Source organism: Dermacentor andersoni, chromosome 2, assembly GCF_023375885.2.
Source record: "Dermacentor andersoni chromosome 2, qqDerAnde1_hic_scaffold, whole genome shotgun sequence".
Classification (NCBI taxonomy): domain Eukaryota; kingdom Metazoa; phylum Arthropoda; class Arachnida; order Ixodida; family Ixodidae; genus Dermacentor; species Dermacentor andersoni.
In genome coordinates this window covers 256,038,807-256,110,895 of record NC_092815.1, presented here as the reverse complement: position 1 = coordinate 256,110,895, position 72,089 = coordinate 256,038,807, and positions in this window count along the sequence as shown.

Genomic DNA, 72,089 nt, shown 5'->3' with positions numbered 1-72,089 from the left:
TGTTGAACAGTGCAAGTGGTGTAACTTGCGTGTCATTGTGTAAGTTTTTCAGCATTTCATACATGATTCTGTCAGATCCCGGTGCAGAGATCTTGCATGCGCTCAAGGCAGCTCTCAACTCTGCAATACTAAAGGGGCGGTTGAACGGTTCATTCTGCCGACCCACTCTTATGAGTGGCTTGCATTCTTCTATTTGTTTATATTTGAGAAAGGGTTTTGTATAATTGTTGGAACTTGACACGCTCTGAAAGTGCTCCCCAAGTGAGTCTGCTTGTTCAAGCAGGGTATCGCCTTGTGTGTTTACCAGGGGGAGTGAATACGTCTGTCGTCCTTTTATCCTGTTAACCCTGTTCCAGACTTTCCCCTCCTCTGTATAAGAGTTGATACCCGATAAAAACTTCTGCCAACTCTCTCTTCTGGCCTGCCGGCGCGTTCTCCTGGCTTGAGACTTTGCTTTTTTTGAAGTTAATAAGGTTCTCTGGAGTGGGAGAAGCGCGTAACGATCCCCACGCTTTGTTCTGTTTCCTACGGGCGATTGTACATTCGTTGTTCCACCACGGTACACGTCGTTTGCATGCCAAACCACTTCCTTCGGATATGCATTTTGATGCGGCATCTATTATGAACGCTGTAAAATACTCCACAGCAGCATCAATTTCTAAAGAAGACATGTCATTCCGTGAGATACTAGTGAGAGTTTGGAATTTCTCCCAGTCGGCTGTATCGATCTTCCACCTAGGAGCCTGTGGTAGATATTCGTTTTCCTTATATGTTCTCAGCAGTATGGGGAAGTGGTCGCTCCCGTAAGGATTGTTTATAACTTCCCATTCGAGTTCAGGCAGTATAGACGGGGAGACTATGCTGAGATCAATTGAGGAAAAAGTTCTGTTTGCAAGAGAGCAATATGTGGGTTCCTTCTTATTTAGAAGGCACGCACCAGAAGAAAAAAGGAACTGTTCAAGAAGACGACCTCGCGCATCTATACGAGAGTGGCCCCACAGGGAGCGGTGCGCATTGAAATCGCCAAGAACAACATAAGGTTCTGGTAATTGATCTATATAGGATTGAAATTCATGTTTCGTTAATTTGTAATGTGGGGGTATGTAAAGAGAGCTAATGGTGATGAGTTTGCTTAGGAGAACAGCTCGAACCGCCACTGCTTCGAGAGGCGTTTGTAGCTGTAAAAGTTGACACGCAATGCTCTTATCGATAACAATGGCGACACCGCCCGATGATGCGACAGCATCATCGCGATCTTTGCGAAAAGTTATATACTGTGGGAGAAAGTTCATGTGTTTGTATTTTAAGTGTGTTTCCTGTAAACACAGCACTTTTGGATTGTGTTTTTGGATGAGTTCCTGCACATCATCAAGGTTTCTATGAAGACCTCTGACATTCCGTTGTATGATTTGTGTATCCATATTTAAAGTAAATTGGTGCTGTGTATACGGAAACAGAAATGATGCATTAGATTACAGAGCCCTTGCGAGTCCCTGTAACCGGGGTTTTGCCTTTTTTGGAGCGTTCGAGGGAGCTTCGCCGCTCCTTAGGCGCTTGGTGCGCCGTGGGGATAGGTGTTGTGTCCATTGCCTTTTGTGAGGCGCCGGACACGCGCTCTTGAGAGCGAGAAGTTTTTCGAGAGAGTCTCACCTCGGAAGGCGAGACCCCTGCGCCCACCAGCCCGGAGGTGGATGGGGCTCCCTTAGGGATTTGGCTGCACCGGCTGTTGCCAGCGCTGGAAGGGGCCGGGGAGGTTGAGGCAGCCTCGGCTGCACCTACCTTCATGGCCGCTATCGGTCCTGCGGGATCGCTGCGTGTAGCGCAAGATGCCGCAGATCTTGTGGGGCCGGCAACCCAAGGGTAGCCTGGCCGGTTTGCTGGTTGGATGGAGTAGGCTTACCTACTTCCACCCTGGGGGCAGGAGCCAAAGGTACCTGCTCGCTGCACGCGGGCTGGGCACTTGGCAATGGCCGCTGCGACGCTGCCCCCCGACGCCGCATCAGCATAAGGTGTGCTGTGGAAAGGTGAGCACCTATTACGGGCTTCCTTAAACGAAATGTTTTATTTGACTTTGAGGGTAATTATTTCTTTTTCTTTCTTCCAGTTCGGACAGGAGCGTGAGTAGGCTGGATGGTCACCACTGCAGTTCACACAGTGAAGTGTGCCACTGCAGTTGTCTGAGGGGTGGCCCTGGACTCCACACTTTGCACAAGTTATTTTACCACGGCAGCTCTGCGAGCCATGGCCGAACCTCTGACATTTTAAACACCGTCTAGGGTTGGGGATATATGGTCGAACATTTAACCTGATGTATCCTGTTTCGATGGTTTCGGGCAGTACGCTGGATGAAAATGTTAGGATAAGAAGCTTAGTGGGGATTTCCTTGTTGTCTCGTCTATGTATAATACGTTTTACGTCAGTGACATTTTGTTCTTTCCACCCTTCTAGGAGTTCAGCTTCTGTCAAGTCTAGGAGGTCTGCCTCTGACACGACTCCCCGTGAGCTATTCATTGTTCGGTGTTGTGTAACAGAAATTGGTATGTTACCAAATGTCACAAGACTGCCAAGCTTCTCGTACTGATGTTTCTGAGGGATCTCAAGAAGAAGGTCCCCGCTAGCCATTTTCGTTACCTTATAACCTGACCCTAAGGCTTCGGTCAAAGATTTTGCTACTGTGAATGGCGAAATGGATCTGGCTTGCGTTTCAGGATTTTCACTATGTACAACATGGTATTTCGGGTAGTTCTCTTTTGTGCGGGTCAAACATGTGCTGAAGTCTTCGGTGCGTCCCTTCTTCTGAGGGTGACGATCAAGTAGGTGGGAAAATGCGGGTGTTCCCATGGTATTTCGGTTCGTTTTCAGCAGCAATGGCGGCCACCCACCACGGAGCCCAACATGGAGACGCTGCAGGCCTCAACGCGTAAGGCTGCAGGTGATAACCGTACATTGCCACTATAACCTAATATAGTATACCCAAGGGAGGGCATACACAAGGTTAACCCTTGCCGCCGTGGAGAAAGGAAGTAAATGGAAAAGAGAAGAAGACAGGAAAGATAAAAAAGTGGGAGATAAAAACGAAGCTTTGAGGAGAAAGAGACAAGAGGCGACTGCCGATTTCCCCCGGGTGGGTCAGTCCGGGGGTGCCGTCTACGTGAATCAGAGGCCAAAGAGATGTGTTGCTTCCGCCGGGGGGCCTTAAAGGTCCGAACACCCAGCATTGGCTCAACCTCCAGGATCCCCCTTTCCCCGGACACGGCTAAGCCGCGCACGGCTAGACGCGGGAGGGTCCAACCCTCGTGTGCTTGGGTCCGTGGTGTCGCAACACACCAAACGCCTGCTGACGCAGACGCCCCTGTGGGGTAGACGCACGTATGTCTTCAGTACACTCGCATGCGCACACTAGGGGTCGTCGTGGAACGCTGCACAAATATCCGAACGCAGATACCTAGGGATGACAAGCAACCATTTGCGGCCGTCCGGGAGGTAGTTACGACGGTATCGATGGGGTGGACAAGAAACTCAGCATGGACACAATCCATGAGTCTTTCTCCTGCTCCAAAAGAATGTCCGTGGCAGCAAGGGAAGATACGGACAATGAGGCCTTCGGGGAGCTAATCTCTTCGGTTAGTGGCGAACGAGACAAGGCATCCGCGTCCGAGTGTTTTCGGCCAGAACGGTACAGCGCTAGAATGTCGTACTCCTGCAGTCGAAGGGCCCATCGAGCAAGACGACCAGATGGTTCTTTTAAGGACGACAGCCTGCACAGCGACTGGTGATCAGTCATCACGTCAAATGAGCGGCCAATAGAGATACGGGAATTTGGTTATGGCCCAAATTATAGCCAGGTATTCTTTTTCTGTTACAGAATAGTTCGGTTCAGGTTTAGTGAGTGCACGACTGGCGAAGGTGACGACGTACTCATCGAAGCCAGCCTTTCTCTGAGTGAGAACGACATCAAGACCGACGCCACTGGCATCCGTGTGTATTTCAGTTTGAGCGCTTGGGTCGAAATGGCACCGGTTTGGTGGCGGCGTCTAGAGACGACGCAGCTGTGTGAATGCGGCATGGCAATCCGGTGACCAGGTCGAAAGTTTGTGGCCACCATGAAGAAGCTGCGTTAAAGGTGCTATTATGAGGGCGAAATTGCGAATGAAGTGGTGGAAGTATGGCGTTAACCTAATGAAGCTGCACAGTTATTTCAAGGTCGTTGGTCGCGGAAACTAGGCAACAGCTTGTCGTATCGCCAGATCAGGGAGTACACGTTCTTTCGACACGACATGGTCGAAGATGACCAGCTGCCGGGTAGCGAAGCGACACTTCTTCAAGTTAAGCTGGAGGCCAGCATCGGCGATGTGCTTGAGGACGCGTTCAAGTCGAATAAGTGGGAAGGAAAGTCCAGTGAAAAAATAACGATGTCGTCCAGAAAACACAGGCACATCTGCCATTTGAGGCTGCGCAAAATGTTGTCCATCATTCTTTCTATTGCGGCAGGCGCGCTACACAGGCCAAATGGCATCACGGTGAATACAAATAAACCGTCAGGTGTCATGAAGGCCGTTCTTGGATGGTCTGGCTCAGCCACTGGCGCTTGCGAGTACCCAGATCGTAAGTCTAAGGATGAGAAGAATTTGGCGCCTTGGAGGAAGTCTAGCGCGTTGTCAATACGGGGTAGTGGATAAACGTCCTTGCGAGTCGCCGGTAGACCACGCAAAAGCGAATTGTGCCATCTTTCTTTTTGACCAGCACTACAGGAAAAACCTAGAGACTGTGCGAAGGTTGTATGCTGCTGCGTTGGAGCATGTCTCCAACGTCATCGTCATCCGTAGCGTCATCGCCATGAAGCGTAGCAATGACGCCACGCACCGTGGCGGATGCACGATACGGCCTATGGCGTAAAGGCGCATGGTTGCCGGTGTCGATGTGATGGACAAAAGTGGAAGTACGGCCTAAGCGAGATTGTTGTAGGTCGAATGACGTGCGAAAGCGGTCAAGGAGGTCGACGATCCGGGCGTGCTGACCTGGAGTGAGGTTGGGATCAATACACCGGGAAAATGTTGGGTCACACGGCGGCGTGGGAGGAGAAACTTGAAGGGCTAGAGCGTCAACCAGAGGAGAAGCCGGGTGATCAGGCAAATCGTAAAGGAAGCTTGGTTCGATTTCGTCAGCCTAACGAAGACACTCATCGTGGAGCAGGCTAGCAAGGCAAGGAAAAATGTTCGATACATAGAGTGCGCTGGAACCTTGTTGAATGGCAAGAAGGGCAAAAGGAAGCATGAAGGCATGACGGCGAGCAACAAGCTGAGACAGCGTGAAAAGAACTGTGGAGTCGGAAAACCAAACGCAGGAAACGGGTTAAGTGCGGCACAGTAGGGAGGAATCTTGGTGTCGGCGGTGATGAACACACGACCGGAAGTGTCATTGGTATCTTCAAAAACTTTGTTGCCGAATGGCGACAGCGCGTGTTCAGCACGAGCACAACCTAGAACGGCATGATTAGAGGACAGAAAATCCCATCCTAAAATCATGGCATGGGAGCAGCGAAGCAGAACAACGAACCCAACATGGTATCAAGTGCCGCTTAAAACAACACGCACGGTACGCTTCCCTAAGGGTTCAATTGGCGCAGCGCTTGCTGTACGTAATGAAATGGTAGAAGATGGCGTCGCGACTGTTCTAAGGTTAAGACGAAGCTGGTCCAAAATCACTGATATTGTTGCTCCCATGCTCACAAGAGCATGAACGGCAATGTCTTCTGCATAAACTCCAAGGACGTTCGCAGGAAATAAATGAGGTCTTGAGGATTTCATTGAGATTGCAGTTCTTGCCTCCGGAACTGTGGTCTTTAGTTTTCCTCTCCGATAGCTTCAGGGTGACGGATAAGCGGCGACAGAGAACGTCGACGGGGAGACGCAGACCGACGGGTATTGAAGGTTCGGGAAGCAGGAGGCGACGCTTCGAAGGGCTGAGCGGCAGTAGCGGAACGGGACGGAGAGTCGAAACCGCTGCTTTGTGCCCTCGGAGAATCCCAAGGATACCATCCGCGCCAGCGGCAAAGCCGTGCTACATGCCCAGGCAGGCCACACCAATAGCAGATAGGCTGGTTGTCATGGGTGCGCCATCGATTGAGAATAGCGGGCGGAGAATGATGGAAATATTGGCGAGGTGGGCGCGCGGGCTCCTGTGGCGGCCAGTAGCTGGTTGGGCAGGTGCATATGCTGCAGCTGCTTGCGGTGGTGAGGAAAAGGCGCTGATATGTCTGGATTGAATAGCTGCAGATGGAGGCCTTGGATTCACGAGAACGGCAGCGTACGTAAGTGGAACAGGCGTATCAGGCGGTTGATGAGCAACTGGTACGGCGTCAGCGACTTTTTCTTGTATCACCCGACGGAGATCGAGAGACAAGGGCGAATATGACGCAGAACTGACTGATTAGAAGAGAGAGTTGGCGTGCCACTTCTTCTCGTACAAATTGCTTGATTTGGTGGAAGATTGCTGAACTGCAAGGAGTAGCACTGACACCATCACTCAAAGCCGTGACGTCCGCTGCGAGAGTTCTGGCGTAGAGAGCCGCTGTTTGCTTAGCTCCTCATAGCTCTGGCAAAGCGTTATGAGGTAGTTGACCGTCTGAGGTGTCTTTTGAAGGCGTCATCTTCTATGCCTTTCAAGGTGTTCTTGACCTTGTCATCTTCCGTCATATCTGGGTTGATACGCCGGCAAATGTCAAGTACATCTTCAATGTAGCTGTTTAAGGTTTCACCCGTTTGTTGGGCACGGCAGCGAAGCTGTTGTTCAGCCCGAAGTTTGCGCACAGCAGGGCGACCTATGACTTCTTGATACGTGCTTCGGAATGCTGTCCAGGTGGAAAAGTCAGCCTCATGGTTTCGGAACCAAAGATGGGTGACCCTGGAGAGGTAGAATGGTACGTAACCAATCTTGTTAGCTTCAGTCCATTTATTGTGGGCAGTCGCTCGGTTGTACGATGAGAGCCTGTCCTCTACGTCATGATCATCAGTGCCGTTGAATATGGGAGGATCCCGTTGGCGTGGCGCACCAGGACAGACGACCAGAGGCGGTGCCTGGGGTGGATCGGTGGGACTAGTCTCCTCAGGCAGGGGAGATGTGACAGGGATCGTACGGCTTCATAGTTCTAGGTTTGCAAAAGGTTGAACATCTCCACCAGATCTCGCGAAGCACTTTGGGCAGTAAGCGTTCGCGACAAAAACGATAGAGCAGCGAGAGTTAGTACAGCCGATCGAGCACTGAAACAAAGCTTTTCTCTCTCGTCGTCGTGCTCTCTCATAGCCTCAGCGTCACTGCTCCTTATTTTACAGTGCAATATTAAGAATGTAATAGTCAATGGTCTTTATGACTGTATTCCACATAACCTTTAAAAATTAAGTTCATTCTACTTTGTCTCGAACTCTCTAGCTATTGACTATTTTGTAATCTTTTTCCTACTGATTTCAAAAGAGCTTGCTTGCTTTTTAGTCCTAGTTCATTAATCAGCCTAACGGTAGCCTCGTCTAACCCTGTGGCTGTGCACTTAGGAACTATAGTGTTCCTGTATATGCTCCCGCAGGGAGCAGAGTTGCGCATAGGTCCGCCGCCGTGATCCAGCTCTGCAGCGAAGCCACTCCTCGCGCGCGCAGGAGCCAAATGCCGCGCGGTGTTCCGGCTTTTTCTCTAGTGGTCGCGAGCTACAAGCGCCAATTGTTCGCAGGCGCTTAGCAAAGGGCACTTCTTAATACAGGCTACGCTCGAACGAGTCATTCGTGCAGCCGGAGGGGGTGGGCTTCCAACCAACCGATACTTTGTATGTACCTATGTAAACACGCATATACAAACACACACACGAACGTACAAATAGAGGGTAGGACCGCCTTCGATTCCCCAAAATAATATACTCCCGTGGCTCGAACAGCTCTAAAGTTCGCTCGCAAACGCGCAGTACGTTGCCAAAGCGGTGCAATGATTTTCAGCATGCATATGAAGTTGTCTTATCATGGTCAGAAAGCAAGAAATTTTTCAAAGAGTGTTTAGAACTTCACACACGTAAGGTGGCTGCCGTATTTTGGCTGCCGAAACCAGCCGATTAATGACCGTCGCCAAGAGAGCTTTCGTGCCTGCAGTTATGACAGTGACCGTTAACAGAGCGCCATTTATCACTGACCATCGTTCACAACAGCTGCACATTTTCGATACATGCGGTGCAGACACAGATTTAAGCGCATTTCAAATGTTGACATGCGCACATTTTAAGCAAAGCTTACTTTTATTTGCTATTACTAGTTAGTAGTACTTACTATTTAGTAGTGCTTACTATTTAGTAGCAGCAAATCTGCAAGTAGAAAAAGATTCAAGATGCAAGAGCTTCTAGCTGCTCCTCTGAATGCACGATCCACGGTCCACTGATTGCAATGGTGATGGTACTGACGGAAACGACGAGTTCGCATGAGTCGGCGATGCGCCCGTAAAGTTGGCTTCGCAGCGGCGCGGATCATTTGACGTCATTTTTCGCGCTCGGCCAATAGCGGTGCGAGCGGCGCCGGAAAAGTTATGCGCAACTCTGCTCCCTGTGGGAGCATATACAGGAACACTAAGGAACTTGGGCACTTCCCGCCATCTGGTGGAAGGCGTTGCAGCTGAGCTAGATGGCATTGGTGCTGCGGCAAAAGAGCGCGACAACGACGGAAGCACTCACATCCCACGCTGTTTACAGGTTCTTACACTCGTTTTTTATTATAACCTTATTTGCTGGCTGCGGCTACGTACTCTCGGCATGAGAAGGTATCATTTCTATCAATCAATAAATCAATCAATTTTTATTACTTCTAAAACATTTTACAGGCGAAATTCTACAGAAGGAGGTCCCATAGCCAGACCTGATAGGGACGACCTGGACCTAATAAACATACAAAATTACGTCGACAACAACAATACTAAGCGAAAAACGCGACTACAGAATACACGATCATGAGCAGAAAACACGCTGAAATGAGCAGATAGATACACAACTATATATGGGCGGTAACTATTAAATTGAAAAACCTGGTATAAGAACACAGAAAAAGAGAAAAAATGAAGACAGACACATGTATTAGTATAGAACAGCATATACAAGAAACTGAATTGATTACTGTTGTTGTGGTCATACGTAACCTACAAGCCACCTAACTGACTGTTTCTCTCTAGAAGTGATTACAAAATGCGCAGATCCCAGATACGCCAAACATGTCTCAACACGACTAAGAGCTTACCATCCGAAAAAGAAAGCGCTATAATGTAGGTCTAAACACGTTCGTGAGTTGGCACACTTCTTCTGGCATTGGCGGAGCGGTTTCAACGGCGCAAGTTAAGTTCTCGCAATCGGAGAATGTGAGTTCGCTGGTTATATTGTTTAAAGTAGGTGGATTATGGCTTTCTTCTGCATTTTACCGGTTACCTTTCTCAGTCCATCTATTGGCACACTATGATCGGCGTTTTTTAAATGTTAAAGTGGGAGATATATGAAATATTAAATGATGATGCTGCGTCATGCTGTAGCGGAGTGGGCGAACCTTGATCTATTGTTCCTATTCACTTTGTGCTTACGCAAAACAAAAGAACAAATGAATAAGCGCTTGCTTGGACGAGGGGCTCAAGGGCATATATACCACGGTCCCTCGGTAGGCAGGCAGCGTGATCTCGGCGATGTAGGCGGGCACGCAGAGGGAGACCATGCCTGTAGCCACTCCCGTCAAGAAGCGGCCGAACAGGATGACCATCGACCATCTGGCAGCGAAGAGCGTCACGTAGCCAAGCATGAAAATGAGGGCGCTCAGCAGGAGCGCGAACCGACGCCCCATGAGTTGGCAGACAAATGCCGATGCAATCGATCCCAACACTGCGCCCACCGGCAAAAGGGAACCGAACCTGCACCAAAGCATTGTAGTCATCATGAGACACATAAGCATGCATAACGCATAAGATTGAGATTGGTTCGTTTCGCCATATTGGCACATCAGCACGGAACAAAATGCAAAGTCAGCCACAAATTTTACGGAAGACGCAATGTGAGAAAAAGCTGAATATCTGCAAAGCCTCACAACGCAGCCTAGTATTCGCACTTACAGCCTCTACCGCTGTATGTGAACGGCATTATGATGTTCGGTTTTACTGACTACTTATTCAGAGTGCTCGGAAATGAAATGTTTTCAGAGATCGCGCAGTCGGTAAATTATTGAGTTTGACTGTAATTAAATGGTGAGGATATCAGGAAAGAAGGTGCACCCTGGGTATTGGTGGCGTTGCCGGAAATAAGATATACCTGGAATTTTTGGCGCAACCTGCAGAAATGTTGGCTGCTGTCCTTGAAGAACCATTGGGAAATGGGTTCGATTCGGCCCAGACTAAGATAAATTTAAATCATGTTTTCTTTTTTTTTCATTGTAGAGCGACACATTGGCACCTATAGTCACCCAATGTTGCGTCAAAGACGCTCATTGATGAGCGACACACACCTACTGGCCCATAAGGGACCCATAAGGTTGAAAAGGTTCATTGAAGACCAGCAGAGACCGAATGGAACATTAGGGCTCCAAGTCAGCGTGAAATAGTTTCTTCGAACAGCGGCAGTCTACGGTGACCTATGTTGGCGTGAAAGAGGTTCGTCGGACAAGGGCACATACGTACACACTGCCACATGCGCAGTCACCTCCAACGGTTGGCTTCGAACGCTCTTCCTTCAGCAGAGCAGCTCGATGCGCTACTGTAATGTTTCGTGGGCCCAGAGAGTCAGCCACGGGCAGCAAAGTCAGTTAGGCAGGAGAAACACTTATCAACGACAGAGGGCAACAATTACACTTATGCGGAGATAGCAAGACACTGAACTATTTCTATTGCGGTCCACGCAGTCCGCGGCTCATTATTTATTTATTTATTGTTTGTTTATTCAGTTATTTATTTATTTTATCCTCAAGGTCTGCACATTACAAAGAGGATGGGCATATTACAGACCAAAATTTAAAAAAGACACAGTTGCTACTACAACAATAATAATTTAATTTAATTATGGGGTTTTACGTGCCAAAACCACTTTCTGATTATGAGGCACGCCGTAGTGGAGGACTCCGGAAATTTCGACCACCTGGACTATAACAATAAGGAGCAGCAACAATTGACAATGTGAGTTCTTACCACGCGTGTCCTTACTGACGATACGATGAGTCTTCGTAAGATTGTAACACACAGTACTTGGTGAAGAGGTCAGAGGCGTATGTGCTTGCAGACTTGCAGTTCAGTTTCCACGACGAAATCGTACAGGCGGCCGCACGAGCAGATTCTGAACTGTTCGCCCGACAGCACGGCACGCCCACACTGCCAGCAACGTGGCGCCGCGGCCACGACCCCAGCAGGCGGTGTTGCGACGCCTGTTTATCGAAGCTCGGCCGACGTTATTTATTCGGTAGCGTGGCGTCGTAGGCGAGCTGCACGCATCCGGTAGGCCATGGTGACCAGGCAAGGGCGAGACGACTGCTAGTGCAAAACTTGCACAGTTTATTCAATCTTGGTGAAAGATAAGAAAAGAATGAAGTGTAACTTACATTGCGGAGCCCCTTTAAATAGGCTCTCTAAAATCGTGGGCGGGATCTTGCTCACGTCAACGTCAAGTGACAGGCACTGAGTCTGCTATGTGGATGGGCGTCTCCCAGGTTCAGTGAGCCCGTACGGGCCCGCCTCCACAGGTATCAAACCCCCAGTTCCGAGACTGGAGACGCTTTTCCTTCCTTCTAGGCGACATTGGTTCGCGGAAAGGGCGCCTGGTCCATTTTCCCAGTTGACGTGGTAAGCCCTCGTCGTGGCTTTGCAGCTGCTCTCACTTTCAGTGAGCCTGTAGGTCCGGGAGGAACGGCTTGATCCCTTCTTCTAGGCGACGTTGGTTCGCGGAAGTTCTCCTGTAGAGCTTGACACTTCGTGGAAAGGGCGTCTGCTCCATTTTCCAAGTTGACGTCTTCACGAGCGTGCCTCTGCTGGCGACAGCCCGGGGGTCCTGTCTTGTTTGCCGAAAGGGTTTTCAAGCACACACCCAAAATGCGCTGTAAGCACTGTGGGACGCTGCCAGACCGGTCATCCACTCGATACAACCATGGCGAATTAGGAATTCACACAACGTTTCGATGAGGCATGGTGGTCAGGCGTCCTTCTTGCACGGAGTATTACATGCCAATCGTAACAGCAGCTCCGGCGCGGGACGAAGTGCCGACGCGTAGGGGCCAGCAGCCACTGGGCGAGAGATCGGCGTTTCAGTAGCAGAATTTCCTTCAGGGGTGTCGAACCCTTGGTTCGTAGCTGGTATATTCCTCGAAGTCATTCATGAGTCCTCGTGGCGCTCTTGTGTCTTTTCTCCCTGGCCCAGTTCGGTGAACTGTACTTGCAAACAGGTCTCACAACTTTTCGTCTCCTGTTTGGGCAAGCAATGAACGCAGAATAGTGCCGGACCCCCAACCACTAAGCGACGAGCACAAGGCCACCCTTCCCCAAGACACACCAGGCTTTAAAAAGAAAAAAAGAAAAAACACCCACTACTGCTTTCCCATTCCATTCCCACACTAAAAACAGCCATTTCTTGAAAGTGTTAAGACATGGTTATTAAAATCAGCTAACAATCAACAACAAGTTCGCGATAATAAGAAAACGTATGAAAAGAAATACAAACGTAAGAATCCCACGGAAACCCTAGTGAGCATGAGGTTTTCGTTACTCCAAGGGCAAGTACTCAGACCGTCGGCATTGCCGTTAAGCTTACCCTTCTTGTAACGAATATCGAAGATGTACTGTTGAAAAGCCAAGCTCCAGCGCAAAAGACAACCGTTTTTCTCAGACATGGACTGCAGCCATGTGAGGGGACAGTGGTCAGTCTTTGTGGTGAACCTTGAACGAGCGATATAGCAAGCTAGCTTCTGCACCGCCCATACTACGCAGGCGCATTCCTTTTTTGATGCACTGTATGCTTCCTCACGAACTGAAAGCTTTCTACTGGCGTACAGTACGGGTTGTTCGTTCTCGTCATTTGTCTTTTGACAGTGCACCACGCCGATACCCCTGTCGCTGGTATCACACTGAAGAATGAATGGCTTAGGGTAGTCGGGCGCCTTCAACACTGGCTGACTCCTTAGTGCTTTCTCCAGCATACTAAAAGCCTTTTCTTTTGCGCCATCCCAATTTCCCGTTCGTGGTTCTGTTTTTCTGAGAGCATGTGTTAAAGATCTTGCAATCTCGGAATAACGCGGGATATATCTTTGGAAATAACCTGCCAAGCCAAGGAATGACCTGATCTCCCGTTTGGTGAGTGATTGCGGGAAGTTGTCTATTGCGGTAAGTTTAACCTCGGAATGCCGACATTGGCATTAGGGAGCCTTGACAGTTAAGTACGCCTCTCGAAGACGACACAGCACGGTTCGCAGGTGTTGGATATGGTCCGCCCATGATGAAGAAAAGATTGCTATGTCATCGAGATGCGGAAGTGCAAAGTCCTGCATTCCTCGTAGCACATGGTCCATAAGGCTAGAGAAGCAATATGGAGCATTCTTCAATCCAAAGCTCAGCGGTTTCGACCGAAAGGTTCCCATCGGGGTAATAAACGCCGCAAGCCTGCTTGCCCACTCGGTCAACGGAACCTGCCAGTACCCTCCGACTAAATCGAGCGTAGAGATGAACTTAGCACTGCTCACTCCCTCAAGCCTTTCCTCGATATGCGGTGCCGGGTAGGTCTGTTCCTTCGTGATTAAGTTGAGCCGGCGGTAGTCGGTACACGGTCGCGGCTCCTTTCCTGGGACCTCAACCAAGATAAGAGACGAGGTATAATCACTCTCTACTGGCTCGATCACACCTAGCTCTAACATTTTATTTCAGCGGCCATGACTTGACGTTGACAAGGTGAAACGTGATAAGCTTTCGAACGAACTGGGTCCGACGAGGTTAACTCGATTACGTGAACGATCGCAGTGGTTCTGCCAAGTGTGTCTGAAGATATGTCTTTAAATTCAAACACGAGTTCCCTCACTTCGGCCCTTTGATGAAATTCAACTCCGCCTGCTCTTCTAGCTTGTCAATGGTCTCATGGATGCCTTTTGCCCCATTACTGGAGTTAACTCCGGGAATTCGACAGGCATCCCATCAGGTTGGTTAAGGGACATGTTCACAATGGCCTCCCTGTGCCGGTAGGGTTTAAGTAGATTGCTATGGTACACTTGTGGTGTCCGTTTTCCCGGTACCGGGATTACCTAGTTTGTTTCAGATAATTTCTGAATTATGTCAACTTGTCCTTCCCATCGAACTTGTAGTTTGTTTTTCAATGAGGGTTTCAGGATCATTACATTTTCCCCAAGTTCAAAGCGTCGCGTTCGAGCCGTCTCGTCATAGTAGTTCTTAGCATTGCTTTGTGCCTTACGAATTTCCTGCGCTGCGAATTCATGAGAAGCGCTCTAACAGCTCGTATGTCACAACTGAAGGATCGTCTGCCCGGCCTTTCCAGGCTTATGCAGCAATGCGAAGAGGGCACCGAAGGCAGCGACGGTAAATGAGCTCTGAAGGCTTTGTAGCTTACGCATTTCCATCCCTGCCAATTCTTGAGAAGTGTGCAGATGGTCTAACAGCTCTAGCACGTATGCCACAACTGAAGGATCGTCCGCCAGGAACCAGCTAGGTTGTTCCAAATTTCAACAGTGCTTGGAAAAAAAACGAACACTTAAAACAATTTACAAAAGACTGGAAAGGAACAATATTAAGTGGGTGTGAACGGACAACTCGTACAAATGCTGAGGAGTTCATATAACAGCAAAAACAACCTGGAACCTCCACACTGAGTACATAATAAGTAAAGCTAATAGCGTGCTCGGTTACTTACATTTAAGGCAGAAAGCTGGGCTAGTTGGCGGTTATATTATAAGGGGACATCGCACTAGTGCGGAAAAATGGGCATGGAGAGGAACATAAAAAAATAACTACCATTCGGCGTGTCTTTTTTTATGTTCCTGTCCGTGTCCTTTTTTATGCGCTAGTGCGATGTCCCCTTCGGTTACTTATGCCACAAGTTTTCCAAAGCACCACCATCCTTAAAATTATTACTTTACCAGTCATTAGTGCATACTAAATTAGAATGCGCTGCAGCTGTGTGGAACCCGTACCATGAAAACCTTATTTCTTCACTGGAGCTTGTCAAAAATATTTCATTCTGATTCATATTTTCAAATTATAACCGTACCACTAGCGTAACATCAATGAAGGACAATCTCTCTTCTATCACTTGCATCTCGTAGAACAACAGCACGTTTGACACTGTTTCACAAATTTTATTACCATTCCTCCCTTCACAGTAACTTCATTTCTCAGCCTCATTACCTGTTGAGCCCCATCGATCATCATCATAAGGTCAGACTTCAAACAGGCAACACTAACACGTTCAGTTAATAAAAGAAAAATCAGACATCCACCCGTTCGTGACGATTGCTACAGAGGAAACCTATACGGGTTCCTCGAATGAAAAGCCTCACAGCTGAAGAAAAATTCGTCCTGGTCCAGGACTCGAACCCGGGACCACCGTCTTTCCGGGGCAGCCGCTCTACCATCCGCGCTAACCTGGTGGCTAGCAGATGGCAGAGCGAAGTCGAATTTGTCGACAACACGAAGCAAAGGCAAAAGTTTGACATAATAGTTCTGCGGAAACCCGCAAGTTGGAGAGAAGTAATCCATGGTAACAATAAAATTCAAACAGCGCTAGACGACAGGACCAGAAAGAGGAGGAGACAAACACGGCGCTGAACTAACAACTGATTTATTTGAAGTAAGAAGTCTATACTTATACGTACAAAACTGGGCACGCATGCACCCGGTCATACATCGATGATCAGATACAAACTCCGAACAGCCAACATACGCACGCGATGTATTTGCCTTGCAATCTACCCATTATGCAGCAATGCCATTTCTTTCGCTGTCAAGATTAAAGATGTTTTGCTAGCGCAACTATTAGATTTTCTGATGATGTGGAATGCTTCAGCGACTTACTGGTAGTCTTGTCACTATGAAAAAATAAAAATTTTGTATCATCAAAGAAAGGTACGCATTTACAAATACTGCAATGCTTTGCCAGGTTAGTGTCCTTTTTGTCCAATGAATTGGCATGCTCCATTAGTCTAATATTGATGCAACGGCCTGTCTGGCCTATGTAAGTTTGACCACAAGATAACGGAATTTGGTAGACAGCGCACTTCTTGCAACTGATGTACTTATTGACATGATTTACCTTGCATGCAACATTCCGTTTAAAGCCTTCCTGCTTCCTCTGAACTGCTGCCCCTAATTTGCCCAGCTTCATCGGAGCAGAAAAAACGACCCTCACACCATACTTGGCCCCTAGCCGCTTAAAACGATGTGACAACGCGTGCTCGTAAGGCATGACAACAACTTCTTTCCCCGCAACATTTTCTTTGGGCTGTTCCGAACATTTCAGCGCTTTTATAATCTTATTAGCACCAGCCCAATCCAATTTTATTGTTACCATGGAACACCAACTCGCCCAATCCGCTGCCCTTCTGGAGAAGTAATCCATCAGACATTCCCTTTACTTCTCTCCAGCTTGCGGGTTTCCGCAGAACTATTGTGTCTAACACGTTCAGTCAATCGTTTTTACCCAGATCATCACGGCAGTGGAACCACCTTCCTTGTGAATTGTATCGTCGGAAACAAAATTTTTCGTTAGGCATTAGCTAACATTCTATAATTATGAATTATTAACATGCTATTTCATTTACTTGCCGTACTTGCAAACGACTAAGGAGGACGTAACTGGTTAACATTGTACTAACAGGAATTATCAAGAGGCTATTTTGTTTACATTACCTGTCGCACTTACAAACATTAGGCAAGATATTATAGTGTTTATAATTAGGAAATACTAATACGCTACATTGTTTACTTTCCGTATTTCATTGTTATGCTTCCCGTTTTCCCACACCCCTCTGTAGTGCCTTGGGGCCTTGGGGGTATCATTAATAAAAATAAATAAAGATAAGAACCGTTCGGGAATGAGTCACAGCCGTCATGCCATGGAGTGGCCCAACCCTCGAGACCTTTTTGAAGACGCTTCAAATTATTTCTATTTTTCAAACTTTGTTGGTTTTGACTTTCCTTTGCCCATCCTTCTTTAAGCTTTGACCTTGCCATTATGTTTAATTCATTATCTTACTCACGTAGCCTCACCATTTTTCTTTTCGCTCCTGTGACCGCATGCCCGTCTTCTTGTTTCTTGAATTGGCACTACGTTTGCTGTCACTGGTTTTTTTCGTCTTAGGGCGACGGGAACCAGAAACGAAATCGAGATGGTGGGCGACGCTGGATGCCGCAGAAGCGAAGCATGATGGCCGCATGGCGCGCCACCTTAATTGTTTCGTTACGCCTATTCAAGTCGATCTCCAGTGGTCGATGCTTTAGATTGCCGATTTCGACATGTTGGAGCCCTCGCTAATCAGCTTAAAGCCGTGTTGTAGTTAGTACAGGCCTTGCACTTTCCGAATTAGTTTAAATTTTCGCACTGGCGGGATGTTGTGATTTTTGACGGACCTTTTTGCGAACTAATGTGCGTATGTGGTAGCGAAAAGAGGTGCGGCTGTCGCCTTCTGCCGCGCTCGAGAAAAAAGCATACCGCTCAAGATTACGCCGTCCTAGCATAAAAAGTTTGTAGCCAAATGACTCCCAGAAAGTCAGGAATTAAATTATATCGCCGGCTTTGCCGTCTAATAGTGCGTAGCAGTGATTATTAACCGAAAGTCACGCCACCTGTTCACTAGTGAGCTTTGGTTTGCAGTCGCAGCCGTTTTATTCCACTAAAGTACTTCTGGAGGTCCGCTGCATGTGCAACATAGGTACCTGGCTTTTACAGCCAATTTCCAAGAGTTTCGCTATTGCTTTTCTTGTAAAATTCATGCAAGAGGCGCTGCCGGTGTCACTACGCATTAAAATGGCGTGAGATTTTGTGGCGGATAGACGAATGTACGTTTTTTCAGTATCACTTCCACCTCGTAAGGAATCACTTCTCCGATGTGTGAGAGAGGCAGCCGAGACCGTCAGTTTGGTGTACCGCCTTGAACACGCTACTAGTGAATTCTCGGTAAGCGCTGAAAGTTTTTATTTCTCATTTTCTTCCACACTACATTTAAGTATTGTTGCAGTTCACCGAAAATGTATCGTATATCTAGCCACGTTCGTTGAGAAATACTACGCCGGGTCACCTGCGCACGTGTGATTCCGGAATTAAGAGGGCAGAACCGCTTAGGAATCGTTCTATATTGAGTTACCCATCGCTATCGGGAAAACACTTCTATCGCGAATAAATCAAGGAAGTTTTTAGGCATCTAGAGCCTTCGGGGCTCTGCTTATCGGTATTAAGGTAGCCTCCCCGCCTACGGGTTTATCTGACTGAGCTACGGTGAATGCTCGGTTGCCATAGTCGGAAGTTCGAATCCCTCAATAAGTTTATTTTGAATGATGGTGAGCTTGAAATTCACTTCCTGCAGTGCACAGCGTCTGCAGGCTTGGAGTGATGCCTGTCACCGGCAAAAAATGCCGAGAGCGAGTTGGGCTATACTAATCCAGGTAAAACCAAATTAGGAAGGCCCACAAAGCTTCAACAAGAATTCGCACCAGATCAGAAATTGGCCTCCCTGGTAGAGTATTCGGCTCCCCCTCGCATATGGCTCACTCAATTACTCAATGGCCCTCAGTCCCCAGCTGCTGCGGAGCACCTGACCAAGGCGGCGGTCAGACCTGTAACGCAGCAGAGGGTGCCAAGAGTCTCTCGATCCGGACAGGCCGCCAATGGAAACTGACCCTTACAACGTTTAACCCCCGAACCCCCTCAAGTGAGGCTAGCTTAGCAGGATTCTATGAGGAATTATCAGGCATTGTTGAAATATCATCAGCCTCAGTGATATTAAAAGGACTGGTGAGGCTTATACATTGCTGAATTACGGACACGTCCTCTGCTATAGAGGTCTCCTAGATAAGAAGGAATACGGGGTAGGATTCCTTATCCACAAGGACATAGCGGGCAACATTGCAAAATTTTACAGCATTAATGAGTGGGCATTTGTAGTCGTACTCAAACTTAACAAGATGTATAGATTTAAGGTAGTACAAGCCTACGCTCCAACACCCAGTCACGAGGATGAGGAAGTGGATCAGTTTTATGAAGATGTTGAATTAGCGATGAGAAAAGTGCAAACTCAGCATACTGTAGTAATGGGCGACTACAATGCAAAAGTGGGGGAAAAGCAGGCTGGTGAACAAGGAATTGGCAACTACGGCGTCGATTTAGGAACGCTAGAGGAGAGATACTGGTAGAATTATCTAAAAAGAATAAGCTTCGAATAATGAACACCTTTTTCAGGAAGCGTAGCAACAAAAATGCGACCTAGAAAAGCCCTAATGGTGAAACAAGAAATCAAATTGGCTTCATATTTTCTGCTGATCCCAGCATAGTGCAGGATGTAGAAGTGATAGGTCGGGTAAAGTGCAGTGATCATAGGTTAGTGAGGGCTAGAATTCACCAAAATTTTTTTTCTTCATTTACTTGGGCAAGACAAATACAAGGTTTGCCCGCAAGGTAAGGCAAAAGGAGGGCGTTATCCTCCTGACTAAGGCCTTTACCTCGCTGGAGCAGCAGAAGTAGCAGTCTACTGGTAAAACAAAGTACAACTAACAAGACAAAACTACGAAACTATTTACAGCAAAATTTTAAACAGATTGAAAAGTATCAACCGTGTGCCAAATAGCAAGCAACTAAATAAATAAATACAGTACAGCAAAAATAAGAACATTCTGGTATTAAAAAAAGTTATACATTCAGAATATAACATCATTAACATTACTATTGACATTAACCAAATAAACATTTTTAACATTCTTTAAACACACTGTGATCAGAAAATATGTTTTGTATTGCATGTTTAAATTTGTGTATTGTTCTAGAATCTATAGCTTCGTCACCAATGTTAGGGTACGTATTACATAAACACATGGTAGCATACTCGATAGTTTGCGTGCCATATTTTGTCCTGGGTTTCTTTATTACTGTTGATGTGTGACGTAGGTTGTATCCTGTGTATCTAGTCGGGTAACGAGTTGAAATTGTTCCCTATTGCTGGAGATCTCTTTAAGTAGCCGTATGCAGATCGTTGTTTTGTAAGGGTCTCTAATATTAGGAATGTTGTAGCGCATCATTAGTATAGAAGATCCTATGTATTGTTTTGAGAAGTTCAGCAACCGAACAGCTCGCCGTTGCAGTACTGCCCATTTTTCTATATCTGTTTTATTACCGTTTCCCCATACTAAGAGGCAGTAGCTAAGATGGGAGTGCACAAATGAAAACTACAATTGTATGAGAAGCCTGATAGGCACAAAGCATCGGATGCGTTGCAGCAAGCCAACAGATCGTGCAACTTTAGTGCGTACCTTATTTAGGTGCTCTGTCCAGCTTACGTTTTTGTGAAATGTAACACCCAGAAACGAATGGCTTGAGACATACATGTTCAAGTTGCGGTCCAGAATAAAAAGTTTTACGTCGTAATCTGTTTGCTTATTCTGGCAATAAAAAACTGTAAATTTCGTTTTTTTTTGCATTTAAGTCAAGTTTGTTTATATAGAGCCACTCGCTAAGTTCTTGTAACCAGTGGCTTGCGGTAACTTCTAGTTCGTAAAGGTCTGCTCCGGAAAAAAAGACATTAGTGTCATCTGCGTACAGTATGATTTCCTCTGTCAATGGAACGTTAATTATGTCATTTATGTAAATAATAAATAATACCGGCCCTAAAATGGAGCCTTGTAGTACCCCATATTTAATCATGCTCGTTTGAGAACTGTACCCTTTCAAGGAAGTATACTGAAATCTAGATTCAAGGTAGCTATGCGTAAGTTCCAATGCTATGCCCCTAATTCCATATACTTGGAGTTTCTCTAGTAATATGTTGTTTTATGATATCAAAAGCCTTGCGAAAGTCTAGGAATATACCCATGGTAAAGTTTTTTTCTTCGATGGTATTTATAATTGTATCTCGGTCCCTTAATAATGCCATTTAGCTCGATTTATTCTTCTGAAAACCATATTGCTTATCCGAGATAACGCCTTTATCCAGAAAAAAAAATATTTAGACGCTTATATATAATACGTTCAGCCACATTGGAAAATATCGGCAATACCGAAAGTGGTCTATAATTATTCAAGTCATTGTGTTTTCCACGCTTAAAGATTACAGCCACACGAGCTATTTTCATTGTCTTAGGAAAAATTCCACTGGATAATATACTGTTGCAAATGCGTACCATGGGGCCACAGATTATGTGAGCAACTGCTTTAATAGGCTGGGCTTTAATGTCATCCTCCCCAGCAGCTGATTTGTTACTCAAGGAATTAAGAACAGAAAAAATCTCAGTTTCAGACGTAGGCGTAAGAAATATAGTCTCGTTGACGCGATGTTTTATATAAGTTCGTATATTACGTTCAGTGCAAAAAGCAGACGTAGAAGTTGAAGCACCGGCATTAACAAAATGATTATTAAATAAATTAGCCGCATCGTTACCACAGTACTTGTCTCCATTTACAGCAATTCCGTGTTGCACATTCGGTGAAGATGACCCTATTAATTCGCGGTATATGTTCCACGTTTCATGACCATGACTCATAAAGGCTTCAAATCGATGCACGTAATATTGCAACTTAGCTTTCTTGAGATCACTGCTCAGCTTGTTTCTAACTTGTTTAAACTCTTTAAGCATGTCAGGGTCGCGAGTCATTAAGAAGTTATTGAATAATTTGTCTTTGTGTTGTATGCGCTTGTATAGTTGTTGATTTACCCATTCCTTTCTAGCTTTCTTATGCTTGACCACAGGGGCGGAAGGAAATGCTACATTGTATATTTGTTTCACTTTGGACACAAATGCATCGTATGATGCTGCAGGATTTTCTTCAGCATAAACATCAGACGAATTTACACTGGAAAGTAAAGTTTGAAATACCCCTGTAGAGTGATTATTTATGACTCACTCGAAGTAATGTTTGTTACCTGTGCGCCCACGAAATGGCAATGCGGCAAAAAACGGCAGATGATCACCTATGCCCGAACTGAGCACTCCTGAACATGTCTCACCTTTTGCGATAGAAGTAAAACATAAATCAATCAATGTTTTTGAGTTCGAAGTTATCCGCGTAGGAAGTTCAATAAGGTTTTCCTAGCCATTTGCTAGCATAGTTTCAATAAGTTGGATCCTGTCATTATTTTTTTAGAGGAAGTCATCGTTGAAGTCACCAACAATTACTGATTGTAATTTCTTCGTGCTAGCAAGTTGAAGTACCGAATCCATATAATGAAGCAGTTTCGTTAGAGCACCTTGAGGTGGGCGGTACACAGCAACAATCATAATATTTCAAGAAACTGCTGCAACCCATTCAAAATCATCAGTCACACATGTAAATTCAGCCAAGATTTCCCAACAATGACATTCACGAATATAAAGAGATACGCCACCACCTCGTTTTCTTGAACGATAAATTGAAACGTGCTTATAGCCCGGGAAATGTATGACGTCATACTCGCTCGCATGCCAAGTTTCCGAAAAAGCTAATGAATCAAAACAGCAGTTCAGCTGAGATAGGTATGTCACAATATCAACCTGTTCGTTTCTTAAACTTTGTGCATTCATATGAAACAGTTTAAGCCCGTTTTCATGGAAGCAAGTATCTTTCGTTACTAGACTGTTGAAAGACGTAAGTTATATCAGTGATATCAATATCAGTAACACTGTGATAAGGTTCCATGTTTGTGGTCTGATCCTTAGATGATTTTCTTAGATCGCTTTCTATGGCGAGCCTTATCGCTCGAGCATCCGGCTGCTTGCGTACAAAGATAGTTCCGTGTGAACTCCAAACGAATTGATAGTTCAATTCTCTTGCCTTGTTTTTTGCAAGCCAAAACAACCGCTTGTTTGTTGCAGTCAAGTTATCAAAAAATTTAATTCCCTGCGTTTTGTTCCTGAGGATTTCTTTCTTTTCGAACCATGTAGTCTTCAGTGTTCTGTTAGCGAAACGAACAAGAACGACAGGGTCCCTGTTTTCTTTTGCGCGTAGACGGTGCATTCCGTCAATGTCTTTTTCAGATAGTGGCGGCAGGTCAAGCAGAGCAGCAATGTTATTTCAGTTAACAGATTCTCGCCGTCTTGTTGAGGCAAGCCATGAATTTTCATGTTCTGTTTTCTGCTGTACTGCTCTAGAGCGTATATTTCTTCCTTTAACTTTGAGATCATTGTTCTGTCTTGAGACTGCCGAACAGTCTCCATTCGGTGGCGCAATTCACTGATACCATGTTCCTGCCGGTTTATAGCGTCTTTTGGGTTATCGTAAGTATCAGACTAATGTTGTACTGACCTTTCTATGCCCTGAACAGTCTCGTGTAAGCCTATCAACTTATCTAATTTTGCTTCTGGGGTTTGCATGTGCGACAGTTTTTTGTTTATTTCAGTTATTTCATGTGCGATAGTTTTTGTTTATTGGCCTGCTGTGTCGGTGTTCACTACAGCAAGTTTGCATGTAGGGCATCTAAGTGACTTCGTGGCATCTTTCATCATCCTAAAGGACCTAACAGTGATTAACAGCTACATTTTTCGATGTGAAAGGGACCAGTGCAATCAACACCTTGTTTGACGACATCATAATGACTAAATACGGAGTGACAAAACGAACATGCCGCTGCAGTCATTATTGCTCGAGGGCAAAACTATACATGTGACAATAGTCAAAACATCATTCAAAGCAGCAGCAGCAGCAGCAGCGGAAGTGGCAGAAAAAAATTGAATACAATACAATATTTTAAACGAGTTCCACTAACCTGCAACAATTTGAGTTGTGATTTTTAGACGCGCCAACGGCCACTGCTGCTGCCCAAAGAAGGAATGCGTTGCCAGAGCGTCGCTCCTTATGTAGTATCTGGCAGTGGCAAGGGTCACGTGTCCCAGCGATCCGTAGTAAAGGCAGCTTGTTCTTCAGGTGAAACCTTATCGGACAGCGTCCAACTTGAAGGGATGATCAAACTGCAAAAATTTGAGTTGTGATCTTAGACCCGATTCCGTCAACCACGCCAACCGCCACTGCTGCTGGCCAAAGAAGGAATGCGTTGGCCGAGCGTCGCTCCTTATGTAGTATCTGGTAGTGGCAAGGATCACGTGTCCCAGCGATCCGTAGTAATGGCAGCTTGTTCTTCAGGTTAAACATTATCGGACAGCGTCCAACTTGAAGAGATGATCAAACTGCAAAAATCTGAGTTGTGATTTTAGACGTGATTCCATCAACCACGCCAACCGCCACTGCTGCTGCCCAAAGAAAGGCAGCAGCAGTGGAGATTTCAAAAGAAAAAGAGCTAAATTGGTCAAGAAGAAACAGGTCAACCTAGAGGCAGTAAGGGTAAAAGCAAACAAATTCAGGCTGGTACTTGCACACAAATATACAACAGAGAGCTGATGACATAGAGCTAATTAATGAAACCGTAACTAAGTTAGGCTCAGAGGCAGCAATTGAAGTGGGAGGCAAGGCACCAAGGCAACCAGTAGGCAAGCTCTCCCAAGTAACAAAGAACCTATTAAAGAAACGACAAGAAATGAAAGTGTCCAACTCAAGAGATAAGAGAGAATTCACGGAACTATCAAAACTGATCAAGGCGAAAATAAGTGATACTCGAAACTGTAACGTCTGAAAGACTGAAGAAGCCATAAAAAATGCACGCAGCCTGAAATAGGTTAGAACGAAACTTGGCATAGGACCAACCAAGATGTATGCACTGAAAAATAAGCAAGGTAATATCGTCAGCAAGCTCGAAGGTATAGTAAAAGCAGCGGAAGAATTCTATACTGACCTGTGCAGTACGCAGATGAGTTAGGATACCTCAATTATAAACAGTAATGAACAGGATACAGGGACTCCTGCAGTAAATAGCGGTGAGGTCAGAAGGGCTCTGCAAGACATGTAACGAGGAAGATCGGCGCGAGAAGATAGAATAACAGTCGACTTAATCAAATATGGTGGAGACATAATGCTTGAAAAATTGGCGGGTCGTTATACAAAGTGTCTATCGACTGCAAGGGTTCCACAAAGCTTGAAGAACGAAAGCATTATACAGTCACGTGGTAGTGACGTTAAAGAACACAGTAGCAATACTGTTAAAGACAAAACTAGCTTTTACTAGGCGAACTTATGCCCACAAAGACAGGCTACACTTAAAGCACAACAATAGCGGCGATCGTCGAAAATCTGATCAGCAGGTCAAGCACGTCGTTTTTTATAGATCAGTGGCCGAATGTTCCAGAGTAACCGCTGGGGCCCGCGTATCTTCCACAACATTCTACACTATTCGCGTCGGGCATACATGCAATCAGAGATTACACAAGTTGCGGGAAAGACAGCGGATGGAACCATCGATAACATTCCAGAAACTTCTTTTACATGCAGGCGTGTCCTGCGCTGTGCGATAACATTTGTTAGGTGGTGAGATGTGGTCTCCCGATAAAGATAAAGAAGTACACGTGCCATTACCCCCATCTTAGAAAGCATCGTCCCGATGCTACAAATAGAAGAGAGCGAAACACAAAAGGACACTCATTAAACAAAAGTGACAAAACAACGAAGAGAAACAAAGTCTGAAGGTCAGTTGCGCGAAGTCCCAAAGTTCATTAACGCTGCTAGTACGGCTTGAGTCACACAACGTGGACTATTTCAGGTCGTGAGCGGCGCCGTTGGGATACCGAGATGCCTTCTGCCACGACCTCATAGCCCAGTGCGCCAATACGTCGGGTGATCTTGTACGGTCCGAAATGCTACGCGAAAGCTTCTCGCTCAGTCCTCGTCGGTGTATAGGGGTCCAAACCCAAACACGGTCACCGGGCTGGTACTCGACGTGGCGTCGCCGGAGGTTGTAGTGTCGGCTGTCGGTACGCTGCTGGTTCTTGATCCGTAGGCGGGCGAGCTGTCGGGCTTCTTCGGCACGCTGGAGATAGATCGCGACGTCGAGATTATCTTCGTCGGTGACGTGCGGCAGCATGGCGTCGAGCGTAGTAGTCGGATTCCTGCCGTAAACCGGCTTAAACGGCGTGACCTGTGTTGTTTCTTGCACCGCCGTGTTGTAAGCAAAGGTTACGTACGGCAGGACCGCGTCCCACGTCTTGTGCTCGACGTCGACGTACATTGCTAGCATGTCGGCGAGGGTCTTGTTCAGCCGCTCCGTGAGGCCATTCGTCTGCGGGTGGTAGGCAGTTGTCCTCCTGTGGCTTTACTGTACTAGAGAATGACTTGGGTGAGCTCTGCTGTAAAAGCCCTTCCTTTGTCGGTGATGAGGACTTCTGGGGCTCCCATGTCGCAGCAGTATGTTCTCAACGAAAAATTTCGCCACTTCGGCTGCGCTGCCTTTCGGTAGAGCTGTAGTTTCAGAGAAACGGGTGAGGTAGACCGTCGCAGCGAGGATCCACTTATTTCCGGATGTTGACGCCGGAAACGGTTCCAACAAATCCATCCCGATCTGCTGAAATGGTCGGCAAGGAGGCTTGATCGGCTGTAGTAATTCTGCTGGCCTTGTCGGTGGTGTCTTGCGTCGCTGACAGTCTCGGCATGTCTTGACGTAACGGGCGACGTCGGCGGTAAGACGCGGCCAGTAATACCTTTCCTGTTTCATCGACAGCGTTCGGGAGAATCCGAGGTGCACAGCGGTTGGATAGCCATGTAGGGCGGACAGTACTTCTGGACGCAGCGCTGACGGAACAACAAGAAGGTAGCTGGCGCGGACTGTTGAGAAGTTCTTCTTTACGAGCAGGTTTTGTAATGTGAACGAAAATAAGCCGCGCTTAAATGCCCTAGGTACTACGTCGGTGTTCCCTTCCAAATACTCGACGAGGCAATTTAGCTCCGGGTCTGCTCGTTGCTGTTTAGTGAAATCTTCTGTGCGTATTGTTCTGAGGAAGGCGTCGTCATCCTCGTCGTCTTCAATTGGGGGATCGATGGGGGCGCGTGATAGGCAGTCGGCGTCTGAGTGTTTTCGTCCGGACTTGTAGATTACCGTGACGTCATATTCTTGCAGTCTGAGGCTCTACCTCGCCAGCCGTCCTGAAGGCTCCTTTAAGTTAGCTAGCCAACACAACGCGTGATGGTCGCTGACGACTTTGAATGGCCCGCCATATAGGCAAGGGCGAAATTTCGCTGTAGCCCAAATGATGTCGAGGCATTCCTTTTCAGTCGTAGAATAATTGCCTTCCGCTTTTCACAGCGACAGGCTAGCATAAGATATCACCCGTTCATGTCCGTCTTTCTTCTGGACTAGGATGGCACGGAGGCGTAGGCTACTGGCGTCTGCGGATTTCGGTATCGGCGTCTTCGTCGAAATGTGCAAGAACCGGCGGCGACTCCATGCGTCGTTTTATTTCTTGAAATGCGTCGGCCTGCGGCGTTTGCCACTTGAACTCGACATAAGATTTGGTTAGATGCGTTAGCGGCTCAGCGATGCGTGAAAAGTCCTTGACAAAGCGCCTGTAGTAGGCACACATGCGACGGAATCTACGTACTGCGTTCTTTTCGATGGGCTGCGGGAACTTTGCGATGGCAGCTGTTTTCTGCGGGTCGGGGCGTGCTCCGGATTTGCTGATGACGTGGCCTAGGAACAGAAGCTCATCGCACGCGAAGCGGCACTTTTCTGGCTTCAGAGTGAGCCCTGATGATTTGATGGCCTCTAGTACTATCGCAATACGCCGAAGGGGATTGTCGAAATTTCCGGCGAAGGCGATGACGTCATCCAAGTAAACAAGACAGGTCCGCCGCTTCAATCCTGCGAACACCGTGTCCATGACGCGCTGGAACGTTGCAGGCGCCGAGTACAGTCCGAATGGCATGACCTTGAACTCGTAGAGGCCGTCTGGCGTGATGAAAGCAGTCTTTTCGCGATCTCTCTCTTCCACCTCTATTTGCCAGTAGCCAGACTTGAGATCCATCGACGAGAAGTATTTAGCGTGGCAGAGCAGATCCAATGCGTCGTCTATCCGTGGAAGGGGGTATACGTCCTTCTTTGTGATCTTGTTAGGTCGACGATAATCGACGCAGAACGTAGGGTTCCGTTCTTTTTCTTCACCAAGACTACAGGAGATGCCAGCGGGCTTTTCGACGGCTGGATGATGTCGTCGCGGAGCATTTCCTCGATTTGTTGCCCAATAGCTTCACGTTCTCGCGTCGAAACTCGGTAAGGCCTCTGGCGAAGTCCTTGAGCGCACTCTTCGGTTATTATGCGATGCTTTGCAACTAGTGTTTTTCGAATCCTCGATGACGTCGAAAAGCAATCCTTGTATCGTCGGAGAAGACTTCTAAGCTGTTGCTGCTTGTTCATCGGGAGACTTGGATTTACGTCGAAGTCTGGTTCGGGAACTATGGTCGTTGTGGTAGATGCGGCAGAACCGGAGAGAACAAACGTGTTACTGGTTTCCAGAATTTCCTCGATGTACGCGATCGTAGTGCCCTTGTTGATGTGTTTGAACTCCTGGCTGAAGTTGGTTAGCATAACTTCCACTTGCCCTCCGTGGAGTTGAGCGATCCCTCTTGCGACGCAAATTTCACGGTCGAGCAGTAGACGTTGGTCACCCTTGATGACGCCTTCTACGTCGGCGGGTGTTTTGGTGCCGACGGAAATGACAATGCTGGAGCGAGGCGGGATGCTGACTTGACTTTCGAGCACGCTTAAGGCATGGTGACTACGAGAGCTATCCGGCGGTATCGCTCGTTCTTCCGACATCCGGCGTTCTTCCGGCGTTATCGACTTCGACTTCAGGTCGATGATTGCGCCGTGTTGGTTCAGGAAGTCCATGCCGAGAATGGCGTCTCGTGAACACTGTTGGAGGATAACGAAGGTAGCAGGGTAAGTCCGGTCATGAACGGTAATTCTTGCCGTGCAGATTCCAGTCGGCGTAATGAGGTGTCCTCCAGCGGTCCGATTTTGAGGGCCTCCCATGCAGTCTTAACCTTCTCCAACTGGGTGGCGATGTGCCCACTCATGACGGAGTAATCGGCCCCTGTGTCGACTAAGGTGGTGACTGCGTGGCCGTCGAGAAGCACGTCGAGGTCGGTGGTTCTTTGTCTTGCGTTACAGTTAGGTCTTGGCGTTGGATCACGGCTGTGTCGCGCTGACCTGTGGCTGGTATGGGATGTCGTCAGGTTGTTTTCGTCGTCGTATTCTTTGCTTCCACACTTCGTCGGGACGGCGGCGTGTCGATATGTCGTCGAGGTAGTTTTTTCGGCGTCTTCGTCAGCGGCGGAGGATCTTCGTCAGTTCGACGAACAGTAATCGGTTGCAAGCTGCTTTTAGTTTTCCGGATATGGGCTCGCTGACCGGCGCTGGGCTGGGCCAGTGTATGGATGGCGCGGCGGCGACAGGTAGCGGCCTGGTGACGGCGAACGGGATGGTCGTCGAGGGCTCCACCGAGTAGCGGCGAGGTAGTCGGCGATGTCACGAGGGCGTTCACCTTCCCTCGGGCGCTGTGCGTTGACGGCGAAGCCTCGCCATTCCAGGTCGCGGTATGGGCATCGGCGTTACACATGGCCGGCTTCGCCGCAGTTTTAGCAGAACGGGCGGTGGTCGGGGGCGCGTAAAATGTCCGTCTTCCTCGCGTAGGTGCGCTGGGCGACGGGTGGCCGTGCTGGCGGCGGCGGCGGCGGACGACGAATTTGCGATGTTACAGGGCCCTGGCGCGGTCGCGGAGGGGGACCTTGACGGCGTGCGACGGTGGCGTAGGTCATCGCTTCTGGCTGGGGATGCGGTAATTGGGGTTGCACCTCAGGAACTCCCAGCGATCGCTGAACCTCATCTTTCACGATGTCAGCGATCGAAGCTACTTGAGGCTGCGACGAAGGCAAGACCTTGCGCAGTACATCGCGCACAATGGCCCTGATGGTCTCTTGGAGATCAACGGTGCCCAGCGCTTGGATGGCGCACTGAGGCGCACCTAGTGCGCATTTCTGAACTTTTCTCAATCGTCGTAGCCTCTGTCAGGAACTCAGCTACGGTCTTCGGTGGGTTTCGGATTAGTCCGGCGAAAAGTTCTTGCTTTACGGCTCGTATCAAGAAACGTACTTTTTTCTCTTCGGACATTTCAGGGTCGCCGTGCCGGAAAAGACGGGTCATCTCTTCTGTAAAGATGGCGATGGTCTCATTGGGTAGTTGGCCTTGGTTCCCAGCAGAACTTCGGCCCTTTCTTTTCGTACAACGCTCGTGAACGTTCTCAGGAAGTTACTGCGGAACAGGTCCCATGTTGCAAGGGTGGATTCCCGATTCTCGAACCAAGTCCTCGCAGCATCTTCCAAGGAGAAGTACACATGTCCTAGCTTATCCTCAGATATCCCGTTGTTAAAGGTCGAGATCCTTTCGAAGGTTTCGTGCCAGGTTTCCGGATCCTCCGACGTAGCTCCACGGAAGGTAGGCGGCTCTGGGTTGTCGAAGTACGACGGCTGACACTGGGGCTGCCATTGTGGTTGTCTTGGCCACAATCTTCTTGGTCTTCTCAGGTAGAAGTCCGTGGTCCGGGGGCAGCTGTTTTAGACGACGGCTTGCTCGATGGTCCGGGACTAGGTTGGTGCTCTCTTTGCGGTCCGGGCTTGAATCACGGCTTGTCGGGGGCGTCCGGTACATGGACGAAAAGCACCTCCACCAGATGTCTTTTGGTAGTGACGTTAACGAACACAGTAAAAATTCTGTCAAAGACAAAACTAGCTTTTATGGGGCAGACCTGTGCCCACAAAGACAGGCTAAACTTAAAGCTCATCGATAGCGGTGAACACAGTCGGCGATCGTCGAAAATTTGATCAGCGAGTCAAGCGCGTCGGCTTTTATAGATCAGTCGTCGAATGTTCCAGAGTAACCGCTGGGACCCGCGAGTCTTTCACAAAAATTCTACACTATTCGCGTCGCGCATACATGCAATCAGATTACACAAGTTCAAATCAAATTAAATCGTTATTTTCCTTCAGGTGCTACAGATGGAGGGGCTACGGAAAAAAAGCTGCCACTTGGCGACTTGACGAGTCCGCAGACTCATATGTAAGGCAGCGTCTAGACAGCACCAGAGCATAAACAAGCGATAAACAAATCAAGACACTTGATCGAAGCGAAATGAAAGAAAAAGTCCTGAGCCAGATCAATCAAACACAGTCAACACAAGAGAATCAACAAGCGATAAGAATATCAAGACACTTCATAAATGCCGAAGAAAAGAAAAAGTCTTGAGCTAGATAAAACAAACACCAGAATAGATGAAATCACTTTAGTCAATGAGCAAACAGGTCTCTAAGTGTAACAGTGGAACAACTAAATAAATCAAAATTAAGTGACTGATAATAGTTTAAAAGAGATGGCAGAGATAAACAAACGCTCCATACCAGAATTCATGCGTGGTACAGCAACCTTCCAGTTTTCTCCACGTCTAGTATTATAACATTTCTCATTTCTTTCTAAATGTGCCAAGGCACCGAGGCTATGAATATTTTTTTTCACTTCATATTTAAACCGAGCACTCACACGGTAGCGGTATAGCTTGTGGGCTGTAATAACATGTGTCCTCTGAAACAATTCTGCAGTGGTTGTGTTATAACGAGCATTGTACACGTGGCGTAGATACCGTTCTTGCATATGGAATATTTTTGTGTGTTAGAGAAAGTATTTATGCCCCAGACAAGTTGGGAATAGTTGACGTGTGAATAGAAAAGAGAATTATAGACCAATATTTTTGTTTTAGTAGAAAGCATGGACCGGAGACGACCGACTACACCGGTTATTCGAGCAAGTTTGGCTAATACAAAATTCACATGCGATTCACAGGACAGATTGGCAGTGAATATAACACCTAGACATTTAAACTGGTCAACGATGTCAACAGGATGAGAGTTTAAAACAATATCGGCATTAGGAGGAACAGGTTTATTTTTCGGCCGGAAGACAACTGCTTTTGTTTTATTTTCGTTAAACTTCATGTAATTGGATAAGGACCATTGCTGCAGTTTGACTATGGTATCTTTGCAATAACTAATAAGTTTATCGATGTTATTACCAGAAAAAAATATGCTGGTATCATCTGCATATATAATAAATTTGGCGTTCTGATTAATGTTAACAATGTCATTTATATACAGGTTAAATAGCAAGGGGCCCAATATGCTGCCTTGTGGAACACCACAAGGCAGTGGCAGCACTCGTGATCGTGTGTTGTTTATTTGGACTACTTGACATCAATGAGATAAATATGATTGCAATAACTGTAATCCACACCATCGTATACCGTAAAGGTCCAGCTTCTGCAGTAGAACATCAGGATTCACCAAGTCGAATGCCTTGAAAAAATCAACGAATAGGCTGAGTACTATTGCCTCGCGTTCAAACTGAGTTAAAATATGCTCTTTCTGGTGAAGCATAGCTAATTCTGTAGACATAATCTTCCTATACCCAAACTGGTGTTTCGTTATTATTTCGCAGTGATGAACAAAATTTACAAGCCTACAGTGTATTATACAGGTAAGATAGACACCGGACGGTAATTGCCCAATTCATTTCAGCTCCCCTTTTTAGAAAGCACTACTACTTTAGCGGTTTGCATTTGCACTGGAAATGACGATGTAGTCAAACTTTTATTAAAAATATGCGTTAAAACTGGTGCAATAATATCTGCGACACACTTTACTGGTATTGCTTGAATTTCATCGATATCTCTACTGCTGCTATTCTTTAAATTTTTGATTGTTGAAATTACTTCCTAAGAACTTCACTTTGGCCTAGTTGGTATTTACTGCATATCATATTGACCGCAAATAAAGACGGGGACAGAGGGAGAGAACACATAAACAGTACGGGCGGTAACTTTCAACTGTTTTATTCACAGCAGCCCGTGGGCATATATAGACAAATAGAACATGCGCAGATCGCCGCAAACAAGAATACACATCAGCTTAGCGTGGCAACCAATTATCAAAAAAAATCTACTTCCGATTGAAGCAACCTAATGGAGGTATCGCTAACACAGTCTTGGCCTTTCTTTTTTATGTGATAAGTCTCCATCAGTTCACGTGCAGTCTGGTCATGGCTTCTCCCCAGAATCTTTATCTCCTCAAAAAGAGGTACACATCGACAGGCATTGCAGTGCGCAGGCAAGTGCGCCAATTCATCTTTCGTTAACTTTTGTTCGTGTTCCCTGTCTCGATCATTCAGGCACCGTCCAGTCTGCCCTATGTAGGACTTGCTACACGCCAGGGGGATTTCATACACAACTCCTACATTGCATTTTGCATACGGCTTGGTGTGGTTCTTGCCACAACCTTGCCTTCCTTTAGGATCACGGGAGGTGCGGGGGCAGAGCCGCGTCAGGTTAAAAGGGGCTGAAAAGACAAGGGGGATCCCAAAGCTGCCTGCCACCTTCCTTAGGTTGTGATCGACCCTGTGAATATACGGCAGCACTTCAGGTCTTACGGCCATAGTAGTCGTCCTCACCCTGGCTTTGAGCCTAGATCCTTTTACCTTCTGCAGGAAGGTTTCCACCACTGGCGTTACCATCGAGTCAGGGAACCCTGCTGTCTTAAGACGGGAAATCTGATTGTCAAAGGCAAGCTGAATCCTGTGCACACACGATTTGCGGAGAGCTGATTCTAAGCAGAGCATCGCTACTCCTCGTTTAACAATGTTTGACTGGGAGGAATCATATGGCACCAAGCCCTTCTGTGCCCGAGCAAAGTACTGCCAGTACGCGTGGCCTTTAGCAAAGCAAATGCGTAGTTATAAAAAACGCAGGGAATTGTCGAGTGGAAGTTCGTGAGTAAAAGAAAGCCCTTTACCAAGTTGTTTAAAAACGGCTAAAATGCTGTCACAAGAAGTTAAACTTCCTTGCCCGTTAAAAACAATAAAAAAGTCATCCATATACCTAAAAACCTTTAAAATGTTTAAAAACGCCCCCCCAAATGCCTGATCAAGCGCTTTGTCAATGGTAACTAAAAAAATGTTTCACAAAAGCGGCGCAATGCACGAGCCGATGCAGATTCCACGTTTCTGCACATAGAAGTGTCCGTCAGAAGTGTGTTGAAGAGAGCGGCACCATCCCCTTCCAGAACGCAGTTGGTATTTCGGTGTAAGATTTTTCAACTCTTTTAGCACCCTATCTTAATAGCACTTTGATCAGTTATGACGAACACTTCTATCAGCAGAAACGTGGAATATGCATCGGCTCGTGCATTGCGCCGCTTTTGTGTAAAATTTTTTTAGCTACAATTGACAAAGCGCTTGATCAGGCGTTTGGGGGGCGTTTTTAAACATTTTAAGAGTTTTTAGGTGTATGGATGACTTTTTAATTGTTTTTAATGGGCAAGGAAGTTTAACTTCTTGTGACAGCATTTTAGCCGTTTTTAAACAACTTGGTAAAGGGATTTTTTTGATATTTGGTTGCCACGCTAAGCTGATGTTTATTCTTGTTTGCGGCGATCTACGCATGTTCTATTTGCCTATATATGCCCACGGGCTGTTGTGAATAAAACAGTTGAAAGTTACCGCCCGTACTGTTTATGTGTTCTCTCCCTCTGTCCCCGTCTTTATTTGCGGTCAATGTGATATGCTGGAATTACTTCATGTACATTCACTGGCTGTAGAAATATTGATTTTTCATTCCGCGTGGTGATATATTGCCATGCATTTGAGGAGCTTCCTGGCGTACTAATATTTGTAAAAAAAAAATATTGAAAGCATCAGCCAGTTCCGCCTCGTGCAAAACTTTGCCATCAATCGTTAGTTTAGAAATGCAGGTACGTTGGTTATCGCGACGCAATAGCGTGTTTGATTTGTCCCATAGCAACTCAGTCGGCACATTTTTGTCGTGCAAAAAACGTGAGAAGTACTCTTTACATGCAGTACGCAGTTGTTTCGTTAGTTGGTTCCGATACCGTTTAAAGACGGCCAAATCATCAGGATTGCGGGTGTTTAACAACGGTCTGTAGAGCTTATTTTTTGCTCTCATTTGTTGGTACAGTTCATGTGTGACCCATGGCTTTTGAATTTTTCTACTCTTTTTACGTCTTTTAACAGCAAAATGCGCATTGTACAATCTTTTCAAGGCATCTAAATGTCCTCAATGAAGTTGAGGGGAAAGATAGCGGATGGAACCATCGATAACATTCCAGAAACTTCTTTTACATGCAGGCGCGTCCTGCGCTGTGCGATAACATTTGTTAGGTGGTGAGATGATGTCGCCCGATAAAGATAAAGAAGTACACGTGTCACTACTAATCCAGAAAAAGGGAGACGTCAAAGAATTGAAAAACTATAGGCCCATTAGCTTACTCCCAGTATTACATAAAATATTTACCAAAATAATCTCCAATAAAATAACGGCAAGACTGGACTTTAGTCAACCAAGAGAACAGGCGGACTTCAGGAAAGGATACTCTACAATGGATCACATCCATGTCACTAATCAGGTTACCGAGAAATCCGCCGGGTATAATAAGCCTCTCTATATGGCTTTCATAGATTACGACAAGGCATTTGATTCAGTAGAGATACCAACAGTCATAGCGGAATTACGTAATCGAGGATTACAGAACGTTTACCTAAATACCTTGGAAAATATGTACAGAGGTTCTACAGCTACTTTAATTCTTCACAAGAAAAGGCAGGAAGATACCTATACAGAAAGAGGTCAGACAGGGAGACACAATCTCTCCAACAATATTCACTGCGTGCTTAGAAAAAGTATTCAAGCTATTCAACTGGGAAGGCTTAGGAGTAAAGATCGACGGCGAATATCTCAACAACCTTCGGTTTGCCTATGACATTGTTCTATGCAGCAATAATGCAGACGAGGTACAACAAATGTTTGAGGACCATTAATAGAGAGAGTGTAAGAGTTGGGGACTGAAAAGATTTTGCGCCACAAAACAACACACACAAGAAAGACGACGACACCACGGGCGCTTTGGTGTCGTCGTCTTTCTTGTGTGTGTTGTTTTGTGGCGCAAAATCTTTTCAGTATGCAAGATCACCAAATAGCCCAGCAGTTAACCATTCTAAAATGTAAGAGTTGGGTTAAAGATTAATATGCAGAAGACAAAGATAATCATAAATAGTCGGGAAAAGGAACAAGTGTTCAGGATCGCCAGTCGGCCTCTTGAGTCTGTGAAGGAGTACGTTTACTTAGGTCAATTATTCACAGGAAATCCTGATCATGAGAAGGAAATTCACAGAAGAATAAAAATGAGTTAGATCGCATACGGCAAACATTGCCAACTCCTGACAGGAAGCTTATCATTATCATTGAAAAGGAAGGTGTACAATCAGTACATTTTACCAGTGCTGACAAATGAGGCAGAGACTTGGAGACTGACAAAGAAGCTTGTGAAGAAGTTAATTACCGCGCAAAAGGCGATGGAACGAATATTGCTAGACATAACGTTAAGATACAGCAAGAGAGTGGTTTGGATCAAAGAGCAAACGGGTATAGACGATATTCTAATTGAAATCAAGAGGAAAAAATGGAGCTGGGCAGATCATGTAACGCGCCGGTTAGATAACCGTTGGACCACTAGCGTTACAGAAGGGATACGAAGAGAAGGAAAACGCAATCGAGGACGACAGAAGACTAGCTGGAGCGATGAAATGAGGAAATTCGCGGGCACTAGTTGGAATCGGTTGGCGCAGTACAGGCGTAATTGGAGATCGCCTTCGTCCTGCAGTGGACATAAAATGGGTTGGTGATGATGGTAGTCAAGTGTGACAGCGAGTGTATGATAGCGATATTATCAACTTCAATGTGAACATCGGGCATATATTACTCGTGTATAGGGCTCGGCCCTGTATATAGTGCACAGCATTTTTCGTTGGTGATTACTGGAGCATGCCTTTGTCTATAAGTATGGTGTTGTTGGCGTCACACAATCATTTGTGTTATTATTACCTTGTACCTTTTTGTGCTTCATGTAACACCAACTCCTTCCAAGGGCCTTCAAACGATGGCGAGCAGTATAACTGAACTAATTTAAATAAATAAATAAATAAATAAATAAATAAATAAATAAATAAATAAATCTTTGCGAAGAACCATGGGCCCTCGAACATGACGCTCGTATAACAAGACAAACGTAGAGAACCCAGCTCTACTCTGTGGAGTCTCTCAATAGGCGAACAATAATGGTCCAAGGTAGTGGTCCCAGCTCATTGGACGCACTCGAAAAATGCGCCCTATCATGCGTTTTAATGTGCCAATAAAGCGATCTATCAGACCATTAGCCATGGGATGGGCGTAGTAGGCAGTTGTATCAAGGAAAGTAGTCTACTAAACGCCTTCATGAATGTCGACATGAAAACAAAACCGCGATCACTGATGATCTCCGTTCGTATGCCTACGCGGGAGAACATTTCCAGAAGGCGTTCTGCAACCTGCGTCGATTCAACTGAGGGTAGTGCAACTGCATCTGGGTATCGCCTTGCAAAATCTACTATAGTCGGTTTAAAACGACGGCCCTTCTCAGAAGTTGGGGACAATGAACCGATAATGTCGCTACCAAAGCTCGTGAATGAAATTTCGATTATAGGCATGGTGCCCAGGGAATCGCGGACCACCAGGTGACAAGGAACCGTCCATTGACATACGTCACAAGACTTCACAAACCGCTTTGTGTCAGACTGGACACCAGGCCAGTAGAAGTCTCCGGTAAGCCCGCTTACTGTTTTCGTGATGCCCTGATGGCCGGCTAAGATGCCTTGACGTGATAATTTTAGCACTATTTCTCGCAGTTGTCGTGACACCACGAGTTTCTCCAGTTCCTTCTGACAAGGTAATATGGGCTTGCGGAAGAGCGTCCCGCCTCGAAGGGAGAACATTATTTTCCGATGGTTCGACGCGATTTACTTCCCAACAGCCTCGAAATAATACCCCAGCGCCTGATTGTCATTCTGTTATTTCTCAAGCGAGCCTACACGCAAAACAGGAAGTGACGCCATAGGTAAGGTTGTACCTTCCACCGCCTTTGTTCCCGTTTCGCCTCCGTATTTTATCTCTGGTTCGGAGATCATTTCCAACATGCCGTCCTGTAGCAAATTCTTGGATTCTGCTTGGGACGCCGTAAGACCGCCGAATATTCTGTGTGCGTTGTAATCGCGATTTTTGTTGTCACAGTTTCTCATAATGGCAAAGTCTTTAGCACAATTCAAAAAAGGGCAGGGACGTGACAGAGACACAGGACTATTCTGAGTAAACCGTACCAACCAGCCCAAGAAGCAGCCTTGTTGAACTTCACAGTTTTGCCCCTGTCATGTCTCGGTCTTCATGCGAGCATGGAAGTGAAGTTGCGACTCGATGGCAACTAACCGACCCGGTTATACCACGCCTTTCCTAAAAAGTTTCCCAAAATCCCGTCATACAGTTGATCCGCCATGCATTTCGCGAGCATCTAACCTATAAAGACGAACTCTGCAAGAAGACTTTGGCTTCTGGGAGGTACTGCACACTACGATCGAGTAAATACACTAGGTTTCTTGATCCACTAAATGTGTCCTTATGAAACAAGGCTTCTCGCACGACAACCGTGTTGCAGCCTGTGTCCTGCAGCACTCTAACTGTGCTATTTTCCAGAAACCCTTTGGCAATGGGCAAGTCCCCGTTTGTACCAGCTGTTACACCTCGGTTCACTGTAGTGTACACGACGTGAATCTTGTAGAACAACGTAACCCACGTTCTCTGTTGAGCTTGCATCTGCTTTGTCTACAGAGACCATACACGATGCACCCTTGCGGCGGAAAGCTTCTCATTGGTATGACGCCACTTGTGGCCATTCTGGTCATGCGCTTGAAAACCTCTTCTGGTCCGTGACCAGCAGCTAGCTGCTCTATGACCTTTCTTGTCACTAAGAAAACAGCATATTGTGGTCTTCTCTATTTTCCTCGCAGGCTACAACTTCGATGCCGCCGGCCCTGGTTCCTCAGGGACTCGTTCTTTACATAGATTCATGAGCGCCCGCACTTCCATAAAGCTGTCAGCGGCCTCACACATCAAACTTAGTGTCTTGCGATTTCTTTCCTTGAGAATGATTCTGAGGGCTGGGGAACAGCCTTTCATAAACTCCGCACTTATCATTAGTTCTGTGAAGCCAGAATAGCTTCTCCCCGTCTTGCCCATTTCTAGCCAACGGTCAAAGTAGTGTGAAATACTTTTATTTATTTATTTATTTATTCATTCATACTGCAGGCCAACATACTGGCCCATGCAGGAGGGGTAATACAGTTGACAAGGTAATAACAATGCAACAAAAATAATTAAAAAGTATATATGAACAGTGCATGCAAATGATGCAGCCCATAGCCACGTTCCAAAAATCACAATGCTTCCCTTAGCACCGTAACTACAACAAGAAGAATCGCACATTTGAATTTATATGTGGATGAAAATGCTGCGCCAAACAACAATCGGGCACTAAACATAACTAAATACAGTAAATTTTACATAAGGAAACGAGAAAAATAGTGAAATATACTGTTTATGGTCGTGTTATTTTAAATGAACAATAGTTTTCCAACGCATTTGTGAAGTTACCCGATTGAAGTACATCAACAGGGAGAAAATTCCATTCGTTTATAGTACGCGGATAAAAACTATTCATGTGAGATTTTGTTTCAGCAAATAATGGCGCAAGGGAAAATTTCTGTCTATGTCTTGTTTTTCGTGCATTAAGAGGCGTTACAAAATGAGGGATTTGAAGCCCAAATTTTCCATTTATGACGTTATGTAAAAACTGGAGACGACTAACTTTACGCCTGTGTTCTAGTGAAATAATTTCATTCCTAAGCCTTAGTAAGGACGGGGAATCCTCCCTTTTATATTTTCCAGCGACAAATCTAGCGGCCTTCCTTTGTACACGTTCCAAATTCATGATGTCCTTTTTGGTATGAGGATCCCATACAACCGCTGCGTATTCAATTCGTAGTCCGGCATGCAGTATGCTGCATGCCGGACTCATTATTTTCTGGCTTGGTTCAGCGAAGTTACTCCCGATAACCTGCTGCAGTGTACCGGAACCGCTACAGTACCGCCGCTCGTAGCTGATCGTAATTCAGAGCAGCTGTCGAATCTCACCTGCCTAGTACGGTTAGCGTCTCTCCGGTCATACATAGGCTCAGTGAAAGAGCCCACTTCTCACGGGGCGACCCTTGACATGTCACGACCGTTGAAACCGCTGCAGGCAGGAGTCGAGGACGTCACGTCCTTCATTGAAGGGCGGTATCAGCTTATGAGGACTGTAGACATCCCAGACATCCCAGACTTGCAGCGCAGTTTCTACAACGAAATCGAACAGGCGACCAGCGCACGTGCAGACCCTTAACGGCAGGCCCACGCTGACAGCAAAACGGCACCGTGGCCACGAGCCCAGCAGGCGGGTTGTGCCCGAGCTTTCACATCGCCCGCTTGAACATCGCACTCTCAACCACGGTCACCTGCTACCATCGGGTTTAAATGTTCGTTCATGTCAGGAACAGCACCGATCTGTTGTGTCTGATCCGCACCTTAGCACTAGCCTGGAACATTGCTTCACCGCAGGTCAAGCCAGTCTCGTCCCGGCTAGTCTGGTAGCGCAGGCACGGTCTGCATTATGCCTCAAGTTGAACCGCTACACGTCATGGCTACCCTTGCAGCGCCAGCTCAACCATGTTCCTCCATTCCGAGAACCGAGCGCTTCCATGCACGTTCGTCTCGAGAGCACGCATTCATTTCATCGTGGCTTCCGTTGGCTTCTTCCATGTTGCCATACTAGTTTCTTACTACAGCTACCCATTCGACCACAGACTACGTAGTTACCCAGATAAGCGGGCAAACGGTTAGATCATAATCTAACCGTTTGCGGTTCGATCATGATCACCGGGCAAACGTAGTCCTCGGGAAAGTCCATAAAGTGTCGAAAGATTGATAACGCAATAAAATTCGGTGGAACGTATCTCACGATGACTGCATTGAATCAATATAGCGACAGAAGGCATTGCCACCATCGAAACGAGTATTGCATGATATTGCGACTTGTGCGATGTGAAGTGCTGTGCCACACTTGTCAAACATGATTCGTCTTTTTATGTTACGTCATAGGCAAGCAGCCTATATATCTAGTTCGCTGTCGCTGAAATAAAACAGTGCGGTACGTGCTCTTAGATCGTCTCCGTCACTCTGCCACCCGCTACAACAGTGGCGACGAGGGTGACCACCCCGCGGAGCCCCCGCCACGAACAGTGGCGTCTCGGTAGCGCTGGGAGTCCTGCTGGGTACTGAAAGTAATCGAGTCTACGGAGCATCGGCGGTCATGGCCCTGGCTACGAACCTCGGTATCCTAAGTTTCGACGAAAATCAAGATAAGTGGGATATTTACTTGACTCGACTCGAGGCATTTTTTGAAGCAAATGATATTAAGACAGGTGATAAGAAAGGGCGCTCTTGGTTTCGACACTGTCAACGAAGACGGTAGGCGTTCTTGCTGGACAGTGCGCCCCCCAGAAAATAAACGCCCTGAGTTACAAGGACGCACTTACCATCCTAAATAACCAGTATGCGCCGAAGACTAATGAGGTTGCCGCAAGTTACAAGTTCTCTACAAGGGATCAGGCTGCAAGCGAATCTGTCCGGGACTATGTTGTTGAGCTACGCAAGCTTGCGGATAATTGTCACTTCGACACCAGTTTGGACCGTATGTTACGGGACCGCATTGTTTGCGGCATCCGAAATCGGGCGTTGCAGCAGACGCTGCTTGAAAAAACTGAGCTCACACTTGCCCAAGCTGAAACGATTGCCATAGCGGCAGTGACAGCCGCACTGGAAGTAAGCGCCATGACTAGACCTGATAATGAGGCAGCGGTGTGCACTGTAGCGAGTAAATCGCGCCGATATCAGACCTTCACCAAAGATAAGCAAAGCCATACTGAGGGCGCACGCTGCGGCAACTACCATCACGAAGCAAGCGACTGTCCGCACGAAAAGGAGCAGTGTTTTCGCTGTCGGAAGACTGGTCATTTCGCAAGGAAATGCCGCTCCCAGTCGGGGCTCCTGGCTGGTCGTAGACGCGATGGCGTCGCTAACGATGTCCATTATGAGAGCGCTGTATCCGAAACAGAGGAAGGCGATATTTCATCAGTCTTCACATTACAGGAATCGCGGGAAAAGAAATCTTTGCTCCAGGCGTTCCGCAGAGTTATCCGCTGGGGTGGCGTGCCCTTGAACATGATTATTGACACGGGATCACCGTTTTCTATCATTCCGCAGGAGGTGTATCTAAAGCACCGTCTGAGTTGGCCACGCTTATCTAAATGCAAACACACGCTCAACTGTTACTTGGGCAAGCTACCCATTGTCGGTGAACTGCACCTTGAAGCCCATTTTGCGGGGAAGACTGTACCTGCCACACTGATAGTTACAGGCTGCTCGGGTCCCAGCCTTTGCGGAAGGGACTTAATCCAAGCGTTCTCGCTTTTGCCGTCCGGGTTTCTCGCTGCGGTTTAATCTACGTCAGCAGATCCCGACAGCCTCAGGACCGAGTTTCCTGCCCTTTTTGAGCCAGGACTTGGAAACATACAGGGGCCACCTGTGAAATTCCACATTCGAGAAGGCGCCCAACCGAAGTTCCACAAGGCGCGGTCAATTCCTTATGCTCTTCGTGAAAAAGTGGAAACTGAGCTGGACCGTTTAGTAGAGCAAGGCATATTATCGCCCATAGCACATTCTGAGTGGGCGGCGCAAATCGTACCAGTACTGAAGAAAGACTGTTCCTTTCGCATCTGCGGCGATTTCAAAACCATACTCAATGCTGCGTGCATAACTGAGCGGTACCCATTACCAAACATTGAAGACATTTTCGCGTCGCTACGTGGGGGATCATTTTTCACAACACTGGACCTTAAGGATGCATATAACCAACTCCCATTGGATGTGGAGGCGAGGAAGTTGGCCGTGATAAGCACTCACAAGGGGTTGTTCTGCTATAACCGTTTGGAGTTGCCTCGGCTCCCGCGATTTTTCGGCGGCGCATGGAAACGGTCCTGGCCGGTCTTCCAGCCGTGCAGGTGTATTTGGACGATGTATTGATAGCGGAACGTCAAGACGATAATGGCTCAGTGCTTCGGGACGTTTTGCGCAGGCTTCAAAAAAATGGTTTCAAGCTGAAGGCCGAAAAATGACATTTTCGCAAAGACTCAATCGTCTACCTGGGCCATCGCATTGACAAAGACGGCTTGCATCCGCTTGAGAAGAACCTAGCAGCAATACGCGACTCGCCACGGCCTACGAATGTGAGCGAACTGCGCTCGTTCTTGGGTCTGTTGACTTATTATCACCGGTTCTTGCCACACATGTCAACGATGCTGGCGCCGTTGTATCTTTTGCTTAAAAAAGATCATAAATGGCACTGGGTACCGGCGCGGGAAAATTCATATCTCTAGGCTAAACAAACACTTCTGAGTTCGCCTGTTCTGACTTATTTCGATCCCAACCAACCAGTGCGTTTGGAATGCGATGCGTCACCTTCGGGTTTAGGTGCCTTAATCTCGCACCGAATTGGAAAATTGGATAAGCCCATTGCCTTCCGTTCACGCACGTTAACATACGCCGAAAAGAATTATTCTCAGCTCGAGAAGGAAGCGCTCGCACTGGTATTCGGAGTAACAAAGTTTCGAGACTACCTGCTGGGCCGCGAGTTTATATTGGTCACGGACCATCAACCACTGTTGGGACTTCTACGAGAAGATCTATCTGTGCCCCCAATGGAGTCGGCACGTATTCAGAGATGGGCTCTGTTTCTAAGCCAATATAGCTACCGCATAGAGTACAAGGCTGGCAAGGAAAACGCCAACGCGGACGCACTCAGCCGCTTGCCCGTGCCGATAACAGACGTTTGTCGATCGGGCACCTTACCAGAATACGTGTTGTCTTCAGAGACGCTTGACAGCTCGTTCGTGCCAGCGGATGCCATACGGGCGCTGACGAACGGAGATGAAAACCTTAGCGTTGTGCAGCACTTTGTACTAAATGGAAACGCTTGTCACCGTGTCACAATCACCTTCAACCTTATTTTTGCAGAAGACTGGAGCTGTCAAGCGTAGAAGGCCTGCTCTACTGGGGTCATCGCATCGTCGTACCCCGCAAAGCGCGAGTCTCCATGCTCGCTGAGCTACATCGGTCACACCAGGGTGCATCTGCGATGAAAAGACTGGCCCGGACGCTGTTCTGGTGGCCTGGGTTGGATGGTGAGATCGAAAGCCTTGCACGTTCGTGCATCTCATGTGTACAAGCCCAGCCAATGCCCCATCGACAGGTTCCTATCTGTTGGCCAGAAACGGGAACCAAATGGTCAAGGCTTCACATTGATTACGCCGGACCAATAGAGGGACGCATGCTGTTGATAGTCGTCGACTCGCACACTAAATGGATCGAGGCACTTCCCGTCAGGTCGGCGACCACAGAAGTCACAATCGCGCGGCTTCGAGAATTGTTTGCGCGTTTTGGCTTGCCGCAAACAGTCGTATCAGATAACGGGCCTCAGTTTGCAAGTCAGCAGTTTTCCCAGTTTATGACTGTCAACAACATAACTCATCTACATAGTGCGCCGTACCACCCACAATCTAGTGGTCTCGCAGAGCGTGCGGTCCGCACAATAAAGGATGGCCTTATTAAGCACTCGATGGTGAACGATCTCGAAACAAAACCAGCGCGAGTGCTCCTAGGCTATCGACGTACCCCACTACCGTGCGGCAAGTCTCCTTCAGAGATGCTGCTGAACTACCAAATTCGTTCGCGCTTGGATACTTGCGTCCCTTCTCTACCTCAAAGTTACTCGCAGCCTCCCAGATTCCAGTCCAGCGACCAGGTGTGGGTGCGCAACTTTGGCCAAGGGAAGCGTTGGCGTCCAGGCATCGTCAAGAGCATAGATGGCTCACGCCTTGTAACGGTCGACACTCCAGATGGCCTAGCCAGACGTCACTTCGACCAAATTTTCCGTCGCGTGCCTGTGTCACCCGTGACCCCAAAAGCGGAGGCTCCCGACTCTCTTCTACCCAGCCCGGACAACAAGAATCGGCCCACGTCAACGCCAGAAGCCCGGTGCAGCCTGGCCACTCCAGAAGCAAGTGGCGCTGCACCTGTTCCTTCGAGAACACCTCCAACGTCTCTCCCAGCCGAACAGGCTCTCTCTCCCCCAAGTCCGCCGGTCTTACGGAGGTCTACCCGACAACGAAGACCCGTGCAAAGACTGCATTTTTAAAAGAAAGGGAGAAGTTATATGAAGTGCTGTGCCACACGTGTCAAACATGATTCGTTCTTTTTATGTTACGTCATAGGCAAGCAGCCTATATATCTAGTTCGCTGTCGCTGAAATAAAACATTGCGGTACGTGCTCTTGGATCGTCTCCGTCACTCTGCCACCCGCTACAACAGAGGTCGAGGAAGACGGACGGACACTTCGAGGAAGAGACGAAAAGTTTTATGCAGTATGTAAAATATACAGGTAATAGCAGGTAATAGCATAAAGTAGTGGAGACGAAGAGGGAACCAGGGGCGCGATAACGTAACTCTATTCCAAACTAGAAGTATTCCAAACTCCGGACGTCAAAATGACGCGGCTGTTTTGCGTATGGGGGCGGGAACCTGCGACGTTTTTCAATCTGCCCCATCAGCAGCCTCCATCGTTGCCGGAAGCATGTTTCGCTTGTTTTTTACTTGTAAAGGCACCGTAGAGCAACTAAAATTTAGATATAAACGCCTAAAAAAAAGGCAATTGTATGTCACTGAGAGTAAAATTGTTTTATAACCTTTTGACGCAAGATATGTTGAAGCGTGCTTCAAAGTAAACACAAATATTTTCATTTTTCGAGTCATAGCCACACATGGGCCAATTCCGTATCCAATGCATTTCGCTACGCACACGTAAGATGGCGGCTACGTGAAAACAGCTGATCGGTTCTGTGGACCGCACTTGGTGTATTTCTGCCCGTAACGCTGCCTAATTAGATGAAATCTCTTCGTCCCAGAGGTACTTTCACTCGAGAAGAATTTTGGAAGCTGTGAACATCATGGAGACTGTGAAATCGTAGTGCTCGGTGAGTAAGCACATCATTCTTTCTTGGACTTCCCCGCAGGGGCGTCTGCGTCAGCAAGCGTTTGGTGTGTTGCGACACCACGTACCCGAGCACACGAGGGTAGGACCCTCCTGCGTGTAGCCGTGCGCGGCTTAGCCGTGTCTGGGGAAAGGGGGATCCTGGAGGTTGAGCCGATGCTGGGTGCTTGGACCTTTAAGGCCCCCCGGCGGAGGCAACACACCTCTTCGGCCTCGGCTTCACATAGACGGCACCTCCAGACTGACCCACCTGAAGGAAATCGGCAGTCGCCTTTTCCTGTCCTCTCCAATCTTCGTCTTTCTCTCCCACTTTTCGATGTTTCCTGTCTTCTCTTCACTTCTAATTACTTCCGTATTTCCTGGCGGCAAGAGTTAACCGTGTGTAATATATCCTGTCTTGTGTATATATATATATTCGGTTATAGCGGCGATGCATGGCTGGCGTCTGCAGGTATTATTCCCAACGTAGTAGCGTCCCCTCGTTGGGCTCGGTGGTGGGTGGCTACCATCGCCGCCGAATTTTCCAGTGTTTACATGGCAAACGCTTTCCCCCCCTCCAAGATCGCCCTCCAAAACGAGGGCGCACCGAAGCAACATTTCAGTTCTTATTAAAACCAAACTATGACACCTTCCCAAAGTTCCATGTCCTTCACAGTGAAGGCAACACAACTATTAGAAAACTATCACCTTTCACAGTATCCAAATGCCTATCAAACGCGATCGGATCAGGCTACAAAGCATCAAAGATGGCAAGTGGAGACCTCCTGCTCGAACTGACAAAGAAAGAACAAGTCGAAAAAATCAGTGAACTCAAAAGCATCGGTGACACTAATGTCACAATTTCCCCACATCGCTCGCTCAACACCAGCAGAGGAGTAATATCAGAAGAAGATTTCTTGAACCTCAGTGACGAAGAGCTCCTTGAGGGATTCCGGGAGCAACATGTAATCAAGGTACAAAGGATAACACTTCGACGAAACGACCAACAGATCCCCACAAAACACGTAATACTAACATTTGGCTCCAGTACTGTCCCAAGTTCACTCGACGCAGGATACCTGAAAATGAACGTCCGACCATACATACCGAAACCGAGGCGGTGCTTCAAGTGCCAGAGGTTCGGACATGCATCACAATCATGCAGAGCAAAGGAGACATGTGCAAAGTGTAGTGCCAACGACCATCCATCTGACAACTGCAATGCTCCCGCACAATGTGTCAATTGCAAGGGCGATCATCCAGCTTACTCACGGAGCTGCCCTTGCTGGAAAAGAGAAAAAAAAACAATTGCAATAACTGTAAAGGAAAAGATTTCATTCCATGAAGTGAGCAAAAGGTTAGCGCACTTACCTCAAGTAAGCTATGCCAGTGTGACGCGGCAGGGGGCAGCGCCACACCGGTCTCAGGAATCTACAGGGTCCACGTCCGGTACTCCTGTAGAAACCTCAACCGCCCCCTTGGTGGCTGCAGCCAGTGCTGCTCCCCCAGCAACGAATACGGGCCCGCAGACAACAGTGCCGCAGGGCCCGAAGTTGAAGCGTACCCCACGGCCCGAGACGCGCGTCTCGGCGCCTGGCTCTCGATCGTCCAGTGCCTCGGAAAAGGTGATGGAGGTCGATACCAAAACCCCGGCGTCATTGGCGCCAAAAGACCCACGCTCCTTGGAGCGCACACAAAACGAGAAACATATTATAACTTCTGTGAGAAAGGGAAAGGTAACCTGAACGGTTGCCGCCCTTCATAAGGGTAATCAGCTTTTAAATACATGTCACCTACAATTTATAAGCTCACACACATCAGTATTTTCTTTCCCAATTACAATAAGATGGCTTTTATCATTCATTGGAACTGCAGAGGCCTAATTCACAATCTAGGTGACATCAAAGACATCAATAAATTATCGCCAGTAGCATTCTGCCTTCAAGAAACGAACCTGGGACCCAAACATACACATTTTCTTAAAGGTTTTACTGTCATAAGAAAGCACCGCGAGCACTCCAGCCGTCTATCAGGAGGTGTCGCTATTATCGTTCAAGGCGGCATCCCCCCACGGAACGTTTCACTACAAACTGCGTTTGAGGCAGTAACCGTTACTGTTTTAACATTTAAGACTGTCACCATATGCTCGTTGTACATCCCTCCCAATACCCATTTCACAACTCGAGGCATGGAAAGTTTAATTAGCCAGCTGCCGGAGCCTTTTGTTTTAGTTGGAGATTTTAATGCTCATTGCACTCTTTGGGGCAGCGATAAGAATGACCCAAGAGGGCAACTTACCGAAGATTTCATTTGGACAAACAACATCAGTCTTTTAAATTCAGGTGCGCCAACTCATTTTTCTCCGAGTTCACGCAATTTTAGCTGCCTCGATTTAGCATTTTGCTCTCCGGACATTTTTACAGATTTCAAATGGGATATACTCGAGACTTCATATGGCGGTGATCATCTACCTGCCGTAATCAACCTCACCTCAACGCTACCCCTTATATCCTACAAACCACGCCAATGGAAGTTACAAATGGCAGACTGGGCTGTTTTTACAGAAAGTGCCAGGCTGGAGGAGCTTACTTTAACAAACTTAAGCATTGACGAAATTAATGAAAAATTTACTAACTGTACTATTTCTGCAGCTGAAAAGGCCATTCCGCAATCTTCTGGCGTTGTTCGGAAAAAGCTAAATCCTTGGTGGACACACGAGTGTACCATAGCAAAAAAGGTGCAAAATAAGGCCTGGGGAATCTTACGCAGGTACCCAACATATAACAAATTTCTAAATTTTAAACAAGCCAAAGCGAAAGCTCGATACATTCGGAGACAGGCAGAAAAATCTTCCTGGCAAAAATATGTATCAACAATTAATAGCACCGTCACATCCAAAAGGATGTGGGAACAGGTCAGGAAGTTTAAGGGGGACTACACACCATACACGATACCCATACTCACACCTTCAGGCACTCAGACAACAATACAAGAACAAGCGAATATACTTGGGGAACATTTCTATAGCTCGGCTAATTATACAAACAGGTTCTGAACTTACAAACTATCTGCAGAAAAAGAGAAACTACCAACTACTTGTACGTCAAGGGACGAATACAACGCTCCATTTACGTTACAAGAGCTTAGCAGGGTTCTCTGTGCTGGCAAAAAAACTGCAGTAGGTCCTCACCGGATCCATTATTCTATGCTCGCACACCTGTCCCAAGCATCCGTAGATGCTCTTCTTAAATTTTTTAACAAAGTATTTGAATCCGGAAGCATGCCAAAATGTTGGAAAAATGCAATAGTTGTGCCTTTTTTAAAAACAGGAAAATCCCCCACATCCCCAAGCAGCTTTCGACCCATTGCCCTGACAAGTTGTTCTAATTGGTTAATGCCATTAAATATTTTCAAAAATAAACTCATGTCTTTCACCGATAGGCCACGAATTCTAACCACCTACTCCCTTGATAACAACCCTGTGGAACTCGCAACTACTTACAAGTACCTTTGCATCAATCTTCAGTCAAACTTATCATGGAATAATCATATTAATCTTACCCTTTCCTCTTAAAATCGTACTCTCGGACTTATTAAACATAACTTAAAAGAAGCCCTAATGCATGTTAAAAAACTAGCATACACAACATTAATCCGTCCTAAACTAGAATATGCGTCTGCCATGTGGGATCCCGAACAAACTTATATCATCAGTAACATCGAAGCCTTGCAGAACCGTGCTGCGCAATTTATATTTTCAGATTATTCACGTTACACCAGCGTCACCGCGTTAAAGAATAAAGCTTACTTGGACAACTTAGCACTTCGCCGTAAAATTTCTCGCCTAACACTTTTCCATAAGCTTTATCACCATCCATCACTTCACGATGATTTCTTTCAGTCACCAACAGTTATTTTTCCACGCCGTGACCATCCATACAAAGTCAAACGCATCAACTGCCAGTCATCCCATTATGCATATTCGTTCTTACCACGCACAATAACTGAATGGAACGCCTTACCATCAGTCATTGCCACGGAACCAGACTTGACTAAGTTTAAGCATTTAATTCGCTCACGACTTATCGACTAATCATAGTATTCTTCTTTTTTGGGACTTTTACAGTGTTTTCGATGTTTGTTGGTGTTTTTCATTGCAGTTGCCTTATGTTCTCCTAATATGTACTAATGTTTTCTCTGTGATAATTGTGACCTAATTATCTTGTATATTACCTACGTTCCACTGTATTATTACTTCTGTTACACTCTCTTGTTTTTAGTATGTACTAACTATGACCAGTGCTTGTGATTGCCCCCCCCCCCCATGTAATACCCTCGTAATGAGGGCCTTTGGGGGTATTTTGAATAAATAAATAAATAAGTTGTTTGTCAAAATATACGAGAGTGTCGTAAATGGGAGGTTAACCTTCACGCTTGATAAACGAAACTCCATTGATTTTCACCAGTGTGTCTATAAGAAAGGGTGTTCAACGACAGACCACCGCGTCCGACTTGAACACGAAATACGCGAAGCATTTTTACACAAACAGAACTGCCTGGCGGTGTTCTTCGACCTAGAGAAAGCGTACGACACCGCGTGGAGATTTGGAATCTTACGTGACCTCGCCGCGTTAGGAATCCGTGGCAAAATGCTAAACTGTCTAGCTGATTTTATGTCCAACAGAACATTCCAAATCTGTCTAGGCACTGTGCTCTCGCGCACATTTATCCAAGAAAACGGCGTGCCACAAGGTTGCGTACTTAGCACAACACTCTTTATAATAAAAATGAACTCTGTCAGCAAAGTAATTCCCACCTCTGTTATGCACTCCATATATGTCGATGATCTGCAAATAGCGTGCCGCGGCTCAAACTTACGAACATGTGAAAGGCAACTCCAGATAACAATAAATAAACTAATGGAGTGGGCTGAGAAAAATGGCTTCCGCTTCTCTACTCAGAAAACTCTTACAGTGCTATTTTCGCAAAAACGAGGGTTGTACTTAGACGCGGATTTAAAATTGAATGATGTCTCTCTGCCGGTAAAACAAGAATATAAATTCTTGGGAGTAACCTTTGACAAAAAACTAAACTTTCTTGCCCACATTAAAGCACTAAAAATTAAGGCAAATAAAGCATTGAATATCCTCAAAGTGTTATCTCATAAGCACTGGGGTTCCGACCGAACGTGTCTTTTACGTATTTACCGGTCTCTTGTTCGTAGCCTTCTAGACAACGGCTCCATTGTTTACGGCTCAGCCAGACAATCCTACATCCAAAGAGTTGATCCAGTACATAACCTTGGACTGCGACTGGCAAGTGGTGCCTACACAACTTCACCCATTGAAAGTTTATACGTCGAATGTAATGAACCCTCCTTACAGCAGCGCAGAGCATTACTCACTTTTTCCTACGTACTCAGAAATCAGTCATCACCGCAACACATATTGTCACGTGGTGGTGACGTAGAAGAACACAGTAGCAATACTGTGAACGAGAAAACTAACTTTTATTAGGCGAACTTGTGCCCACAAAACAGGCTACACTTATAGCACAACGAAAGCGGCGAACACAGTCGGCGATCGTCGGAAAATCTGCCCAGCGGGTCAAGCGCGTCGGCTTTTATACAGCAGTCGTCGAATGTTCCAGACTAATCGCTGGGACCCGCGCGTATTCCACAATGTTCTACGCCATTCGCGTCGGGCGATGAAATCAGATAACATAAGGTTCGGCGACAACAGACAGCCGGGTAGAATCATCGATAACTTTCCAGAAACGTCAGATACATGCAGGCGCGTCCGTCGCTGTGCGATTACAGTTGTTAAGCGGCGAAACGTGGTCGCCCGATAAAGATAAGTACACGTGTCATTACCCCCCTCTTAAAAAGCATCGCCCCCGATGCTGCTAACAAACGAAAGTAACAAAGAAAAGCACTCGTAGCAAAGAAAACAACAAACTAAGGAAGTTCATCAGCGTCCGTAAAATGGTTTAAGGCGCACCACGTGGACCACTTCAGATCGTGCGCGGCGCCGCTGTGAGTGCGAAATGCCGTCTGGCACGACCTCATAGTCTAGTGCGCCAATACGTCGGATGACCTTGTAGGGTCCGAAATAGCGTCGCAGCAGCTTCTCACTGAGTCCTCGCCGGCGTATCGGGGTCCATACCCAAACACGGTCGCCGGGCTGGTACTCGACGAAGCGTCGTCGGAGGTTGTAGTGTCGGCTGTCGGTACGCTGCTGGGTCTTGATCCGTAGGCGGGCGAGCTGTCGGGCTTCTTCGGCGCGCTGGAGATAGGTAGCGACGTCAAGATTCTCCTCGTCAGTGACGTGCGGCAGCATGGCGTCGAGCGTCGTCGTCGGGTTCCTGCCGTAAACCAACTTGAATGGCGTGATCTGTGTTGTTTCTTGCACCGCCGTGTTGTAGGCGAAGGTGACATACGGCAGGACCGCGTCCCACGTCTTGTGCTCGACGTCGACGTACATCGCTAGCATGTCGGCGAGGGTCTTATTCAGCCGCTCCGTAAGACCATTCGTCTGCGGATGGTAGGCCGTTGTCCTCCTGTGCCTTGTCTGACTGTAGTTCAGAATGGCTTGAGTGAGCTCCGCTGTAAAGGCCGTTCCTCTGTCGGTGATGAGGACTTCTGGAGCACCATGTCGCAACAGGATGTTCTCGACGAAAAATTTAGCCACTTCGGCTGCGCTGCCTTTCGGTAGAGCTTTAGTTTCAGCGAAGCGGGTGAGATAGTCCGTCGCCACGACAATCCACCTATTTCCGGAAGCTGATGTCGGAAACGGTCCCAACAAGTCCATCCCGATCTGCTGAAAAGGTCGGTAAGGAGGCTGGATCGGCTGTAGTAATCCCGCTGGTCTTGTCGGTGGTGTCTTGCGTCGCTGACAGTCGCGGCATGTCTTGACGTAACGGGCGACATCGGTGGTTAGGCGCGGCCAGTAATACCTTTCTTGTATCCTCGATAGCGTCCGGGAGAAACCTAGGTGCCCAGCGGTCGGATCGTCATGTAGGGCGTGCAGTACTTCTGGACGTAGCGCCGACGGAACAACAAGAAGGTGGTTGGCGCGGACTGGTGAGAAGTTCTTCTTCACGAGTAGGTTGTTTTGAAGCGTGAACGAAGGTAATCCACGCTTAAATGCCCTTGGGACAACGTCGGTGTGCCCTTCCAAATACTCGATTAGGGCTTTTAGCTCAGAGTCTCCTCGTTGCTGTTCGGCGAAGTCTTCCGCGCTTATTATTCCAAGGAAGGCGTCGTCATCCTCGTCATCTTGCGGCGGCGGGTCAATGGGGGCGCGGGATAGGCAATCGGCATCTGAGTGTTTTCGTCCGGACTTGTAGGTTACAGTGATGTCGTATTCTTGTAGCCTGAGGCTCCACCGTGCCAGCCGTCCTGAGGGGTCTTTTAGGTTAGCTAGCCAACACAACGCGTGATGATCGCTGACCACCTTGAATGGCCTGCCATATAGGTAAGGGCGAAATTTCGCTGTGGCCCAAACGATGGCGAGGCATTCCTTTTCGGTTGTAGAATAATTGCCTTCTGCTTTTGACAATGATCGGCTAGCGTAAGCTATCACGTGTTCATGTCCATCTTTTCTCTGGACTAGGACGGCACCGAGGCCTAGGCTACTGGCGTCAGTGTGTATTTCGGTATCGGCGTGCTCGTCGAAGTGCGCAAGTACGGGCGGCGACAGCATGCGTCGTTTGAGTTCTTGAAATGCGTCGCCCTGTGGCGTTTCCCACTTGAACTCGACGTCACATTTAGTTAGCTGTGTCAGCGGCTCAGCGATGCGTGAAAAGTTCTTGACAAATCGCCTGTAGTAGGCGCACATGCCAAGAAATCTACGCACTGCCTTCTTGTCGGTGGGCTGCGGGAACTTTGCAATGGCAGCTGTTTTCTGCGGGTCGGGGCGTACTCCGGATTTGCTGATGACGTGGCCTAGGAATAGAAGCTCATCGTAAGCGAAGCGGCACTTTTCTGGCTTCAGAGTGAGCCCTGATGACTTGATGGCCTCTAGTACTGTGGCAAGCCGCCTAAGGTGATCGTCAAAATTTTCGGCGAATACAACGACGTCATCCAAGTAAACGAGACAGGTCTGCCACTTCAATCCTGCTAAAACCGTGTCCATCACGCGCTGGAACGTTGCAGGCGCCGAGCACAGTCCAAATGGCATAACCTTGAACTCGTAGAGGCCGTCTGGGGTGATGAAGGCGGTCTTTTCACGATCTCTTTCGTCGACTTCTATTTGCCAATAGCCAGACTTGAGGTCCATCGACGAGAAGTATTTAGCGTTGCAGAGCCGATCCAATGCGTCGTCTATCCGTGGGAGAGGGTATACGTCCTTCTTCGTGATCTTGTTCAGACGACGATAATCGACGCAGAAACGAAGGGTTCCGTCCTTTTTCTTCACCAGCACAACAGGAGATGCCCACGGGCTTTTCGACGGCTGGATGATGTCGTCGCGCAGCATTTCGTCGACTTGTTCTCTTATAGCTTCACGTTCTCGCGGCGAAACTCGGTAAGGGCTCTGGCGAAGTGGTCGAGCGTACTCCTCGGTGATTATGCGATGCTTGGCGACTGGTGTTTGTCGAATCCTCGATGACGTCGAAAAGCAGCCTTTGTATCGCCGGAGCAGACTTCTGAGCTGCTGTTGATTAATCACGGGGAGACTTGGATTAATGTCGTAGTCTGGTTCGGCAACCATGGTCGTCGGGGTAGATGCGGCGGAATCCGAGAGGACAAACGCATTGCTGTTTTCCAGAATTTCCTCGATGTATGCGATCGTCGTGCCCTTGTTGATGTGCTTGTACTCCTGGCTGAAGTTTGTCAGCAACACTTTCGTGTTTCCTCCATGCAGTCGAGCGATCCCTCTTGCGACGCAAATTTCACGGTCTAGCAGTAGACGTTGGTCGCCTTCGATGACACCTTCTAAGTCAGCGGGTGTTTCGGTGCCGACCGAAATAACAATGCTGGAGCGAGGCGGGATGCTCACCTGATCTTCGAGCACACTCAAGGCGTGGTGACTACGAGGGTTCTCCGACGGTATCGCATGGTCTTCCGACAGAGTTATTGACTTCGACTTCAGGTCGATGACTGCGCCGTGTTGGTTGAGGAAGTCCATGCCGAGAATGACGTCTCGTGAACACTGTTGGAGGATAACGAAGGTGACAGGGTAAGTCCGGTCGTGAATGGTAATTCTTGCCGTGCACATTCCAGTCGGCGTTATGAGGTGTCCTCCGGCGGTACGAATTTGAGGGCCTTCCCACGTAGTCTTAACTTTCTTCAACTGGGCGGCGATGTGTCCACTCATGACGGAGTAATCAGCCCCTGTGTCGACTAAGGCGGTGACTGCGTGGCCGTCGAGAAGCACGTCGAGGTCGGTGGCTCTTTGTCTTGCATTACAGTTCGGTCTTGGCGTCGGATCACGACTGCGTCGCGTTGACTTGTGGCTGGTATGTGACGTCGTCAGGTCGTCTTTCGTCGTCGCATTCTTTCCTTCCAGACTTCGTCGGGACGGCGGCGTGTCGTTATGTCGTCGAGGTAGTTTCTTCGGCGTCTTCGTCGGCGGCGGAGGATCTTCGACAGTTCGACGGACAGCAACCGCACCTCCATCGGTTGCTGCTTTTAGTTTTCCGGATATGGGCTCGCTGACCGGCCCCGAGCTGGGCCAGTGTATGGTCGGCGCTGCGGCGACAGGTAGCGGCCTGGTGATGGTGAACGCGACGGTCGTCGAGAACTCCACTGAGTAGCCGCGAGGTAGTCAGCGATATCGCGAGGGCGTTCACCTTGCTGCGGGCGCGGAGCGTTGACGGCGAAACCTCGCAGTCCCATTTCCCGGTATGGACATCGTCGGTAGACGTGACCCGCTTCCCCGCAGTGGTAGCAGAGCGGGCGGTGGTCAGGAGCGCGCCAAACGTCGGTCTTCCTCGGGTAGCTCCGCTGGGCGACGGGTGGGCGCGCTGTCGGCTGCGGCGGCGCTGGTCGACGGAATTGCGGCGTTACAGGGCCCTGGCGCGGTCGCTGAGGAGGGCCTTGACGGCGTACGACGGCGGCGTAGGTCATCGCTTCAGGTTGGGGTTGCGGTAATTGAGGTTGCACCTCCGGAACTCCAAACGACCGCTGAACCTCATCTTTGACGATGTCAGCGATCGAGGCCACTTGAGGCTGCGACGACGGGAAGATCTTCTGAAGCTCCTCTCGTACGACTGCCCCGATAGCCTCGCGCAGGTCTTCGGAGGCCAGTGATTGAACTCCGGCATAGTTTGTAGCGTTGGTGCGGCGGTCGAATTGCCGGTTTCGCATCTCGAGTGTCTTCTCGATGCTAGTGGCCTCGCGAAGAAACTCGTCGACAGTCTTCGGTGGGTTTCGTACCATACCGGCGAAAAGTTCCTCCTTAACACCACGCATTAGTAGCCGGACTTTCTTTTCCTCGGACATTTCCGGGTCGGCGTGGCGGAATAGGCGGCTCATTTCTTCTGTAAAAATTACGGTGGTCTCGTTGGGCAGCTGCACTCGGGTTTCCAGTAGTGCTTGGGCTCGTTCTCGGCGTACGACGCTTGTGAATGTCTGCAGGAAGCCACTTCGGAAAAGGTCCCAGGTCGTTAACGTGGCTTCTCTGTTCTCGAACCACGTCCTGGCAGCGTCTTCCAATGCGAAGAAGACATGTCGTAGCTTGTCGTCGCCTGCCCAGTTGTTAAACGTAGCAACCCTCTTATACGTTTCTAGCCAGCTTTCCGGGTCCTCAAATGTGGAACCGCGGAACGTCGGTGGTTCCCTGGGCTGCTGCAGCACGATGGGGGACGCTGGGGCTGCCATTGGGGTTGCCTTGGTCACAATCTTCTTGGTCTTCTCTGGTAGAAGTCCGTGCTCTGGGGGCAGCTGTTGAAGACGGCGGCTTGCTCGATGGTCCGGGACTACGTTGGTGTTCTCTTTGCGGTCCGGGCTTGGGTCACGGCTTTGTGGGGGCGTCCGGTACATGAACGCAAAGCACCTCCACCAGATGTCACGTGGTGGTGACGTAGAAGAACACAGTAGCAATACTGTGAACGAGAAAACTAACTTTTATTGGGCGAACTTGTGCCCACAAAACAGGCTACACTTATAGCACAACGAAAGCGGCGAACGCAGTCGGCGATCGTCGGAAAATCTGCCCAGCGGGTCAAGCGCGTCGGCTTTTATACAGCAGTCGTCGAATGTTCCAGACTAATCGCTGGGACCCGCGCGTATTCCACAATGTTCTACGCCATTCGCGTCGGGCGATGAAATCAGATAACATAAGGTTCGGCGACAACAGACAGCCGGGTAGAATCATCGATAACTTTCCAGAAACGTCAGACACATGCAGGCGCGTCCGTCGCTGTGCGATTACAGTTGTTAAGCGGCGAAACGTGGTCGCCCGATAAAGATAAGTACACGTGTCAATATGCTACAACATCCTCACACAATGCAACTCACGCTTACACTACACAAATAAACTGAACATGATTAGGCCACTAGTCCTGCGGTATGAGCAATACTGTCGGGATTATGACATTCCCCTTGAAGTCCTCCAGGTTGCCAAGAAACCACAACGGCTGGCCTCGTGGTACGATTTCACACAGTTGTGCGACTGGACATTAACACATTTAAGGAAAAGAGACACTCCACGCGAACACATTATACAAGAATTCAATGCTCTGCAGGACAAATATCAAAATAACATGCAATATTACACTGATGGCTCTAAAACAAAAGATCACGTGCGTGTGGGGGCCGTAGCGGAAAATTGGGAAACAAGTAGTCGATTGACACAACACGCTTCTGTTTTCACGGCTGAAGTTTACGCTATCTGGGTTGTTGTTAAAAAGGTTATCACTGATAAACACAAAAATGCAATCATATACACAGATTCTTTAAGCACACTAAAGGCTCTACATCCCAAATCTGAGTGTGAACCCCTGATTGAAGACATTTTAAATATGTTGGCGCTTAACAAATACGGGAGGTCAATTCGTTTCTGCTGGGTTCCAAGTCATGTTGGGATACCGGGTAACGAAGCAGCTGACAGATGTGCATCGATGGCAGCGTACAAAGAGATAACAAACACAATACTTCCATACAAAGATAGCATCCGTGCGATTAGAAAAGCCTTAACGGCAAAATGGCAACGCGAATGGGACCGTTGTGCCGACAACAAGCTACATCTCACTAAACCCATACTTGGCGAGTGGAAGTCACGCTGTCACCAGGAGCGGTTCATCGAAGTAGTTTTATGCCGACTACGCATTGGGCACACACAACTCACACACAATTATTTACTTACAAAAGAAGACACACCAACATGCGAGAAATGTCAAGAACCACTAAGAGATATGCACATATTACTGACATGTACGCATATTGAAACACACAGACGAGCACTTTTGCACAAACTATATCAACTACACATACCTTTACACCCTGCTCTAATTTTAGGGGATAATCCACTAGTACCATTATGTGACATCCGTAAATTTCTAGATGACACTGGCTTTTTACATAAAATATAGATTAACAAAGCCTTTTCCTTTAAAAACTGGATTTTAAAACACCTCGTGTTTGGCGCAGCAAAGCCTCAGCCGCTTTTGCGCCATTAAAGCCCATTTAACTAACATCTTTCTTGGACTTAATGACTAAGCAGTAGCATCCGAACATCTGCGGTGATCGCATGGTGTTCACTTTTGCTTTTATTCACATACGATACGGAAGAATCGATGAAGGCTGAAAGGCACTACATTTCATCAGATAGCTGGTAAGTGAACGTTTTGTATCATCGACCGTGACTATCTCCAAATGTAGGTCCTGATTTAAATCGAAAGTGGTCTGTAACAGAGGCTCATTTTTTTTCTACCACACTCTCCTGTGCAGTGATAGATTACCCCTGCCGGCTGTACAGATACTTGTGCTCGATATAACTTGCACGAGAAAAGCTTTTTTTGGTTACTCAATTGTGTTAAATGGCGTAAAACTTATGTCGTGATAAAATAACAACACTTGGCGGCGCAAGCCACCATGCTCATTGAGTTTATTGAGCAGCACCCATACTTGCTTGGCGAGAGGCGCCACAAGCCTCTCGCCAAGTATGAGTGCTGCTCAGAAAAAAGCTCTGCGGGATGAAGTCGCTGCGGCGCTGAACGCGATTGGTCCGGCAGTCAAAGCAGCACGGCCCTGGCGCCTGTATTCGGCCTGGCTGTGCTACGACTGCCGGAGGATCGCGGCGCAGGTAGACGCCGAGAAGAGGTGAGCCCGCGGCTAGCAACATCTTCGAAACGTAGAAGCTCACGGTGTTCATGCATTTGCAGGAAAACTCAACCCTGAGCCGTGTGCTTGAAGTGCTTGCAAAAGCTTCTGCTCCAGTGGATTTTTTCGGCGACTACGCCGAGGTGCGTAGCAATTTTCGTTGCTATGTGTACCAATTTGGGGCAGCTACACCCGTAGGTGGGGGTGAATATTTTGCCGTTGTGTGCTTCTGTGTGTTTTCTTACAATTCAGCGCACATGCCAGCACATGATATCCGTACTTTGCGAAAATGGAAATGCTGCCCCACTGCTGTTAAAGCAATGCTCTTAAGAAACACATTGTGATGGATTGCATGGCTCTTTAATCCGTAACGCATTAGTAACGAGTAGTCAAAGCTCGAAGTCACTAGTACGTCACATGCTGCATCAAGAATTTATTCTGTAGAAATTGAATAACTTTAAGTTATTGTTCTATTGTTGTTTGTTGTATGTTCTATTGTTCTATGTTTGTTATTGTTTATTGTTCTTTAAGTTATTTAAGTTCTATCAAACAGTTAATAGAACTGAATCATATTGTGTTTACTGTACTTTATTGTTCCAGCAGGACAGCTCCAGTGACGAAGAGCGTCCTGCTGTTCCCGTGCCCCACCAGCAGCTGCCCACTTGTCGATTGGCACCGAGCCGTGCGCAAGTGGCACTGCACGTAAGGCACTTTAGCAGCTATTCCAACACGAACACATCACTTAAAGCAACAGTGTCTGCGAAGGCCTTTTAAAGAGAAATTATGTATTTCTATTATTTGCGTAGCAAAGGACGAGTGCCTGCCTAAATGTCACTGAAAAATGGTACAATATTCTGTTCGACTATTAATACCATTCGTAACGTCGCTTCTCTAGCGTGCAAGCTGAAATTACTCTCAGTGTAGCATATTATAATGATGTACTGCCTTTTGTTTATGCAAATTTAATGTTCGTCTTGTGAACGGTTTAAGGCTGGAAATATTTTTCTGTGCTTCCACCTGATAATGAACCAGTAAAATCTCTACGCAGGCTGGAGCAAAAGTTTTTTTATCCTGTTTACTGATTTTATTTTTAAGGACCATCAACGGAATCACGGTGTAGGCGAGCTGTATGTAGAAATACTGAAAGATATCTACAGCGGCTCCACAGCCACCGTAGTCCTCCGTAAATAAAGCAACAAAATCACAATAAAGAAAGGCGCCAGGTAGGGAGATACGATCTCTCCAATGCTATTCACTGCGTGTTTACAGGAGGTATTCAGAGACTTGGATTGGGAAGAATTGTGGATAAGAGTTAATGGAGAATACCTTAGTAGCTTGCGATTCGCTGATGATATTATCTTGCTAGTAACTCAGGGAACCAATTGCAATGCATGCTCACTGACCTGGATAGGCAAAGCACAATGGTGGGTGTAAAAATTAATCTGCAGCAAACTAAAGTAATGTTTAACAGTCTCGGAAGAGAAAAGCAGTTTGCGATAGGTAGCGAGGCACTGGAAGGGGTAAGGCAATACATCTACTTAAGGCAGGTAGTGAGCGTGGATCCGGATCATGAGACTGAAATAATCAGAAGAATTAGAATGCGCTAGGGTGCGTTTGGCTGGCATTCTCAGATCATGAACAGCAGTATGCCATTATTCCACAAGAGAAAAATGTATAACAGCTGTGTCTTGCCACATTTCACGTGAAGGGCAGAAACCTGGAGGTTTACGAAAAGGGCTCTACTTAACTTGAGGACGACGCAACGAGCTACGCAAAGAAGAACGATGGGTGTAACGTTATGGGATAAGAAAAGAGCAGATTGGGTGAGGGAACAAACGCGAGTTAATGACATCTTAGTTGAAATCAAGAAAAAGAAATGGGCATGGGCAGGACATGTAATGAGGAGGGAAGACAACCGATGGTCATTCAGGGTTAAGGACTGGATTCCAAGGGAAGGGAAGCGTAGCAGGGAGCTGCAGAAAGTTAAGTGGGCTGATGAGATTAAGAAGTTTGCAGAGACAGCATGGCCACAATTAGTACATGACCGGGGTAGTTGGAGAAGTATGGGAGAGACCTTTGCCCTGCAGTGTGCTTAACCAGGCTGCTGCTGCTGATGATGATAATGATGAACTCAGCAGCAGCCCCGCAGGCCACCTCATCAACAGCCACTTGAAGATGCGGCCTGCAGGGCAGCCGACGAGTATGCGCGGCAGGGGCAGCTGGCAGAGGCTGCTAACGTGGAGACCGCCAACTTCCACCAGCTGCTGCTGCAGCAAAATAGGTCGGTACGTACATGACCAGGTAATTTTAACGCGACAGCGTTAAGGAGCTCGTGTCGCAGATAAGCCTGTGCCGTCGGCATCGGTGTCAGTGGCGTTGGCCGTGAGCGATAAATCCCAGAAGGCACTTCATAAATAAAAAATATCTTGCAAGATGGGCTGGTGGGAATCGAACCAGGGCCTCAGGAGTGTGAGACGCTACCACTCAGCGATGAGTTCGTTCCTTCAAAACGGGACAAAATCGCCTCTAGTGAATGCGGTGTTGCCTTAGAAACGTGCCGTAGAAAGTTATACTGCGGTGTATATCGGTAATTATGACCATGTAACTTACAGAAGTCGCAGTTTCACGAGTAGCGAAGTATGTTTCCGCTAATTTTCTTCTCCGCGCTGCGCACACGCAGAGCCATCTTGCGGCAAACACAGAAGACCCCCTCCTCGCCATGTACGGCGCTGCCCCGACACGTGGCGCGCCACTCGCCCCATGACCGCGTCCCCCTTCATGGCGCGTCGGGGCCCGGCTATCTCTGCTGATTGCGACGTTTGGCTGGCGTAGCGCGTTTGAGTAGGCGGTGCGAACGCGGTGCGATAACGCTATCGCGTTCTACTCTTGAAGGCGAAGCTTAAGCGTCCTCCAATTTTTTTAGAGGGAACTAGTTCGCATGGTAATGTACGTTACAACCAGATTATACCATAGAGGCATCTGTAGTATTTGGGCTCATTGGCTCATGCGCGTTTATGCATCTCCTTTGAGGTGCTCTTAACACACAGCAACTTAGAAAACATTTCCATGGTCGCATGTATCACCACCGCGTGGTCAACTTTTGTATATTGACACGTGTACTTATATTCATCGGGCGACCACGTTTCACCGCTAAACAAATCTTATCGCACAGCGCGGGACGCGCCTGCATGTATCCGAAGTTTCTGGAAAGTTATCGATGCTTCTATCCGCTGTCTGTTGTCGCCGAACCTTGTGTTATCTGATTTCATCGCGTGACGCGAATGGTGTAGATCTTTGTGGAAGGCACGCGGGTTCCAACGATTAGTCAGGAACATTCGATGACTGCTGTATAAAAGCCGACGCGCTGGACCCGCTGATCAGATTTTCGGCGATCGCCGACCGTGTTCGCCGCTATCGTTGTGCTACAAGTGTAGCCTGTTTTTGTGGGCACAGGTTCGCCCAATAAAAGTTAGTTTTGTCCTTTACAGTATTGCTACTGCGCTTTTCAACGTCATCACCACGTGACATCTGGTCGAGGTGCTTTTTGTTCATGTACCGGACGCCCCCGACAAGCCGTGATCCAAGCCCGGAACGCAAAGAGGAAACCAACGTAGTCCCGGACCATCGAGCAAGCCGCCGTCTTCAACAGCTGCCCCCGGAGCACGGAGAAGACCAAGGCAACCCCAATGGTAGCCCCAGTGTCTCCCATCGTGCTGCAACAGCACAGGATACCACCGACGTTCCGCGGTTCCACATTTGAGGACCCGGAAAGCTGGCTGGCAACGTATGAAAGGGTCACTACGTTTAACAGCTGGGCAAGCGACGACAAGCGACGACATGTCTATTTCGCATTGGAGGACGCCGCCAGGACGTGGTTCGAAAATCGAGAAGCCACCTTGCCGACCTGGGACCTCTTCCGATGCGGCTTCCTGCAAACATTTACAAGCGTCGTGCGAAAAGAGCGAGCCCAAGCTCTACTGGAGACCAGAGCGCAGCTGCCGAATGAGACGATCGCTATCTTCACTGAGGAAATGAGCCGTCGTTTCCGCCACGCCGACCCAGAAATGTCCGAGGAGAAGAAAGCCCGCCTACTGATGCGTGGTGTAAAGGAGGAACTTTTCACCGGTATAGTAAGAAGCCCACCGAAGACCGTCGATGAGTTCCTTCGTGAGGCGACGAGCATCGAGAAAACACTGGAATTGCGGAACCGGCAATTCGACCGTCGCACTAAGCCAGCAAGCTACGCCGGAATTCAATCACTGGCCGCGGGCGATCTGTGCGAGACCATCAGGGCCATTGTGCGCGAAGAACTGCGCAAGGTCTTGCCATCGTCGCTGCCTCAATGGCCTCGATCGCCGACATCATGAAAGAAGAGGTGCAGCGATCGCTTGGAGTTCCTGAGGTGCAACCACAATTATCGCAGCCGCAGCCAGAAGCCTTGCCTTACGCCGCCGTCGCACGCCGTCAAGGTCCTCCTCCGCGACCGAGCCAGGGCCCTGTAACGCTGCTATTCCGTCGTCCGCCGTCGCCAGCACGACCACCCGTCGCCCAGCGCACCTACGCGAGGAAGACGGACATTTGGCGCGCCCCCGACCACCGCCCGCTCTGCTACCACTGCGGCGAAGCCGGCCATGTGTACCGCCGATGCCCATACAAGGACCTGGGATTGCGAGGCTTCGCCGTCAACGCACAGCGCCCGAGGGAAAAAGAACGCCCTCGTGAGATCGCCGACTACCTCGCCCCTACTCAGTGGAGCCCTCGACGACCGTCCCGTTCGCCGTCACCAGGCTGCTACCTGTCGCCGCAGCGCCGACCATACACTGGCCGAGCCCGGGGCCGGTCCGTCAGCCCATGTCCGGAAAATTAAAAGCAGCAACCGATGGAGGTGCGGTTGCTGTTCTTCGAACTGACGAAGATCCTCCGCCGCCAACGAAGACGCAGAAAAGGCTATCTCGACGACATAATAACGACGACACCCCGATGTCCCGACGAAGTCTGGCAGGAAAGAACACGCTGAAGAAAGACCACCTGACGACGCCTCGTACGAACCACAGGTCAACGCGACGCAGCCGTGATCCGACGCCAAGGCCTAACTGTAACGCAAGACAAAGAACCGCCAACCTCGACGTACTTCTCGACGGCCACACAGTCACCGCCTTAGTAGACACAGGAGCCGATTACTCCGTCATGAGTGGACCCATCGCAGACCCAATTGAAGAAAGTTAAGACTGCATGGGAAGGCCCGTTAATTCGGACCACTGGAGGACACCTCATCACGCCGAGTGGAATCTGTACGGCAAGAATTACCATTCATGACCGGACTTACCCTGCCACCTTCGTTATCCTGCAACAGTGTTCACGAGACGGCATTGTCGGCATGGACTTCCTGAACCAACATGGCGCAATCATCGACCTGAAGTCGCAGTCAATAACGCTGTCGGAAGATCAAGCGATACCGCCGGAGATCCCTCGTAGTCACCACGCCTTGAGTGTGCTCGAAGATGAAGTGAGCATCTCGCCTCGCTCCAGCATTGTTATCTCGGACGGCACCGAAAGACCCGCTGACGTAGAAGGCGTCATCGAAGGCGACCAACGTCTACTGCTCGACCGTGAGATTTGCGTCGCAAGAGGGATCGCTCGACTGCACGGAGGAAACACGAAAGTGTTGCTGACAAACTTCAGCCAGGAGTTCAAGCACATCAACAAGGGCACGACGATCGCATATATCGAGAAAATTCAGGAAACCAGCGATGTGTTTGTCCTCTCGGATTCTGTGGCATCTACGCCGACGACCCTAGTTCCCGAGCCAGACTTCGATATAGATCCAAGTCTCCCCGTGATTAAGCAGCAACAGCTGAGAAGTCTGCTTCGACGATAGAAAGGCTCCTTTTCGACGTCGTCAAGGATTCGACAACCAGTCGCAACGCATCGCATAATAACCGAACAGTGCGCTCGACCACTCCGCCAGAGCCCTTACCGAGTTTCGACGCGCGAACGCGAAGCTATAAGAGAACCAGTGGACGAAATGTTGCGCGACGACACCATCCAACCTAAGAAATGTTATCGCACAGCGCGGGACGCACCTGCATGTATCTGAAGTTTCTGGAAAGTTATCGATGCTTCTATCCACTGTCTGTTGTCGCCGAACCTTGTGTTATCTGATTTCATCGCGTGACGCGAATGGTGTAGAACTTTGTGGAGGGCACGCGGGTTCCAACAATTAGTCTGGAACGTTCGATGACTGCTGTATAAAAGCCGACGCGCTGGACCCGCTGATCAGATTTTCGACGATCGCCGACCGTTTTCGCCGCTATCGCTGTGCCATAAGTGTAGCCTGTTTTCGTGGGCACAGGTTCGCTCAATAAAAGTTAGTTTTGTCCTTCACAGTATTGCTACTGTGTTTTTCAACGTCACCACCACGTGACAATATCAATTCAACTAGTCACCAACACTGCCTTACAAGCAGATGCGGCTTGGTAGGATTTGCTACATTTAACATGTTTTTAACTTAACAGACCGTATCAGTTTGCACGGCCATTTCTCATGTCGTTTGTATATGATCTCACTGCCCTCAAGACTAGCCTTGCTTAAACTATAACACTTGCAAACAGTGCGAAACAAACATTTACATTGCATAACCTGTAGCTTAAGTAAGTGAATTTGTTTCGCAGGATCATCAGCAGCTGGCGGAAGAGCTGAGGGCGTCCCGAATGGTTTAGCGGAAGCTGGCAGCAGAGAGCCGCGGTTTGCGGGATCATCGCGACCACGCTGCGCCAGCTCCTCGCTGCCTTGGCGCATGGCCTCCGCGAGCCGCCTCAGCCATGAGGGACAGGGTTTTTTTCCCCACCCCCCATATCATCCATTAGTGCTAACAGGTACAAGTGTTGCCTGTCTTTCCGTCCAAATGACTGCTGCAGCATTTGGTGGTGGTGTCCACACGTCCTCACAAGCTGTTGTGACCAGTTGTAGCCAACCTTTGAAATTGTGAGCAGGCTATGTGTGACCATGGCAGCGAAAGCTGATAGTGCTTCGATGTCACTTGAAACACGAATGCACGATTTTTGTATGTAGCGCTAAAGATGGAATGACTGTTTTCCGTACATTTCTGTCCCTACATCTTATATTTATTGCAAGTTCAATTTTTTCATGTGTATTTTTAGTTGCAGTGCAAGCTTGCCCAAGTTAGGCATTATAAATTAAATCTCGAATTTTTTCAATATCTTCGTTAGGTGTTCTTTACTTTTGTTTTGCTGTTTCTGGTATGTTTCAATGCGCACTGTTTTTCCAAGGGAGATGTACACTACGCAATCACTTCTTTATCAACTTCAACATTGTCTCGCACAAATATAGGTGCACTTAACTAGAAGGCTGTGATAACTGGAATTAAACTTTCATGCCATATGCATGTCATGTTTGCAATGTCAAACCTTTCGTGCCTACGGAAGGCAAAGTGGCCGAATTGGAATTTTTCTAACCCCGAGCGCCTGTTGCTTGTGATGGTTATTGGGATAGTTCAGGTATCTTTACTTGTGATAGCAATACAATCTAGTCCCCATTGTAGTTGAGCACAGTTTTTGATGTATGTAACGTAGCCATCGATGTGGCCACTATTTTGACATTTACTGCCAGGCTGCTCTTGCAGCCGTTGTTATATTAAAGACCGTTGAAGTACCAAACATTTTCTCATTTTTGTTCTTTAATAGCATGTGCCAGCTCTTTTATATTATGATCTTCTTACGGCACTAGTCATTGAATAGAAACTCTATTTCGTGCTACAAACATGTTAACTACATAACAGACAAGAGACATCATTCTTGCTGTGAAGTTGCTGGATAAAAATAAATGGTTGTGCACGAGCTTAATAAACATCATTATGCTCATGTCATATTTATGCGATTTAACATCTGCCATTGCTAGTGTACTGGGTCTTATGTAGTCAATATCACACTGCTATTTTGTCGCCGTGAAGTCATGCTCTGTGTACTTGTCTGTCATTTCTTTGATGAACGATGGCATTGAAGATGGATCACATTATTTTATTTACACTGCAGGTATAAATAAATGATTTTGGACAATGCAACTGGCACTTGAATATTTACAATTCATGTTCCTTCAATTTCGGAACTATTTACATATGTATACTCTCCCAAGGGAGAATAATGCTCTTGACAATCCAGGCGATCGTTTTCAGCTTAACTTGGCCTTTTGTCAAGAAACGGAAAAATGGTACAGTGTGGCAAAAGAGCGCAGGGCCTACAAGGTGCGTGAGAACAGTACACATGGTCGAGCGAAAAGTGTTGTGCTTTGCTGCAGCCCAAATAGGAAGCGAGGAGACGAAGACCGATATCCTCCCATGCACAGTGCAGATGGCGGTGACAGTATCGGCTATGCCAGCAGCGAAATGGCATCAAGATGACAGAAGTAACAGCAGCAGCAGCCGCAAATAATTTGGCAAACCCCAGCTGCCCAGAGAAGTGGCTACAGCGTTCTGCTGATGAACAGCAAATGTTCTATCCACAGGTACTAAATTAAAGGCTCTTCTGTAGTGACACAGTGGAATGATGCAATCATCTCCGGTAATGACAGCTCACTGGCATAAAATACGTGAAAACGCTGGTTATGATTGAGCAGATTCGATAAAAAAAAGCACGCTATCCACTAATTGCCCACATTTCTTCACATTGGTTCCTGTTCTCTATTAGGCGTGTAGACAGCAGTAATAAACATCTGCCTGAAGTCTCAGACACTTGTTTATTGCTGCTGTCGGTGCTGCTGTCAACGCAGCCGCCTTCGCACCCTTTGAAGGTAGTGCTGGTGCTGCTGCCGAGTTCCAAATGATTAATGACATTGCCCCGGCCAGCTCAGCCTTTCAGATACATTATGCGTGCTGCCCTCTCTCGGGAGCTCTCTGTGGGGAGGGGTCGCCATTTTCATCACTGCAGCTGTTGCTGCTGCCATCACTCACATCATCACACACGTCACCTTCATCAAGACACAAGTTGTGCAACACTGCACGTGCTGCCACCATGAAGGCAGCACGGACTGGTTCGTAGTGGAGGGCGCGGTACCGCTGGAGGCAGCGGAAGCGGCTCTTCAGAAGCCCAATGCACAGCTCCACAACGGACCGTATGGCAGCATGTGCAGTGTTGTACCTGCCTTCTGCAGTGTGCATAGCAAGGTGGCCTGGGACCGGAGTCAAGAGCCATGGTTCCAGGGGATAGCCGCTGTCACCTGCATGATCATAAAAAATGGTATGAAATCTTCTGCACAAAGTTGAGTAAGCGAAGCATGGGCCATGTAACATACACCTACTACAGAATGGCTGCAATAAAGGAATATACAAGCTGAGCACCTGACGCAGCTGTGACCCCAGATAACAATAGCTGGGACGTAGCAGCATCCCTATTTGTAGCAAGGAAGCCCTTTGTGCGAGTTGTGTGGCCTTCATTCATAAATGACTATCAATGTAAAAAAGAATGTGACAACACATGTGCACTGCACGCACATATTAAAAAATTTGTTTAAAGTACAGCGCAGGTGTGTTGTCACTTTGTTTAGCGCAGATATCATTGAAAAATTTGCACATTTCGCCTATACTTAATAACCTGCTATAACATGAGCGATTCGGGCTTCATTATTTTATTACGGCGTGAACACGCTTTACTGCATGCTGCCAGAATTGCAACTGTATAAATTTTTCTCGCTGCTCACCGCGGAGGTGCTCGCCGGCCTTGGCAATATGTCCCTCCTGGAACGGACGACGCAACCACGTAGTTCTCCAGAAGTAGGCGCCGTTGTCTGACCCCGCTCGCAGAGCGTCGACGGCGAGGATCCGCACGGCTGCGTCACAGATCTGGCGAGAGGGCACACAGCATAAGCCACGCGTTGCTTTGACGGACAAATTAGAAAAAAAATAAGATACTTACGAATATCGTGTTGAGGGCGTAGTAGCCTCTGCGGCACATTCGAGGGGGCCGAGCCACTGCACTGAAAATCGATAGCCTGTTGAAGAGGGTGGTGCCAGCGTCTGTGATTGGTCCGCTTTCCCTTACTTAGCTTACGTTGGCTCGTCGACAATCGCGGCGGCATGTAACGGAAGCTTAAGAATAACGCTAAATTGGATCCGCAGGAAAGATGAGTTGGCAGAATATGGTTGCAAACGTGCCGAAAGTGCTCGAAAGCGCAAAACGTTTTATTACACGCGTATAAACCCATGCTCTCCGGCAGGTGCGAGTAGCCAGTGCCTGAGCGGTCGGCGGCAGCCATCTTTTATTCCTTTCGGAACGGGGCAGCCTGCGGCTATTCAGAAACAAATTCAGTTTTGTTCGGCATATTAATGCATTTTCAACGCGTACACGTCATTTTGACGCGGTGAGTCTTTGCAGTTTAGAGACGTCGTGCGACAGGAAGGTGAAATGGCTGCAGCCTGAAAACTTTCGTCCAATAGCCGAGGGCTAAGGCGAAAAGGCGTCAAATTAGAAATAACTATTTTTCTTTTGTTCGGTCAAATCATGCATAATCAGTGTGTACAGGTCGTATGTGAATGGGAGCTATCGCCGTTTCCGTGACATCGCGTGACCGACAGGTGAAGTGGGGGTGGTCCAAAAACGTTTTTCACCAATCACGCAGGGTTACTTGCAGAACTGGAATAGAAACGTTTGGAATAGTTTTACGTTATAGCTCCCAGGTTTGTTCACGAGCATTTTACATTGTTTTGTTGCATTGGAATGTCACTACTGATTCACGCCAGCAAAGATCCCATGTCTGTATTTCACTGCTAGCACTGGGGGTGCTGGAAGAAACAGCAGAGGTAAATGTGCGGGTATATGGCACAGCAGGATATGTTCTTTTCACGTACACGGAGGAGTAGCAAGTTTTTATAAAATGCTTACTGCACGCACTCTGCATTCTCGGCATAATAATGTCGCCAGATTCATGCTGGGCCGGGTAGGTGCCTGTTTCTGACCGCCCCACTGTGTTGCATGTAAAGGCCACTGCTTCACATCGCGCCCATTGGGTGTTCTCATCTGGATTTATGGGGTAACAGAATGAAGCGCAAACGTCGTTGCCATCATATATTATGTCAAACAGCCGAGTCGCGCTTTCTGGCGGCTCCAATGCTGAAGCAGTGCAAGGCGAGCCTGCAAAAATATGCACCACACGACTTCAGCTGGTGGAATACATACTTATTATAGAAAATACGACTTGGTACGCTAGAACGCCAGGACTCAGTGAGACAGATAAATGCATACGGTAATGCGCGTATGTGCCTTTGTGTGCCTCACTAAGTCACGTACCTCCCGCACAGCACGAATTACTAATTTTGCAAAGAAGCAGCACTCCCAAGTCATACAAAGTGTCTGATCTCAGCACGTGTATCCCCGAGCACTGGCAAGTGCCAAGACACTTCATTTGAGGCTCACAGTTGGTACAAACACTTGCTCCATCAAGGATTAGTGTGAACAAAAGGACGTGATGGCAATTGCTTCCTTTCATTCCATATAGCACTGTGCCAGGCAAGCATGACGTATTTCCACTGTACAGATGCACTTAGACAAAACAGTGAAGTTGGCATGCGAGTTCCTGGTTTTAGTCCCTCCTGGCATCAAAGTCAGGCCTCCCCTTGCGCACCAATAAATGAGCGAGCACAGTCTCTCTGCCTACTATACCAAGTGCAACCGTCTGGGTGATGTAACATTTTTTAGTAATCTTCATTCCTCTAGGAAAGTGAGTTTCTCCACATTGTAGAATAATTGTAGACCTTTACTTTGACACTGTAGGTCACTGTATAAAGCAAAAGCCCTTGAGCCAAAAAAAAAAATTGTCGCACAAATGTTTGCATGCTTAAATAGGCAATGGAGTGCACTTGATCTTTACAATGCTCAACCCCATTGGTGGTATGCTTGTACTATAACATGTACAAACTGAACAGCATATCTAAACAAGGAAATGTCGAGTTAGGAAGGAACAGCGCCAACTAAGATGATCACAAGTGGGGAGAACGACACAGGACAAGCGCCAACTTCATCTATCTTTATTCACCGAAAAATCAGCAAATATAAGGAAAAACACTTGCAGGGGCGATTACAGTTTTTAGACATTAACATTACCTTGGCTGAAGATCATGTATGATGGCAGTACGCACCTCGAGCACAAAAGGAGCTTCCTTATGCGTCGGCGCATTCAAAAACCGTAAAACGTTCGATTGCTAAACTTTGTCTTGAATCTGCTCTCGTGAAATTGTGTCTCCATGCAATGCGTGCGAGCTTTGACAAGCAAGTTGATAGGTTGGTTACGGCGGGTTTCCCAAGCACGGTTGCCAAAGCAGTGGCTGAAGCGATCTTGCAAAAATCAAAGGTGCCATGGTCAAGAAACCGTGCGCACAAGAAAAACTAGCTGCGAAGCCGGAAGTGGTTCCGTATGTACATAGAATATCCCACAATATGAAAAAGATGGCAAACAGACACGGCGCCCTAGTCGTGTTTTCGGCTCCTCGAAAACAAGCTCAGCTCTGCGCCCGCGTCGTCAGCCAGGGTACGAGGAGCAACTGCACCAAAAAAACACGGAAAGCAGTTTGTGAAGTGCTGCATCGGTGGGGTATATGAAATACCTGTGACCTGCGGGAAAACCTATGTGGGCCAAACGGGC